Consider the following 72,089-nt stretch of genomic DNA (forward strand, 5'->3'; position numbering starts at 1 on the left):
TATGAATCATACTTGACTTGATGGCACTTAACAACAACAGTACCATGTATGTTGTTGACTGAATGAGAGTGTTCGCACATTGCTTCTCATTCTTCGTCCTATCAGTCATAACCTGCTGTGTCTCCAAGAATGTCATACACAAAGGCCTGCTTTGGGGCGGGGGTGGGGGGGAATGGGAGCATACAAAGAGCTTTCCTCAAAGACACCCCAAGGGTGCAGGGTAAACCTGCTACATAGGGCTTTGAAGGCTGGGACCTTTTGGATGTAGATCACCAGGTTTGCCTTTAGAAATGCCCTGAGGTGGGTTCCAACTGCCAGTCTTTCAACACATACTTAACTGTCTACTCTGCACTGAGATCTATACACAAACTGCTAGCACATCCCACAAGCACTTCCCTGTGCTATCTTCTCATTAACTGTCTGTGTATGCTGCAGTCTCCCATACCCATTTTTATTTTGTGTCCTTAGCTTTCCCTCTCCAGACTGTCATACACTTGGGTGGCTGTTATCTAAGCAGTAAGCAATGTTCTCTTCTGGCACTTCATTGTTTCCTCCTTTTGCGTTGCAGTCATCATTAGTGCATCCTGATTGCATGTCTGGTCAATTTCAGACTACAAAATTCGGTCCAAATTCTCAATTTCTTCTTCTTTGGCACTAGACGTAGGAGCATATACTTGAATAACAGTCATATTAATGGGTCTTCCCTGTATGTGTATGGATATTAACCTATCTCTTACAACATTGTATTTCAGGATAGAACTTGAAATGGATTTTTTCACTATGAACACAACACAGTTCTTCTTCTGTTTTTTATTCCCTGCATAGTATATCATATGATTATCTGATTCAAAATGGCCATAGCTGGTCTATTACATATCACTATTGCCTAGTATGTCAATATTCATGCATTCCATTTAATTTTTAACAATATCCAATTTTCCAACATTCAAGCTATGAACATTCCATGTACCAATTGTTAAGCAATGTTTGTTATTGATTTTCCTCATTTCAACTAACTTCCAATCTGGGCTCTACTACTACACTACTAAACATATCCTCTTTGTTTAGTGTTCATAGGGTTTTAAAAAGCATTTTATTTAGGAAATAGATGGCCCATCCTGCTTCCTAGTCTGTCTTAATCAGGGAGCTCCACCAAAACCTGTCCAAATGGGAAACCCATTTGGAATTTGACACACCAGTGGTAAAGATTTCAGTATCACAGAAACCCCAAGTAATCACAGTACAGCAAATGGACAGACAAGTACTGCACCACTTATAAACAGCATTCTTTCTAAACACGAACAATAGCAACTGAATTTTAAATACCAAGGCCCTCCCACCAGATTCTGTTTGCCCAACACAGAAGCTTCCTACCCAAGCTCATTGTAAATGAGATCAAATACAGTGAATCAGCTTACACTTGATTGCTAATACAATTTAGAAATATCCAAATAGTTTACTCCTATATAGCAGAGTAATTGTTATGTACTGTCATGATGGAGCCAATTAATAGTTGACTCTCCAGTGTGTTTTCAGAGGCAGTTAATAACACTGGAGGAGATAGCTCCTCTTTCTCCTGTGGAGTGGCTGGTGGATTTGAAGTGTACGCTTTCAGGTTGGCAGCACAACTCCTTACCACTAGGCCACCAGAGGTCCCTCACACAGTAGTTAGAACTACTTTTTCTTTCCTATTTACAGAGGCAGACAGCCACATCTTTCTCCTGTGTGGCTTGTGGGTTCAAACTGCAGCCAAGATATTAACTACAGTGTAACCTGGACTTCTTAGAACTACCATATGATCTCAATAGAGCTGACCGACTTCCACTTCTAAGTGTACACCCAGAGACTGAAAAGCAGCTCTGTGAGTACACATATGTCCACCACTACCCACTGCAGCATTATACAATAGACAAAAGGAAGAATACACACCTAAATACCCATCAACAGATAAACAAAGTGTAGTACCATAGTATGGAATGTAGAGAAATAAAGTCCTGGTCCATGCTATAACATGGATGAGACTGGAAAAATCATATGCTCAGTGATACAATTAAACCACAAAAAGACAAATGTTATATGATGTCACTTAAAGGAAAATAGGAAGTTCCAGTGACTTTAGTGGTAAGGACTTGTGTTTCCAACTTAAAGGCACACAGCTCACATTCATAAGCTGCTCTTTGGAAGAAAAATAGTCTCCTCCCCTGCCATTTACAGCCTCTGAAAATCCATTGCAAGGTCAGCTGTGGGTCTTTTCACATTGGACAGTGCATAACAACAAAGTCATGTAATCCGTGGGGAGTTGCACTGCTAACCTGAGGGCCTTGCTACTCTGGCAATGAACTTCTTAACATCTAGCAACAATAACCACTCAAGTTCAGGCAGAAGGAGGGGGAGTATTCTAGGCCAAAAACTCGATCGATTCCCACTCATAGCCAGCCACTCTATAGGATAGAGTAGAACTTTCCTATAAGGTCCAGGGCTGAAATCTGTAGGGAAATGGTCATTGCCTGTTCACTTAGGGTTAAAAGATTTTGCAGTATAAACATGAAGTTCTTGAAAGCATCTGAACCAAGGAAAGCAAACAGACTTGTGTTTTGAAAAGATACCACTGGCTGAAAAGAAAATTATTTAGAAAGAACAAGCACTAAAGAGGCAGCAGCTATTTAATAGTCTAGATAAGGTATAGTTTTGACATCCAGATGATTGCCTGCTCTGGATTGAAGATGCTAGAACCAGGGTACTATAAGGGTAGATGGTAGTGCCATTCCTAAAATAGGGTTATGATGGCAGGGTAAGACTCTGAGCTGAGTTTAGTATCCCTTAAGTTTCTGTTGCCTCTTTTTTTTTTTTCTCTCTCTATAATTATATTTTATTAATTTTCATAAACATTTACAGAGATTTTGGGCTTCCACTCATTCATTGTTGCACTATTCTCTCTACCCTCCTCCCAGTTTGTTCTTGTCCAAATGCCACAGTGCTTGTCAAAGCCAGTTCTGATTAATCTTCTTTGTCAGTGTATCCTTTGCCATTCCCTATCACTCCTCCCTGAGAGAGACTTCACCCTGAGTCATAAGGAAAAGGGGACGGCGTATTCTCTTAGCTACTTCCTGCTGAAAAGGGACGCTGTGGGTTTCAGGGTGAAGATCTTCTCTCACTACTCTAAAGGGCCCCTTTGGCAGTAGGAAACACATACACTATTATGGAGATTGATTTTGGGATTTAGATGCACTCTTATTGATTGTGCTTGGCTGTACATGTACATATCCTTCAAGATGTATCATGGGGGTGTTGCAACCTAGAAGACACAAATTTGACTAACAAGTTATAAGTACATGAGTCCAAAAATTATGGAAAAGTAAAAGAAAAGAATCTTTCATTGTTTTACAAACCCTCCCCCAGGTCCCCTCCACCATGCAGCCCTCACTCTAGTCTCCTGTGATGACAGAAATACCCAGTTACATCTCTCTTTTAGACGGTTCTCTCCCTCCTCTGCTTCAGTGCAGTATACATTATTGAACCCATCTTACTCAGTGTCTCCCTAACCCCAAGGACAGTCCCATTCTACAACAGTGGAATCATGTAATATTTGTCCTTTTGTGACTGGGATATTTCACTCAGCATAATGTTCTCCAGAGTCAACCATTTTGAATAATATTGCATGAGTTCCTTGTTTTTCAATGCAGCATAGTATTCCATTGTGCGAATATACCACAGCTTCTCTAGCCATTCGTTTGTTGATGGGCACTTAGGTTGTTTCCAACTCCTTGCTATTGTGAACAAAGCTGCAATGAACATGGGTGTGCATATATCTGCTTGGATGTCAGCTATGGTCTCTTCAGGGTATATTCCCAGTAGTGGAATTGTCTGTTGCCTCTGAGATAATGAATTTGAAGTAGAAAGTCATATGCCAATTAAAACAAACTGTGGTGCAGGGAGGAAGCAGGGAGCTCCGGTGGCTTAGTGGTAAGGAATTAGGCTGCCTGCTCAAAGATACACAGTTTGAATCCACCAGCTGTTCAGTGGGAGAAGGATGGGCAATCTCCTCCCTTGAGATTTACTGTCTCTGAATACCCTCTGGAGGGTCAGCTATGAGTTGGTTCCCACTCAACTGGTATACAACCACAATAGTTGTGCAGGTGACAGTCTTCCAGGAGACTGTCCAGGGGCAGAGTGTGCAGTGAAAAGACAATATGAATGCCAAGTCAATATCACCACTCACTCGTGGCTGTGGAGTCAGAACTGATTCATAGCTGACCTTTCCATTGGGTTTCTGAGGCTGTGAATCCCACAGGAGATTGTCCATCTTTCTGCCTGGGAGTTACTGATGGATTTGAACAAGTTGCCTTTGGAAACTCGCTATAGACTGCTTCATCAAATCGGCTCCCAACACAGTGCTTCACGTAGAAAAGAAAGAATGGCCTGTTCCTGTGCCACCTACATGTCTGCTTGTAGGTTGTTTTGGTCCATAGGGTTTTCACTGGGTAATATTTGGAAGTAGATAGGTAACCAGGCCTTTCTTTTTAGTCTGTCTTAGTCCAGAAATTCCTGAAATCAGGAATTAGCATTAGAACAACACACACCTTCACTGACAAAGAGGTGATGTCTGCCAGTGAGGAGCAATGGGCAGAAATTGAACATGGACCTCCTCCATGAAAGGTATGAATTCTACCATAGAGCCATCATTTCCCAGCACACGGTAGATGCTAAATAATTGTTGAGGGAATAAAAGAAAAGAAAGAAGGAAAAAGAGACAAAAGAAGTTGATTTTTGCCTTAAGAGACCACAGATTGACGATGAAGCTTTATATTAACAAATAAAAGCATTTTTATCTTTCTTTCTGTAAAATGATAACACTCCAGCAATTTTATAAGAATGTTAAAAGTAAAATCTTTGTGCTTGCCTGAACAAATAGGCACACAGATGTAAAATGCTTTACAGGAGGTGAAAATTTTTAAATCGCACAGGTCCTGAATATATGTCCCAAACAAAAATACACAGTTAAATTCCCTGCCTGATTCACCATGTACCGATGACCTCCAATTTCCGTTTATCTACTTTTTAGCAGTTTACCAACCAATCATTAAATGAGTTAGCTCTACACCCAGGGAATGCTGATAGCAGCATTAGCCATAAATAAATGTTAATATGTACAATAGCTAAATGAATAGACTTTTCCTTGGTGTTTTATGACCTGAGAAGAATCAAGCTTTTCATTAAAGCTTGGAAAATGTGGAAACGGATACTGCCACAGCTGCGGACTCTCTGCTCATTGATAATGGGCTCCGTATTAGTCGTGGGGGTAGGAGACCGATGTCCATTTACTTTAGCGAAGATTGTTATTGAATGAAACCGTTAATGGGGGCGTTTATGATCCCACTCAGCTAAGAGCTCAGGCCCGCCTTAGCATAGTCTTTCCCTCCACCTTGACAGCTATTAGAGAATCAATACAGGTAATATGTCAGCCAGTGGCCAGCTACCCTGTAAGCAGAAAGGTAGGGCTGAAATGGAAACTGACAGGTAGCCACTTAGAGGGAGTGTACAGGGTAAACACTCTGAAAAGTGAAGCTTCTCCCGGGAGTGTCTAGGCTTTGCTATGGTGGCTAGCGCTGAGCTCTGAAAGGAAGTGATTAGAAACAAAGAAGGGGGGGGGGGGGCGTGTAGGGGTGAGAGACTGGCCAACATAGACACACACTGAGCTCTTCGGAAAGGCTGTCTGTCTAGATGGCACGTTGGTTGTTGCTACTTACTCCATGTGCAGATAGAACTGCTCCACAGGGTTTTCTGAGGCAGACCACTTTGCCTTCAGACGTCCTCCTGGGTGGGTTCAAACTGTCCACCTTCTGGCAAATAGTTGAGCACTTACCTGGGTGGTACTTGTTTAGGAGCTCTGGTGGTGTTGTCTGTAGGGAGTGTGCTATTAAACCAAAAGCTGCGCCTCTCTGATGGTTCGGATCCACCAGCTGCTCTGTGGGAGAAAGATGGACAGTCTCATGTGATTTGCTGCCTCAGAAAACCAATACAGGGTCAGTTATAAATTGGTTCAAACTTGATGTCACTGGAACAGAGAGACATTTATCTACTCTCTCTGTCATTATTTTTTAACCCCAAATTCACTGACTGATTCTTTCTTAAATGGAAGAGCCACCAAGCAAACTCACAGAATGAATAGAATAGAAAAACAATGCTTGGGTTTGGCAAGTCTCAAGTCTTCTGTCTTCTTCCACCTCACATCTATCATTAAGAATATGGCCCTCCCAGTGTAAAATGATGCAACCACTGTGGAAGGCGGTATGGCGCTTTCTCAAAAAGTTCAAATAGAAATACTATTTGACCCAGCAATTCCACTACTGGGCATATACCCTAAAGAAACCAGAACTGCCATCCAAGAAGATATATGCACACCCACATTTATCATGGCTTTGTTCACAATAGCAAAGAGTTGGAAATAATCCAAGTACCCATCAACAAATGAATGGATAGAGAATCTTTGGTATATTCACACAATGGAATACTACGCTGCATTGACAAACAAGGAACTCGTGAATTATTATGCAAAATGGGTGACCCTGGAGGACATTATGCTGCATGAAATATCTCAGTCAGAAAAGAACTGTCTAATGCCACTGTTATAAAACAGGACTGACATTGAGTTTGGGGGGGAAACTAAGAAAAGAGGCAATAAATCATGTACACTGTATTAAAACAGACGAGGGAGAGAACTGTTTAAAAAGGATATTGTTGTTGCTGTTGTTATGTGCAATCGAGTCACCTGTGGCTCATAGCGACCATATGTACAACAACCCTAAACCCTGCTCTATCCTGTGCCAATCTCACTGTATCTGACACACCTACCCCAATACTCTAGTCACTGAATCAATCCATCTCATAGAGCGTCTTCCTCTCCTGCAATGTCCCTCCATCCTCCCAAGCATGATGTCCTTCTCCAAGGACTGGTCCCTCCTTGGAACATGTCCAAAGTATGTCAGACAAAGGTTCAGAATCTTTGCCTCCAAGGAGAGGCCTAGCTTAACCCTCTCCAGGACAAAGATGCTCATTTTCTTAGCAGTCCATGGTAAATTCAATACTCTTCTCCAACAACACAGCTCAAAGGCATCAATTCTCCTTCTATCCTCTCTAGTCATTGTCCAACTCTCTGACACATAGCATGAGATTGCAAAGACCATGGCCTGTATCAGGCGCACCTTAGTTACCAGGGTGTCACCATAGCTCTTCAGTACTTTGGATAAGTCCCTAACAGCAGACTTTCCCATCGCAGTACGTCTTTTAATTTCCTGGCTACTGGTGCCAAGAGTGTTGATTATGGAGCCAAGCAAACTAAAGCTATTAACAATCTCAATCTCTTCACCATCCATCCTGATGCTGCCAATTGGCCCAGTGGAGAGAATCACTCTCTTCTTGATATTGAGCCTCAATTCATATTGAAGTCTGCAGTCCTTGACTCTCTGCAGCAAGTGCTTCAGGTCCTCCTCAGTTTCTGCAAGCAGGATTGTGTCATCTGCAGATTGCTGTTGGATCTTCCACCAATCCTTATGCCACACTTCTCCTCATACTCCTTAGCCTTCCACATAATCTGTTCTGCATATAGGTTGAAAAAGTATGGAGATAGGACACATCCCTGGCATACACCCTTCCCAGTTTTGAACCATGCAGTGTTTCCTTCCTCCATTCTGACGACAGCCTCCTGTTCCAAGTAAGTACAGGTTTCACATTAGCACTATCAAGTGTTCTGTGTTCTGGGATTCCCATTCTTCTCAGAGTTAGATACAGTTTGTTATGATCCATACAGTCAAACGCCTTTGCATAATCAATGAAACATAGATAGACATTCTTCTGGAACTCCCTGCTTTCAGTCAAGGCCCATCTAACATTAGCTATAATACAATATCCCTAGTACCACAACTCCTTCTAAAGTCAGCTTGCATCTCTGGCAGTTCTCTGTTGATGTGCTGTTCCAGTCGATTTTGGATAATCTTCAGCAGAATCTTGCTTACATGTGATATCAATGATATTTTTTTATAATTTTCACACTCTGGGGGTCACCTTTCTTTGGAATGGGAACAAATATAGATCTCTTCCAATCAATTTGCCTCCAGATTTCTTGACAAAACTCCAGGGCAGCATCTGTTAGTTTAAATACATCAGTTGGTATACCATCAATTCCTGGGGCCTTATTTTTTGCCACTTCCTTCAAAGTAGCTTGAACTTCTTCCTTCATCATCATAGGCTCTTGCTCATATGTTGTTTCATTAAATTCTTCTGTGTCTGTCAATTCCTTTTGGTACAGTGACTCTTTATACTCTTTTCATCTTTTTTTAAAACTTCTTGCATCATTTAATATTCTACCCAAAGCATCCTTAAGTATAGCAACTCAAGGTTTGAATTTGTGATTAGGTATTATTTGCATGGCAAGAGTCCAGAATAATACCTGCATAGTAAAACGGACTGGGGGCGGGGAGAGCGGAATTATGTATAACAATGAAAGAATTTCTTTTTCTTCCCAAAGAGAAAATAGAACTGGGAAGGGGGAGGAGGGGGCAGGGAGGAAAATGTGCAACAATGGATGAATGGAAATCCAAATTCTCTTTTATTAAAATCTCAATTAAAAAAAAGAAGAATATGGTCCACCTACTATGGTTGCAAGAACAGGGGGAAGAGTACTGACTATCTCATGGACTGCCAAAAAGAAGAAATAGGCATGTCCCGTAGAAAGTTCAGCCAGGGTGCTCCTTAGAGGCAAGTATGATGAAGCTTCGTCTCACATACGTTGTGCATGTTGATAGGAGGGGCTATTCCTTGGAAAGAGACACCATGCTTCAAAAAGTGGAGGTTCAATAAAGGAAAGTGTTCATATACTTCCTGTGAGTAGTACTGGACTCAATGGCACCTAACAACCAGACTCCAAGCGAACCTATAGGACAGAGTAGACTTGCCCATAAGATTTCTGAAGCTGTTAATGTTTACAGGGGCAGACTATTTCTTCTTTCTCCCACAGATCAGCTAGTGGGCCCAAACCACTGACCTTTAGTTAGCAACCCAGTGCTGAACACTGTGCCACCAGGGCTCCTCTATCCACAATGACAGTGATATGAAATACCTTATATGGACAACAAATGCTTTCTAAATTTCTGACTGTAGACATCGTAACTCCTTAGCACCTTGGAGAGATCCTTGGCAGCAGATTTTCCCAATGCAACATATCTTTTGGTTGTTCTGACAGACTGTTGATTGTGGACCCAAGAAAGAGGAAATAGTTGACACTTCACTCCTTTCTCCATCTATCATGATGTTGCTTCTTGGTCCAGTGGCGAGAATTTTGTTTTCTTGATATTGAGACGTAATCCATATTGAAGTGCCACCATCTTTGATCGTCTGCAAGGAGAAGCTGGACTTTATAAAGAATATTGTGGCATCAGGATCTGAGGGAGACGTGTCAACAGCCTATGTTATACAGATGATTCAACTGTGCTTGCCAATGAAACTGGTAATAGGTAAGATTTAAGTTTTCTCTGGTTACCAGCATTGAGAAGGAAAAGATATTTAGTGTTTATTTATGAAAGCTGGTTATCAACATGATTAATGGTATCACTAAATTGTATCTCTGGAAAATACTGAATTAGCAAATATTATATTACAGTATTTACAATTTTAAAAATTAGACCACCAATAGTAAAAGAATGATTTCAGTACTTGTGATGTTACTTTAACTATGATAATGTGAGAGTTCTCCCATCCCTCAGCCTGCCCTACTTTGCCTGGATACAAACATCTATGACTTTACGGTCACAGTTTTAAGGCTACTACTACAGGTCCCAGAGAGGGTCAAACATCTGTCTACTTTGATAGCTTTGTTCACTGCAACTTCCCCAAGTCCTTGAAGGACTCCCACAGGACCCATTAACAGCTTCATTAATATCAGGCCAAACCAGCTTACTCTGACTCTGGTCATTTTTTCCAGGGTTCAGATGTCTGTTATTTATATTTTCTTCTTTTAAAACCTCTAGTTATTGAATAGACAATATTTATCATCATAGACAGACTGAGGAAGGGAAAATAAGAGCAGAGACAGTATCTTCTGAGAAAGTCTCTCAATTCCATTGACCAGGCTACCAGCTGCAGGATTCGGTATTTCTAACAGTGCCATGACAAGACTGGGTTCTTCTGCAAGCTATTATTCCCAGTAAGAAGACTATTTTGCCTTCGATCTGCATTCTAATGCTTTCTCCTAATGAATAATTGTGTGATCTTGCCAAGTTATCTAACTGCCCTTTTTCACCCAGTGTTTGGGAGGATGGATCAAAGAAGTGTTTCTGGAAACTTTAGTGTATTCATTGAGAAGAATCAAAGATTGCTTTGTCTTGCAGCAGGTTTGAGTAAGGTTTTGCATTTCTGCAAAGTTCCCAGGTAATATTGATGGTGCAGGCCCAGAAACCATATTTTAGACAACCAGTGAAATAAAGTGTCTGCTGTCTATCAAAGGAGCTCTGGCAGCCTAGTGATTAAGAAACTGCCTGACAACTCAAAGGCTTGTGGTTCATATCCACTAGCTGCTTCATAGGAGAAAGATGGGCAGTCTCCATTTCATTTACAGCCTCTGAAAAACCCACTGAAGGAACAGCTATGAATTGGTTCTGATTTGATGACAGCTCACAACTGCTTAGCGGTAGTAAAACTTGCATAATTCTTTGTTGTCCTTTACCTTCACTGACAAGTCAAGGAGGGCTTTGGCAGCATAGTCCATAGGGAGCTGCTTTGCTAACTTGGAAAGCAGCACCTCTCTAGAAATTCAAGCGCTCCACGAAAAAAGACAGGCAATCTCCTCCCACACCATTCATTTACCCTCTGGAGAGTCAGCTGTTAGTTCTGACTAGAAGGCAATTAGTTTTTGAGGTTTTTTTTACAGGGTAAGGGAAGAAAAATTAATTTATCAAGTCATCTCACTTAATCCTTACAACATCCTATGATGTAAAGATTATATTATTTTATGAATGAGAAAATGAAACTTTGCCCAACATTATACAATAAGGAGATAGTGTTAAAACGAAGCTTGTCTGACTCCAGAATCTGTGTCACACTTTGCTTCCAAATCTCACTTAATCCTTACAACATCCTATGATGTAAAGATTATATTATTTTATGAATGAGAAAATGAAACTTTGCCCAACATTATACAATAAGGAGATAGTGTTAAAACGAAGCTTGTCTGACTCCAGAATCTGTGTCACACTTTGCTTCCAACAGTGTTCAGCAAGAGGCAACCACTGCCATCAAGTCAGTTCTGACTCAGGGACACTTCATCCAGTTCTGAGGCGTCTTAACAAGAGCAGCTAGTGAATTTGAACTGCTGACTTTTCAGTTTGCAGTCGCAGCTCAACGGGTAGGTAACACACTAGACACTATACCATCAGAGCTTCCTCATTAAACTAGAAGGTTCTAGTTCATTTTTTCTAAATGATGACTTGTTTACTCCTTTCTATTTAATTTTTTGCTTGTTCACTTAATGTTTATTCTAAGTTGGTTCAAAAGTTTTAGAAATGTGTGAGACATACTTTTTAAAGGAATGTAAGAGATTAAGATAATTGCTGAAGATACTATTAATTAAAAATTTACACGTAACTTGCTCAGTATTGACAACTTTAGGAATCACGCAAAAGTAACCAAAATGACGGAGGTTCCCAAATATTTCAGATGGATATGTGCCAAGCATGCTTTTTCTATGTTTAATAAAAATTTTAATTGTTATTTTAATGAAAGTTTACAGAAAAGTTAGATTTCCATTCATTCATTGTTGGCCATTTTATCCCCTTTCCCTCCAATTCACTTTTCAAAGTATTCACACTTTATTGCACAATTCATGCGTGCATTTTTAGAATGACTGTCAGGAAAAGGGAATAATCCTGGCAAAGCAGTGCTTAACGGAGGCTATGAACCAAAGGGTTAGTGGTTTGAACCAATCAGTTGCTCTTCTGGAAAACAATGAGGCAATCTTCTTCTATAAAGATCCAGACTTGGAAACTCTACAATGTTCTACCCTATACAGGGTATTATGAGTTCAAAATCTACTCCATGGATTTTAATGGGTCATTAAAAAGGCAAAAAAACATTTCCTCTGCCACTCTTCTGGCTCAAAGAACTAAGTCATTTATTTAAATTATTTAACTAGTGAGGAAAAAAACTGATGTCAAACCAGCTTTGATGTTTTGTTTTTTACTGCTTGATTTTAAGTGTTCAAACTTAAAAATATTAGGAACATGCTTCAAGGAATGTATTTTGAACTAGCTGTCAAAGAAAGACTAATTACAAGATGAGCCCCAACCTCTTTAAAAGACTTATTGTTCTGTCTTAATTAACATGAACAGAACTGTCCTAAAACTAAAGGGCATGATCCCAATAGGTTAAATTACTCGGGTTGTCAGTGCAACCGAGGGTTCCCCTGAGGAAAATCTGTCATTGCCTTTCCACCTGCACTACTTTTATTTCTCAAAGGACGTGGCTGCAGCTGGGTGCCTCTCTGTGGAGGGGCATGTGGCCCACAGTGAACAAGCTCTGTACTGAGCAAGGATGGTGGACCAGCGTGAAAGTAAACCTTTAGCAGAAACATAGCCAGGAATGTGGCACTCTTTAATGAGGCTGCATATGAAACACTTTGATTCCACTTACTCTGGTGAGCAGTGGAAACGTCTAGGGAAGGGAGAGAAACCAGAAAATGTCCCTAGCAGGATTCAGCCTTAGTGGCTAGTTAAAAGATGTTTGGGAATTGGAAAAATCTCCAACCAATAGCATTCTCAATTTCCCCAGAGGTAATGAGGCGAATGCACTTAAAGATCTTGATTCAGTGGTAGGTCAAAGGTCAACGCATGTTGAATGGCATCATCCCCGTAAGAACTTAGTGCTTGCTGTCTTTGTACACTGGAAGTGGTTATTTCCCAGTTTGCATTTACCTTACACCTTGAATAGAATTTTCCCCCCACATTATTCTCATACTTTCCTTATGAGACTCTACGACTCTCATGCAAGGAGACTTGGTAGGGTAGTTTGCTGCATATTGCGTACCTAGGGCTGGCACTTTGAATTCACCTACTACTCTGCAGGAGAAAGACGGGCAGACTACTCCAATAAAGACTATTGCATTGGAAACTTGATGGAAGTTGGTCTCAGATTAGTATCAACTTAATGCCAGTAGGCTGAGTATTTGGTTTATTAGCATGAAAGAGCACTGGTGTTGTTGTTGTTATGTGCCATTGAGTGACTTGTAACTCATAGTGACCCTATGTACAACAGCCCTAAACTCTGCTCTGTCTTGTGCCAATCGCAGTCTGATACACTCATCCCGATTACCCCAGTCACTGAATTAATCCACCTCATAGAGGGTCTTCCTCTCTTGTGCTGTCCCTCCACCCTCCCAAGCGTGATGTCCCTCTCTAAGGACTGGTCCCTCCTTGCAACATGTCCAAAGTATGTCAGGCAAAGCCTCAGAATCCTTGCCTCCAAGGAGCAGCCTAGTTGAACCCTCTCCAGGATGAATCTGTTTGTTTTTTCTTAGCAGTCCATGGTACACTCAATACTCTTCTCCAGCACCACAGCTCAAAGGTATCAGTTCTCCTTCTATCCTCCCTAGTCATTGTCCAACTCTCTGATGCATAACAAGTGATTGCGAAGACCATGGCCTGTATCAGACGCACCTTAGTCTCCAGAGAGACACCATTGCTCTTCAGTACTTCGGAGAGGTCCCTAACAGCAGACTTTCCCATCACAGTATGTCTTTTAATTTCCTGGTTGCTTGTGCCAAGAGTGTTGACTGTGGAGCAAAGCAAACTAAAGCTGTGAACAATCTCAATCTCTTCACCATCCATCCTGATGCTGCCAATTGGTCCAGTGGTGAGAATCTTTGTCTTCTTGACATTGAGCCTCAATCCATATTGAAGGCTGCAGTCCTAGTGGTGCAGTAGCTAAAGTGCTCTGCTGCTAACCAAAGGATCAGTAGTCTTAGCCCATCAGGTGCTCCACAGAACCATGATGTGGCTGTCCACTCTCACAAAGAGTACAGCCTAAGAAACCGTGTAGAGAACCTTGCTCTATTCAACAGAGTGGGGTCAGTATGAGCTGGAATCAATGTGATAGAAATAGGGTCGATACACTAGTATCAACCAGTTGCTTAAGAAAAAGAACAGTAAAAAGTTCAATTCATCCTTAGGAATGAAATTAAGTTTAAGAAAGGAATATAAATACCTTTATTTTTTTCACATTTTGCAATTGTTTAGTCTATTAAGTAATAGTATTTCCTTAATCAATCTTTCCAACATCACAGAAAAAGGTGAATAACTTTATGCACCTGAAGTAATTTTGTCTGGTGATCTCGTACTGAAATTATTAACAAACTATTATCAGCTGGTGGTGAGGGGGCACAGGAGTGAGAAGCAAGTATATAAAAGGAATAATAATTTTTTTAAATGGGAAATTTATTTATACCAGAAGGACTTAGTTATGTTACTAATAAGTCTCTAGTTTAGACATTTTAAAGAATTCGTCCTATGAAGAAATAGTAATAAGTGATAATAGCTAAAGACATATTACAAATGAGGTCCAAGACAAATAGAGAAGAAAGGGTTAGTGGGGGTGAGGTTTATTTCCCCTACCAAAAAAACAAAAGACTATTCTCCTTCTTGAAATGAAGGGATAAGACCTTCTAGAGAATTCTAGAAGTCTCTTAAAAGAAAATATTTCTGTAGTCAGTTTCAGAGTTTGTTGAATTTTCCAGACTCTCAAAGCTTTCACGGTTTCTAGGTGATTTCACCTGACCAACTTCAATTCTACTTAAAAGTTGGGAAAACATTTTTGTAAAAATTTTTCAAACCATAGTCAACCAGTATAGTCAGCTCAGCAAATGGGTTAGCTCCATTATTTTCCATGTCAATATTACTCTTATGATACAACATAACAAGAAACAAAATCCTCGTGCTAGTTTTCATATTGCTCCAAAAACTCTTTGAGAACTCATGAAACTTCATGTGGGAGTAAAGATCTTGGGGTGAGATTTTTCCACAGACATGGAGCAGTCACTGTCGTTCTTGTGTGTGCGTCGGACGTGGCTGTCATGAGCCGCATGGGATGCAAACGATTTACCACAGTGCTTGCACTTGAAAGGCTTCTCCCCAGAGTGCTGCCTAATATGTGTGCGGAGGATGCTGGAGGCAGTGAATTTCTGACAGAGAATAAAAAGCAGAAAAAACAAAATGTCATGAGACAATTAATAAAGCAAGATTAATCTTACTGTTAGCAGTAACTTGTGTTCTATAAATGATCATTCTTGGTTCATAGCAGCTTACAGAGAAAAGACTTAATTGACTTATCCTCCTAACTAGCTTTGAGAATTGTCATATTTTGGAGAGGGAGTTCTGGTGGCTTAATGGAAATAAGTTGCACTGCTAGCCCAAAGACATGTGGTTTGAATTTACAAGCTGCTCTAAAAGAGAAAGATAGGTAATCTCTTCCTACACAATTTATTGCCTCTGAAAAGCCAGTGACAGGTTAGCTATGAGTTGATTCCAACTTAACAGCTATGAGTGAATTAGAAAAGAATTCCTGGGCAGTGCAAATGGTTAAGTGCCCAAATACAACTAGAGATGACTCGGAAGCCAGACTTTGCAATCTGTTTCCGAAAGGTCACATCATCTTGAAAATAATATGGAGCAATTCTACCAAAAACATGTTTGTGAATCCACCAATATATAATCTTGTTTTATGTACTTTTTTTTTTTTTGCTTAAAGACACCAGATATTGATTCACTAACTTTCAACTGAAGGCCAAAACACTCATGTCTGAACAAAGCTTATCATAACACTTATACTTTCTCTGTACGGTACGTAACAGCTTTTCTTTGCTTAAGAACACCAGACTTGGGGTTCAGCACTACACTTGGGCAAAGTTTTAAAATATTGAAATCACCATCACTAACAAAAGCACAAAACTACAAAACCAAATCCTAATACTATGTAGCACCAGGAGCTCTGGCAGCCTAGTGGCAAGAAGCTGCACTGCAATCTTGAAGGTAAATAGTTCAAGGTCACCAGCTGCTTGATGAGAGAAGGATGGACAATCTCCTCCTATGTGATTGCTTCTGAAAACCTGCTGGAGGGTCAGCTATGGGTTGGGTCCAACTCTATGGTACACAACAGGACAAGGTTAAGGTCCACTGTTAATAGGGTCACAATGACTTGTAAGTGACTCAAAAGCACCTCAAAGCAACAACAAATAGACCTTGAAAAAGACCCTCAAGTGCGTTATGAGAGCTAGACCAAGATGGCAGAGTGTCCCCTTGCTTTAACTTCAGCTGAGAACATGCATGTTTGGAAGACTAGCATTTTTGCCTCTGTGCATTCTTGGGGAAGTGTTTGTTTTTTAAAATATCTTCTGCCAAAAAGAGAAATATCCAGTGTGAAAAACAATGTATACAAATCTTGTAAATAAACCAGTTTAACAAACAAACAAGGCTAGGAGTCACTTTTGAGAAATAAACAAATCTTTAAAAAAAATCCTGAAATATATATATGTATCTCTTCTGCCAACTTAGACAAATTCTGACAAAAGCAGAAGAGAAAAGAAACAATTTTATGATTGAATAAGCATTAACAAGGCAGAATAAAATATGGCACAATGGTAATCTGCTAGTGATTAAAAAAAAAACAGATTTTATCCTCTTATTTAGACAAGTTAATGAGGCTCCCTTCATACATCCTTGTATTTTTAAAAATTTTTTTTTATTTTATTATTTTTTGTATGTACCGTCAAATCAGATCTGACTGGCATGGGAGGAGATTGCCCTCCTTCTCCAGCAGAGCATCTGGTGGATTTGAACAGCTCACCTCTGAGACTGCAGTGCAGCTTCCTGCCACTAGGCCACCAGAACTCCCTTCACATCCTTATATTCTTAAGAAAAATAATGTCCAGTCTTCAAATTAGAAGACTTGACAGAATCATTTATTATATGTAGTTCATTCTAAATTAATCTGCTAGTTGGGATTCATAGGTAGCCCATGTGTGTCTGCTAAAGCCTTTGCCAAAGAAAATAATTTATTCCCCTCATCTTGACACCTGGGAGTAGGCTTGCAACTGGGAGCCAAATGCCAGTTGAAGTTAGGCTCCTACCCTCCCAGCAAGCAGGGACTCAGGGGCGCTATCTTCCTTGATTGATTACTTATTAAAGAGATGGCTTCCAGGTCCTTGAGAAAACATGCCTGGGTCATAAAAGCGGCAAGAGGCTTATTCAGCCTTTAAAAAAGATTTACATTCATTTGGAAGGAGGTAAAGAAAGAACTAAATTTTCCTCTTCCTTTCTCTCTCTCTCTCTCTCTTTTTTTTTTTTTTTTTAAAAAAGCCTTTGGGCAAGCTCTGGTGGCCTAGTGGCAAGAAGCTGCATGGCAATAATGTCTTTCTGTACCAGTCAGATCTGATTTAATGGTACACACACATAATTTTAAAAAACCTTTGTATTTGTCTTCATAGCATATCTGTGAATGGCAAAAGGATCAGAAGGACTGGTTTGGGGGGCTACAAAGAAATTTTAGCAAGAATTTGAAAGTATAAATACAAATTGAATATTAATTAGGGTCAATTGTGTAAGAAAAGGACTTGGATTTTCTGGTCCATTGGCAGTGATATGAAACATCAGCTTAAATTAGTGATTCCAGTTTAGGGGATTAGGTGAGAAGCAATGGGACGCCTGGGAGTTACCAGCATACTCCAACAAGATCTTCCAGGACTGGGACATTCTTGCTGTAGGAGGATGTACAAACTGGTTTACCCATCCAGGCATCATCAATCTTACTGATCTATGCAGGATCTAGTTATGGTTCCCATTTTTCAAATACTAATGACTGGATTTCCTTGAAGTATTCTTTCTGCAGCTTTATTAGCTTCCTCAAGCCTGGTAGACTCCATGTCTTATTCTATTTTGGAACTTTCAAAAATATCCTGAACTAAGAATGCCTACCAATATTCCTTTTGTGGCTCCATTTTTAAAAATACAAGTGATTCTTGTTGACAGAGTCTGTACTAGTGCTATAGAAGAGGACTTTTTGGGATAATGATAACATTCTGTACCTGACCTATCCAATGCAATGTTTCATTTAAAATGTGGTTAGCATAGCTGAGCATCTAAATATTAAGTTTAATTTCCTAGTTATTGACTTAAATAGCTGCATATTGCTAACTGCTATCATGACTAGAGCACACCAATGCAGATCATCAAAATAGGTATTTTTTGGCATCCATTTCCAAGCTCATGGTCAAACTACTACTTCCATTCCAACAACCATCTGTTTCTTTCTTCTTTTCCACAACTCAGTACTTTTGTGTAACTGGGTTAGGTAAGATCCCATTTTGGGAATGATGTTCCTCTAGAAAGCTAAAACAGCAGCATTCTCTCCATTTAAATACAGATTAAATTATTCACAATAGTAACTAACTTTTCGATAGTCCTTGTGATGGGCCAAATACTATTCCAAGTCTCTTAAATGTGAACTTATGTGATCTAACAATTTTGTAAGGTAAAGACTATATCTCCCTTCCCCCATTGGCCAATGAGTTCATTAAACACACACTATTTCCTTGGGGTTTTAGACCACTAGATTTACATGTCAGAGGCAGAATTTGAACTTTGGCAGAATTCCTTTATTAAATGCCTATGATTTTCAGGTCCCTGAAAATCCGGGACATATACATGTTCTAACTGTCAACTTGGCAGTAAAGTATAGCTGACTGATCATCTCTAGCAACCATGGGCTTATGTGGGAATGGGAAGGCAAAATGGACTAACCTTTACCATAAACTCATAAACCACTCAAGCAGAGATTAAGGAAGCTGTCCCGGAAGATTTCCATTTACCTTTGTACAGTACACACACTGGTAAGGTCTGTCCCCAGAGTGGATTCTCATGTGCTTGCTTAGGCTGGAAGACTGAGAGAAACACTTCCCACATGTAGAACACTGAAGCAAAAAAAAAAAAAAAAGGGGGGGGGGGGCGGGGGGTAAACTATGATTAAAATCCCATCTTATTGGAAAAAGTTTACTCTTCTCGATATTTTCATTTGTCCAAGATTGGGAACCACGGGCAAGCTATTTCTGTACTGTAGACACACCACCCCTGGCCAAGCCCAAGGAAAAGAACCAAGTGGCATGTGTCCACTCGAGATCCATTAGAGATCTTATCTCTAATGCTGTGTGAGTCTACCTAACACTTGGATTTCAGCTGCTTCATTGTCAAAAGTGGGAACTGAACATGATCATGGTTTACAATAAAGAGACTTGAATTAGTCTTGCTTTGTGAACAAGTAGCTGGGTGACTACAGCATGTTGAACTTGGACTTTGTCTTCCTGATTTTCCTCAGGGCAGACTACTTCTGTCTTTTTCAGAGATCTGTGACTAATTTGCACATACTGTGCAATAAAGAGATTCAGCAAGGATTTATTGAATACCTACTATGTGCCCAGCATTCTGCCATAGATAAGGCATTATCTATGTGGATGGGAATAAAAATATCAACCAAAATAGCAATATAGGCAGATAGATAGATAGATACTAGGGTATCAAAAACTCATTGCCTTCGAATCAGAATGGACTTACTAGCTGATCCTTCACTGAGTTTCAGAGGCAGTGAATCACATGGAAGGAGATTATCCATCTTTCCCATGTGGAACCCCAAGTGGATTCAAACCACCAGAGAGGCCTGGTCTTTGAGTTAGTGAAGTAATTTTCTACAGATCATGCAGCAGAGCTCCCTAGGTCACAGTCACTATAAAGTAAAAATATTTTGGACATCAAAGGAAGCATATAGGACTATAACAATTCCATGTCCTTTGACTAATTTATTCTTGATGCTGGTGACACCTGTCCAATTTTTCCCTGGAATTTAGAACCAGGTAAAGCAAACTACAGAAGAGGTGAAACCATTGCCAGAGACAAAACAGGAAGTCTGGTTTTGATATCACCTTGAAACCAATTGTCCTTGTTGCTATGTGCTATCACCTGTGTCTCATAGTGGCCCTATGTACATTAATTCTTAATCCTGCCCTAACTTTAATCCCATTTCTCTAGTCACTGAGTCAATTCATCTCACCTGAGGTCTTCTCCTACAGAAAGACAGCAGGTATCTTCAGCTGGTGAGGTGGTGGAGTATATTTTTTAAAGTTTTCTCCATTTTCTATAGTGCTTAAATTTTAATAAGAAAGATGTAATAAATTTATCAAAACCAAAAAAAATTAAAATTGAGCTGAAAATGTAGCAATTGGCTAAGGAACTTGTTCTTAGGAATGAAATAAGTTAAGTAAAAACAAGAATAATAACATTGACTATACACTGTTAACTGTGTGGACTCAGCCGACAGCTAGCATCCAAATATATGTTTTATAACATTAAAGTTTGGAAACTGAGAAAACAAGAGTGGGAGATGACCAGTTAAGAATGGGGGGTGGGGGTTCTATTCTACCTAACATCTGGCCAGAAGGAGTTCCAGGAGAGAACAAAAATCTGGAGTGTGGTTGGTAACCAAAGAACAAGAAAATGACTGAGTTTAGGTCTTGCATCTTCAGATCAAAGGAGGGCTGGAAGGTAAGGAGAGGTACCTGCAAGCCAAGCAATGAAAGACAGGAAAAGAGAAATGAAATTTCATTAAAATTAAAACCCTTTGTTCAAAGGGCTTTAGAAAGAAAATAAAGAGAGAACCTACAGGAATGGAGAAAATATTTGCTACCCAGATATCTGGTAAGACCTTAATATCCAAAATAAAAAACTCTTACACTCAGCAAAGATAACTCAACCAAAAAATGGGTAAGAGATTTCAAGAGGCATTTCTCCAAAGGCAAACTTGCCATGTGACCTAGCAATTTCACTCTTGCATACACACTCCAAAGACAGAAAAGCGAAGATTCAAACAGATTCTTACAACATCAATGTTCATTGCAGCACTATATACAATAGCTAAAAGATGAAAATGTCTACTTATGATTGGATAAAAATATATGATGCATCAACAGACACCTGGATAAAAAAATATGGTGTATAAGAATGGTGGATTAAAGTCATAAAGAGAAATTAGGAAGTCACAGGATAGGGCAAGCCTCTGTGATCTGTTGTTCACAGGGTCGTTATGAATCAAAGTCAACTTGAAGGCTCATAGCAATAACAACAAAGTTTTAATAGCACAGATGAATCTTGAAAATATTGTACTGAATAAAATAAGTCACTTTCAAAAGGAATAATATTGGTGAGCCCATGTATATGAATTAACTGTAGTACACAAATATACAAATAACAAAGTTCTTACTAGGGGTGGAGGGGAGGAAGGAAATGGGAAGTTATTGTTTAAAATTTCTAAGGGAAAATTATTTTTATTCAAAATTTTATTTGCAGCCAAACTAGCAATGTTATATGAATAAAATATCCTCAAAAAACTTGAGAAAAAAATTTTACTATGTACACCAAAAAAATACCAATTACCTGAAGATAATGCCCGAGTGAAATAGAAAAAAAAAAAAAAGAATAGGATTAAAAAAATCATTAAAACTATTTTGGGAGAATAGTCTTTAAAATTAAAAAAGTATGACAACTCCTTGGTCTACAAAGCAACTTTTAAAAATCAGAATAGAGGAGCTTCAGTGGTCTAGTGACAAGAGGCTGCGCTGCAATCCTGAAGGTGCACAGTTAAGTCCACCAGAAGCTCCACATATAAAAAGAAAAAAAATCAGAATAGGCTCCCTAAAGAAGCCTCTTTCTATTCCAACAAGAATAGAAATATTATACAGATCACATGGTTAATAAATGAAAATTAACTTTTAATGAGGTTTAAAAACTCTAGAATAAAAAATAAGCTTACAAGTCAAATTAAGATATTTATAAAGTCTAGTGGCTGAAAGCAGGGAATACCAGAGGAATGTCTATCTGTGTTTCATTGACTATGCAAAGGCATTTGACTGTGTAGATCATAACAAACTGTGGCTGACTCTGAGAAGAATGGGAATCCCAGAACACTTGATCGTTCTAATGCGAAACTTATACTTGGACCAGGAGGCAGTCGTCAGAACAGAGCAAGGGAACACTGCATGGTTCAAAATTGGGAAGGGCGTACGCCAGGGATGCACCCTATCTCCATACCTTTTCAACCTATATGCAGAACAGATTATCCGGGAGGAGAAATGTGGGGTCAAGATTGGTGGACGATTTATCAACAACCTGCGCTATGCAGATGACACAACCCTGCCTGGTGAAACTGAAGAGGACCTGGAGCGCCTGCTGCAGAGTGTCAAGGACTGTAGTCTACAATATGGATTGAGGCTCAATGTCAAAAAGACAAAGATTCTCACCACTGGACCACATGGCAGCATCAGGATGGATGGTGAAGAGATTGAGATTGTACACAGCTTTAGTTTGCTTGGCTCTGTAGTTAACAGTCTTGGCACCAGCAAGCAGGAAATTAAAAGGAGCATTGCCATGGGAAAGTCTGCTGTTAGAGACCTCTCCAAAGTACTGAAGAGCAATGGTGTCTCTCTGGAGACTAAGGTGCGTCTGTTACAGGCCATGGTCTTCACAATCACTTGTTATGCATCAGAGAGTTGGACAATGACCAAGGATGATAGAAGGAGAATTGATGCCTTTGAGCTGTGGTGCTGGAGAAGAGTATTGAGAATACCATGGACTGCTAGGAAAACAAACAGATTTGTCCTGGAAAGGGTTAAACTGGGTGGCTCCTTGGAGGCAAAGATTCTGAGTCTCCGTCTAACATACTTTGGACATGTTGTGAGGAGGGACCGGTCCCTGGAGAGGGATATCATGCTTGGGAGGGTGGAGGGACAGTGCAGGAGAAGAAGGCCCTCTATGAGATGGATTGATTCAGTGACTGGGATAATTGGGATGGGAGTGTCAGAGACAGTGCGATTGGCACAGGACAGAGCAGAGTTTAGGGCTGTTGTACATAGGGTCGCTATGAGTCGCAAGCGACTTGACAGCACATAACAACAACAACAAGAAGTATGTTTCTGAACAACTAAGAAGAATAGAAATATTATACAGATTACATAGCTAAGAAATTAAAATTATCTTTTTATGAAGAGAAAAAAACTACAGAAAAATAAAAAACATAAGCTTACAAGGAAGACCAAAATTGAAATATTTATTAAGTCTAGTATGTTTCTGAAAAATTGACTAAGTGTAAGAAAACAATTTCTGAGAAAACAAAGCTGTGTCTTCTTCGGTCAGGTATCCCAGAACCTTGGAGAAGAATGACTTTTTCAACACATGCTCAATTTCCAAATTTGTTGTTGTTGTTAAGTGCTGTCAACGTGTTTGCAATTCATAGCGACCCAAAGTATAACAGCCCAGAACCCTACTCTATTCTAAGTCAGCCTGATCATCTGACACACTCACCCCCATTACCCTAGTCACTGAGTCAATCCATCTTGTCCAGGGTCTTCTCTTGCATTGCTACTCCACCCTCCCAAGTATGATATCCCTCTCCAAGGACTGCTTCCTCCTTTTAACATGCTCAAAATATGTCAGATGGAGCTGAAGAATCTTTGCTTCCAAGAAGCAGCCTAGTCTCACCCTCTCCAGAACAAATTTGTTTTCCTAGCAGTCCATGGCATATTCAATACAGATGCTGCCCTAGATGTGCTCGCCAAGTTTTGCCAAGCAATCTGGAGGACAACCACCTGACCAACTAACTGGAAGAGATCCATATTTGTTCCCATTCCAAAAAAATTTGTCTAACAGAGAGTGGAGATTATCAAACAATATCATTAATATCACATGCAAGTAAAATCCTGCTGAAAATTATCAAAAAAAGACTGGGATAGCACATCAACAGCCAGATGTGCAGGCTGGGTTTAGAAGAGGCTAAACTAGTGATATTACAGCTTATGTTAGATGGATATTGGCTGAAAGCAGAGAGTACCAGTGGAATGTTTATCTGTGTTATGGTGACTATGCAAAAGCATTTGATAGTGTGGACCACAAAAATCTGTGGCTAATTCTGTGAACGGGAATTCCAGAACACTTGATTGCGCTTATGCAAATCATTATTATTACTGACTATATTTTTTTATTCCTGACATTTTTTTGGTCTTCCTGAAATTGATGTCCCTTTTCTGGGGCACTGGTCTTGATGAGATCTGGTCCATGAATTACCTGAAAAGGGGTACATTTAGGTTTTAAATGCTGGAAGGGGGGGGGGGCGGTAATACTGAGTCTTCATTGTTAGCTATAATATTCCCAGCACTTTCCGGAATTGAACCAACCCCCAAAGCAGATTGTAGTTGATTCCAACTCGTAGCTGACCCTCCAGTAAGTTTTCAGAGGCAGTAAATCACATGGGAGGAGAATGTCCATCTTTCTCCTATGGAATAGAGATGCTTAATAAGATTTACAAGGCTGAAATATTTTTTTTTTAATTTTATTATGTGTGTGTGTGTGTGTGTGTGTGTGTGTGTGTGTGTGTGTGTGTGTACCGTCAAATCAGATCTGACTGGTACAGGAGGAGATTACCCCTCATCCAGCAGAGCATCTGGTGGATTTGAACCACAAACCTCTAGGATTGCAGTGCAGCTTCTTCCCACTAGACTGAAATCTTTATGGGGAAAAAATTGCCACAGCTTTCTTTCTGAGTGGTTCATGGGCTGGAGTTGCTGACATTTCGGTTAGTTCCTCACTTAACCACTATGCCACCAGGGCTCCTTTTTTCTATTGATAGTTTTTGGTAGAAAAAACACACAGGGACTTTATTATTCCCAATACAAGGCAGGTCTTCCAGGGGTGTCAGGAGGTGGCTGTGGGGCAGGGCTGTAGAGGCAGGAGACACCCTACTTGCAGGCGATAAGAGGGTTCCTCAGGGCCACGAGGACCAACTCCCCACACAGGGACATCAGATGGAGCGGTCCTTGGACTTCTTCTTGCCCTTAATGCTCTTGGGGACCTCAGTCCACACCTCTTTCACATTCCCCAGCACCATGCTACAGTGCCTGTAGAAGGCCTTCATGCGCCAAGGAGCTTCTTGTTGCAACAACTGGTGAGCACTTGTGTGTTGTTCTTGACCGAGTGCAGGAGTTCGGAGAGTGGCCTGTGTTAAACTTCTCTTTTCGTGTCTGTAGCTCCTCCCGGGTTATCTCGCTCTTATCTCACTTGGTGAGGAGGATCACGGTGCCAGCTTGTCCGGTTCCTGTTTCCTCCACGCTTCTTTCTCTCTATTGCTAGGTTTTGTTTCAAATTCTTTATCTGCTATACTGCCTGTCTCGATTTCACTTGCACTTTTCTCCCATCCAAATCAAGTTAAATATTTTCTTTGGTAAATTAACAATCAGTTTTTATAGAAATTAAATACACACTGTCATGTTATGAAAGTAAGGTCTCAAATGAAAATACAGGAAATAGAGAAAAATTAAAGAAAATTCTTAAAATATAAGGAATAGGGGGGAAAAAACCCCCTCCAACTTACTGAACATGATGAGTGCAAATGGCTGAAGAAATTCAAGTGGAAATTCAAGTTGTTCCCTGAACAGCTAGAAACTCATCTTTTGAGATCAGGACAAAATTCTTAACTAGAGATTTGAAGTCATTGCTAACTAATTTTTGGACAAAGGAGGAGATTTGAAAAGTAATGGTGACTAAAGAAGAAAACCCCTGGTGAATGCTGACATAGCTTATAACATCCTACTGCCAGCATTAAAATCTTTATTTCTCCAGTCTACCATAAAAAGGACTCATTGGAAATCTAAATCACAATCTTACTGTCCGTCACCAGTTTCACTCCTATCATCTATTGACCTGCTAGTCCTCGGTCTCCTATTACAAAGACAGCAATTCCCAAATACAGATTGTCTCCTCTAATCCTCTGTCCAAGCCCTACATCATTCTCAGTGTTAGACAGATGGCTCATCCAGTAACCTACAGACATTTTCTTTTTTTATTATTTTATTTTTTTATTTAATTTCTTTATTTTTCATTTCAATGAACATCTACAGAGATTTTGGAATTCCATTCATTCATTGTTGCACCCCTCTCCCCGCCCCCCCCCCCCCCAGACATTTTCTTAAATTGATAGTCTCTGCCTGTGTAGCAGAAAAACAATCAAACAAATCTTCTTGTTTCTACTTTTATAACAACCCTTGGCTTACAAATGGGGCAAACAGCTAAGACCCTAAATACTGTATTTCATCAATCGTAAAATTGGCCATCATTTTGTAAGTACATTAAGAAAGAAAATGTTATTAATTTTTATTATGTTATGCTATAAACTGTATGTTTTTATTATGTCATTGATTTGCTTGAGTCTCATAGCAGCTCTATGTACAACAGCTCTGAACCTTGCTTTATTTTGAGCCAATTTAATTATCTCTGACTCACCTACCCTTATTACCCCAAGTCACTGAGTCAACCCATCTCATCCAGGGTCTTCCTCTCTTGTGCTATCTCTCCACTCTCCCAAGTATGATGCTATTTTCCAGGACTGGTCTCTCCTGGCAACATGTCCCAAGTATGTGAGAAGGAGCCTCAAAATCCTTGTCTTCAAGGAGTAGCCTGGTTTCACCCTCTCAAGGATGAATCTGCTTGTTCTCCTATCAGTGCATAGTAGTATAACACACTCTAATTCAGAAATACTAGAATGTGAAGAAAAAAGATACAACCTAAAATTGACTGAATACTATTTACAAAATATCACAGAAGCAGGTATGAATATACTGGCTATCAAGGACATAACTGATAAATCACAGGATCAATATAAACTGCCTATAAAATACTTAGTTTTTAAAAATTCACTTTTTAAATAAATAAAGTGCACATTGTAAGCAAGATGCAGTTTTTCATCCATCAAAATAGCTACATAAAAGAACAGTATTATTGGCATGGGAGCTGATGCCACTTGTTAGATGCAGCAACCCACAGCTGTCCTGTCACAAGCTTACCCTACCCTGTGCCACTCTCAGCATTTCTGACCTGCTCAAGCCCACTGTTACAGTCTCTGTGTCCAGCCACCTTCCCCAGCCTGATGTCTTTCCTAGGACTGGCTCTTCTTGGCAAAATGGCCAAAACATAAGAGTCGAAGCTTCACCATCTTTGCCTCTAAGGAGCACTTGCCCTTCCTTCAAAACAGACTGTTTGTTCTTTTTGTTAGTGCACGGGATACTCTTCTCCAACATCACAACTCAAAAGCATCAATTCTTCTGTCATCCTCACTCCTTGTCTGATTTTCAGATGCATAGGAAACAAATAACAGAGCCTAGAAGAGGCACACCTTAAGCCTTTCTCTAACAAATATTATTTTCTGTCATATTTAAAAAAGTGAGATGGTAATGGGGGAAAAAAAATCAGTATTAAGTGTATCAAAGAAAAGATTTGTTTTATTTAAAAGAACATTAAAGAGTCAAGGTATTACTTTAAGCACTGAGGTGCTCCGGATTCAAGCCTCAAGATTTTCAGTCCTTATATGCCTATGAGAACTAGACAGTGAATAAAGAAGACCATAGGAAATTATAGTGCTGGTGAATAATGGTGAATAAACCACATGCTGCCGCAAAAAATGAATTAATCTGTGTTAGAAAGTACAGCCAGAGAGCTCCTTAGGAGGGAGGATGGCTGCCAAGGCTATCCCAACACTATCCTCTCCCCAACCAACTATGTTTCTCATATAAAACGGATACACCAATTTTCTGAAAAGATGCAGTGGACACTTCTTTACATGCCCCTCGTTTGCTATTCTAACATCCAACCTAACACCTTGCCCCGTCACTACACCTGCTAACGCACCTGTCTCCTCCACAGCAGTCATGGCCTTCAGAGATGCTGGCTCATCAGGGACTGGACCCCAGCACGCAGCACCCAGGCAGCCCACAGCCCGCGTCCAGGATTTGGACAAGGTGTGAAAGCAGAGGAGGAAAGAGGACAGGACATCGGGTCCTTCGTGACTCTCACCTTGTGAGGCCGGTGCTTCTCGTGAACATGGAGCACATGGATGCGGAGGCGGTCCTGCTTCTCAAAGGACCGCTTGCAGAGGTGGCAGGGAAACTTCCGGTCACCTGTGTCCACGCAGGAGGTGTACTTGAGGTGCTTATCTCGGTAATATCTGTAGGTGAACACTTTGCCACATCGTTCGCACTTGTAACCTTCCGCAGACTCTGTGAAGGAAAAGCGGACCAGAAATGGTGGCTCCTTGGTTTTGTTATTATGCCTCTTACTTGAACTCTTTCTTTACAGGAATTTTAAGCACATACACCAAAGTAGAAATAATAATGCAATACATGTTCACGTACTCACCACTGAACATTCACTGTCACTTCGTCTATAAGCAAGGAGCCCCAGCAGCCCAGGAGCCAGGAATTATGCTGCCAATCCCTTGGTTGTTGTTAGTACCATCAAGTCACAGCTGACACACTGTTGGCGCTCCAGCAGGTTTTTAAAGGCAGTAAATCACAGAGGAGAAGAGAGAAGATTGTCCATCTTTCTCTCACGGAGCAGCTTGTGAATTCAAACAGTACGCCTTCGGGTTGGCAGCACTACTCCTTACCACTAACTCACCAGCACTCCCTAACCCTGCGATCCGCAATTCAAACCCCGCTGGCGGATTTGTTTATGGGTTATTTTGTTTGAGTTTTTGTGGATGGTTTGTTTGTGTTTGTGTTGGGTTTTATTTTGTTGTTGTTGTTTAGTTTTCCTTTTCCTCTAGAAAGGACTATTTTTTAAAAATTATTCTAGTTTATTTAAAAAAATTCAAATACATTATTTTCCAGAACATATTCTTCTAATTTCCCTCACCTTCACCCCCACTCATCAAATTGTACAACCCCATGATCAATTGATCTCGCCTCCCCCTGCACATTCTCGTCCCTCTGCCTCCAACCCTCCCCCCTTGGATGCTTATACTCATTCTATAATAATGATTTTATGCAATATCTGTTCTTGTGGAACTGAGTTCACTCAGCATAATGCTCTCCAGTCCCTCCCAAGTTAGGTAATAATTTACAAAATCATTGCTCCTACAGCTGTGTAGTATTCCGTTGTGTGAATGTACCTTAATTTCTCATTTAGAAAGGACTATTTTAATAGTAATTTACTTCTAGGCTGATAATCATCTCAGATAGTTATCTTTAAAATAACTTTTAAATGAGTAGTGGAGATAGTCTTACAACATGTAACATAATGCCACTGAAATGTATACTTTAAAACCCTTGAGATGGCAAAGAGACAGAAAGCCATGTTAAATTAAAAATTCAAAGTGGGAAGAGCAAAGATAATGTCTTTAAAATGCATAACCATTGACCAAATTTTAAAAAAAGAAATCAAAAAAACTTCTAATTCAGTAACGTAAACACAGAGACATATATTTCTTCTAGTTATTTTAGTCAGACATATATTTCTTCTAGTTATTTTAGTCATTTGTTCGAATCTGGATTCAAAGTCTATTTTGAGTCCAAAGGCTGCTATGTTTTCCTCCTTCCTCTTCTTCTACTGCAGTATACCTCAAGAGACCTTCCACAAGTTAGGACCAATTCAGGGCGACAACTAGCACTGGTGACAAGGTCACCCTCCTGTTTTTCTTGCTCCAGTATCAATCTCAGGCACAGCTCAAACCATGCATCTAAAACCATGCTAACCTTCCCACCCTATAAGCCACAGCACACTTTCCGAATTCCTTGCCCCTGTCCCAGCTACAAAGTTTTAACCGCTCTTTTTTGGATGAGGAAAAGAAAGTGTCGGTTTGTAGTTCACACCTCTAAACTTCTGGGAGAGATTCAGGACTAGAATCTTGACATATAAAGTCAGAGTGAGGATGTTTTTTATTCCCTATCACACATGTGCCTACATGACTGGTCTAATCCTAACAGTAATTGGATTCTTATCAAAGAGATAGTATCACTGAAAGATAGAAATAATGGAGAGGAGGGAGTTAGAGAAGGTACAGGGACTCTAACAAAGGGTCCAGAGTCCTTGTGGGTGGGGAGGAGATAATATATGTGCTGGGGGGAGGGGAGAGGCCTTGGCCACCTACAGAAGCATCCCTACAGAGAGTGCATTCTGGATTCGCCAGGATAAAGTAGCTTTGACTAGGAATGCACCACTGAGACCCTTTTGTCTGCCCCCAGGGAGGGAGAGGAGAGAATGCATGAGGACCACCGGGAAGCAGTGTTAAGGAGACAGCAACATCCAGGCACAGAGAGCAGGTGACTAAGGAAATAAACCATCCACAAAGTAAATAACCAGAAGGCAACCTCCAGCCCCATTGGGGTCTATCTGCTGGCTCTGTCTATCACTTTCATTGAGTTGCTAATACTGGAATCTCCTTACTGGCAGAGTCTTCCACTGGCCAGAAATTCTAAGCCTTTAGGTTTGCTGGAGTGGATAGAGGTCATCTGTCTGTATAAGGCAGGATGATCCTTATCTCTTAACACTCAGTACCTAACAGCACCTAACAACAACAACAATCTTTTCAAAACTAAAGCTCTAGAGCTAACAAAAATTCATTGTTTAATAATGAGTCTGTGTTGGAAACCATTAAGCGTTTGACTATTTGCAAAAGGTTGGCAGTTCAAACCCACCCAGAGGTGTCTTGAAAGATGCCCTGGACACTCACTTCTGAAAGTCTTGAAAATTCTCTGTGGAGGAAGTTGTACGCTGTACATATGGGGTCACCAAGAGCAGAGGACCAACTCAGTGCAATGGCAACCAACAGCAAACAATGGCTTAGCCTGAGAACAAGAACAAAGTTTATCCCCCCTTTTATTTTTAGCCTTTTACCCCTTTTGATCAGGCTTTTGGAAATTTTTCCTTTCTTTCTCCTCTTTTACTCAAATACTTTTTTCTAGGCAAGATAGTTCTTAATATCCTTAATCAGGTGCTTTCTGCTGGTGCCCCAAACACTGAATGGGTTTCATTTGGGAAACGTTAACAGTTGTCTTCTCATTCTGTACCTCCATCCCCCCAAACAAGAGAGGCATGTCTGCATATTCAAACAATCCACCCCCACCAGACCCGCCTTCCTCACTCAGACCTGCAAAGGGAACATAGCTTCCTCATTATCATCCAAAGTAATGTAACAGAACACTAATCAATGCATCCATCATTCTTTTCCCAAAAGACTTAACTGTTGAAAAGTTTCTTCCAGACCTGGTCCAAAATAGACGCCACTTTAACGATGCCATGAACATTAACTGTATCTGATTCAGAATTAGGATTGTTGTTATGTGCCATTGAGTCTCCTGCAACTCATAGCGTCCCTATATACAACAGCTCTGAAGCCTGCCCTATCCTGAGCTGACTCTGACACATCTACCCCCACCACCCCAGTTTCTATGTCAATCCATCTCATCCAGGAGAATTAGGATAGAAGTAACTATATGCTGGGTTGTTTCTCCACTAAGTGCCAAAATCCACTCATTCACTGACAGTAACAAGTAACAGTCCTTATTGCTGCTGCTTAATAACTGATTGTAGTCCTAGATGTAGGATGAATGAAGATGAATGGCCTACCCAGCCTCTGAGCATGTAGCGTGTGATGGATCCCAAATATGGATGGAGCTACCATCCCTGTGAATAAAGCTTTTCCTTTTGGACCATTTCATTTCTTAAAGATACATTTCCAGAAGAGTATCATCAAGACAAGGAGCCCTCCTGGTAGTATAATAAAGACTAAGGAGAGGTTTGTGGTTTGAACTCACCAGCCTCTGCAAGAGAGAAAAGAACAGGCAACCTGCTCCTATAATGATAAATCCAAACTCCAAATCTACTGTTAATGTGGGTTCATAGCAACCCTGAAAAGGTGGCCTACTGGTAAGTTGGTTCCACCATAATTTGAACTTGGATGACTGGATTCAGAGTCCAGAGTGCTAACCATAACATGATTTCATCTTGCTTGGATCCACAAACACCCACGCTACCACCAGTCAGGAGATGTGGAAACATTCAGCATTGAGAAAGTCTATTGTCTGGGACATCTCCAAATTATTGAAGAGCAACGTACGTCTAAAGACTAAGGTGTGCCTGAATCAAGCCACAGTCTTTCCAATCACCTGCTATGCATCTGAGAGCTAGACAAAGAATAAGGAAGACAAAAGAAGGTATGTCTTTGAGTTGTGGTGTTGGAAAAGAGTGCTGAATATCCCATGGACTGCCAAAAGAACAAACTACATCCTGGTAAAACCAGAGTTCTCCTTGGAGGCAAGGATAGTGAAGCTTTATCTCACATAGATTTTTTTACATATTGCATACATTTTTTTAAAGGAACCTCATGTTTTGGAAAGGTGGAACGTAGTAGCAAGAGAGAGGAATGAGACAGACTGACACAGTGACTGCAGCAATGGAGTCAAGTGTGTCCTGAGATGATGAGGATAGACAACATAGGGTAGGATTCAGATCTGCTGTTCATAGAGTTGCTGAGTTGTAATCGACTCCTTGGCACTTAACAATAACAGCAATGGTAAAGAGCTGTACTACAACCCAAAAGCACGCAGTTCGAATCCACTAGCTGCTCCTCAGGAGAAAGATGGGCAATCTCCTTCCATGTGATTTACAGCCTCAGAAAACCTGCTGGAGCTATCAGTCAGTTCTGACTGCATGGCAATAAGTTTTAGTTTTTTGGTTTTGAACATGTCTTCCTGCTGAGAACTTCTGTAATGATAAGCACTAGTTTCCTTTACTTTTACCTATCACATCTATTATTCATAAAGCACACTGCATCAGGTCAGTTCCAATTTACAGCAATCCTCCACTGGGTTCTGAAGACTGTAAATCCTGGAGGGAGGAAACTGCATATCTTTCTCCCTTGGTGTAGCGGCACACTCCAGACACTGACCTTTCAGGTAGCAGCCCAATACGTTAAGCACTATTACTCATTATTGTGTAACAATCTTTTATCTTATCATACATAATATAGAAATTTGTGGCAGCTCTAGTTGCCTAGTGGTTAAGAAGCTGCACTGCAATTCCAAAGGCACTAGATTTGAATAGTTGCCACGAGGAAGAGGTTGGGCACTCTCCTCCTGTGCAATTAAACTGCCCCTGAAAATCAGCTGAAGGGTCAACCATAAGTTGGTTCTGACTCAACAACAACAACAGTAATTTATATTTGTCTTGCCCTATATACTGGATTGGCCATTTTCAGATTTGTGTAAATAAAACTTACTTATTTAAAATGCAAGTTACAGAGGGTCATCTCCAGAGTGGATAGGGCGCTGTCCCTGTGTGGTCCAGGGACCCAACAGTATCAGCATCACCTGGATTCACCTGGATATTTGCTAGGAGCGTGGACTCTCAAAACCAACCCAATGCACACCCATGTTTATCACGGCTTTGTTCACAATAGCAAGGAGTTGGAAACAACCCAGGTGCCCACCAACAAACAAATGGATAGAGAAGCTGTGGTATATTCACACAATGGAATACTACGCTGTATTGAAAAACAAGGAACTCATGCAATATTATTCAAAATGGGTGAGCCTGGAGGACATTATGCTGAGTGAAATATCTCAGTCGCAAAAGGACGAATATTGCATGGTGCCACTGCTGTAAAATGGGACTGATATCAGGGTTGGGGTAAGATTGAGAAAAACTGGATAAATTGTGTATACTGCACTGAAACAGATGAGGGAAAGAATAATTCAAAAGCGATGTATGATAGGGTATTATGGTTATCACAAGAGTCCACAATTAAGGTTGCATAGGGGTGGTGGGAGGGGTGTGGGGGATTGTGTACCAGGGAGGGAGTGTTTCTTTTACTTTTCAAAGAGAGGAGCGAATGGGGGAGGGGGGAAGACGGGGGGAAGAAAAGTGCAGCAATAAATGAATGGAAATCCAAAATTTCTCTAAATGTTCATTAAAATTATTTTTTAAAAAAACACCCCAAAACCCAGTTCTTGGAATTATAATTTGCATCATAACAAGAACCCCAGTTAACTGTACCCCTATCAAATTTGAGTTAGCGTCCAGAGTTAGAAATACAACTTAAGTTTGCACCCTAGCATACAAACAAAAGCTTCTCAAAATAATGCTTTCTCTTACTTGTGACTTACATCAGTATTTTCTTTTCCACTTTATTTGTATTGTTTCTTTTCTTTTCACCTGTCCTCAACTCCCCCATGCTAAAATACTGTGGCATACCATCTGGGTGGCAGGGGAAGATTCTAGTTCTTTGCCTTCATCTGAGCAGAGGTGATCAAAATTAGCACACCTGAGACAGGGTTCACGTTCAGTGATGTCACCTGTATTTTGTTCTTCAGAAGGGGGCAAAGTGGTAGAAGGGGGAAGGTGTGTTCCCGGTTAGAGACAGTATTTAGTCTCTTTCCTTGGGAGGGAAGAGCTCTAGCTTGCTCCCTGCAGGAGAGTTTGAGGCATGGAGAGAGCCCTGCACTTGAACAGAGGCAGAGAGGATGCACTAACCTTCAGTGGGTTCATACAGCTGCGAGCCCTGCTTTGTGGACTGAAGGCTCACGGGGATGTCCAGAAACTTGTCATAGCAGTCTCCGTACCACACAAGGAGCTCCTGGTTTTGATAGATGTCCTTGCAGCTCTCATAAAATATCTGTCCTTTACATTGCACAGCCACAAGGTTCTGCTCCCTGGGGAACCGGGCACAGTTGACATAGGACATCCAGTTCCCTGCGCTTCCTTTTCCGTCTACAAAATGGCTCAGATAACCATCTTCAAAAATCTACACAAAAAAAGACAGAGTTTGAAATGTACTTTTTTTCTGATCTGTAAATTTTCAAGTAAAATTTATTCAGCATAAAGAAATATACTGTAACAAAGCTTGTCCCTGGATCAGGGATGATTTCAGACATGCAGTGTGGATTCTTATGCATTGCATCCCACCACCTCGCCCTCATAATGGAAAAACAACACTTGCTTTCTGAGTTACCATCCCAAATCACAGCAGCAGTAAGCCTGGAAAGGACCAGGTCAGTGGTTCTGTGCCTCCTGTTGCAGAGAAGCCCTCTTATGCTAACCCACCAGCACATGCTCTCCCTCATCACTCCCTGCTGATCCGACTTTCATTTGATTTCCACCCAGGCAGAAAGATCTTATACACTTAAGCCAGTTTACATCCCGGGGGACATTTTTTTTTTTTCTCCATTAAATTCCTCGGACTGAAATTCACTTTTTTCCCCATATCAATCTCACTTTTGGACATCCCTTTAAACCCCATACTTCTGGGCTCCTAAATATTTAACTCGTTCCATGAATCTCAGGGAGAGGACTCTGGAAGCAAGGGGGTCTTGATAGCAAAGCCCAGGGAGAGGGCAGTCAGAATGCTGCTCTTCTCCAGGTGTGGTCGGCCAGCCTCAGACTCCCTTCATTAGCAAAAGAGGCTGTTTTAATGGAAGCAGCAGGGCAGAACTAGCTGAATAAAAAACAGGTAATGTCTGTGTTTCCTGCACAATCCCCCCACCCCCAGGAGGCTGAGGTGCTAAAAAAAAAAAAAAAGGCCAAACAGCTCCAAGTCTGTGGAAGCAGGTTGGGTTGGTTCTTTGGAACATTTACAATGCCCACTATGTAGAAATACGTGTTTGAAGAATAAGAATAATCTAGTTTTTAACAAAAGTAGAAATAAATATTATTATTTAAAAAAAAAAGTAGGACAATTTATATATTAGGCAAAATAGTACCAGAATGTATAATTTACACTTGACTTTCTATGAACTGGATTTCTCCATCTTTACAAGTAGTACATAAATTTATTTAGTTTTTAGGGCTTCTTTTCAGATGATATGATAGATTGTTGTTGTTATGTGCCATTGAGTCCCTTGCGACTCACAGCGACCCTATGTACAACAGCCCTAAACCCTGCTCTATACTGTACCAAACACACTGCCTCTGAAAAAAAAGCCAACACACCAAAATCCATTTTTACTTTATAGCTTTTTTGATTTCAAAATTTCTACAGTAAGCATGTGTTAATACCATAATTGTATATATTCATCTTCAAGGCGAAAAGATTGTATTCAAATTCTATACAGACAATGGACTGTGTATTTCAACCTAGTTTTCATGCATATTGTTGGGGCCATATGTAAGTATTTTTCCACCACTGCCCATGTTTATTATTAACCACTCTGGGAATTCACATCTTCCACAGAGTTTGAATTTTAAATTATTTTCCTACTGTACTATACTATATTCCAAGAAGTAGAAATCCATAGTCAAAAAGTATTAAACATTCTTAAGGTACATGGACTCTTTCTGCTAAACTGTGTTGCACACAGGTAGCAAACCACAAACACAGCGGCATATCCTGGACAAATTCATTAGCCTGAAGAGTGTCAGTTTCGCGGGGTGGGGGGTGGGCAGGGAGAAAAGTGCAACAATGAATGAATGGAAATCCAAAATCTCTGTAAATGTTCATTAAAATTAATAAATAAAAAAAAGAAGGAAATGGGGGGGGGAAGAGTGCCAGTTTCAAAATGTCTCTGTTATTTGTGTAAGCAAACTAACACATTTTAATATTTGTTTCTCCTCTTTGGTATATACTTCCACTATTTATTTATCTATCTAAGAATATAACACAATGTATTTATTCTCCAAACTCAAGTTCATGGCTAAACCTTAGACTGACATGACAGGAGGCACCAACGGAACTGAAAGCACTGAATACTGAAGCATAGACTCCTTGCAAGGTGCTGAACAAAGCTGCTTTTCCTCTCCTTCCTATTGCAAGTCAGCAGTATTAGAGCTTGCAGCAGAATCTAGCCTGGCTGTGCAAACCAGGTACTCTCCCTGACGTACAAAGACCATGGTTTTCCCCCTCCAGCTTCTCGCTTGAGGTTCAGCAACTCCACCAAGTAACATACTGACCTCCCACATCAGAGAATTGTCGCTGTAGGTCTTAACTTCACTGGCGTTTATCACTTTGCCTTGAAAGGGCCCAAACCTGACCCCTTTAGCGATATGCCTATTACAGAAGACGCCATAATGTGGGGCTCCACCAAACATTGTCTGCAGAAGACAGAGACCTGGGGAGGAAACCAAAGCAAGAAAATACAGCGATAGCACTCACTCTGTATCTGCTTTGAAAAGAGAAATTGTGGAGGAAGTGGTTCCTACCTTCCGGTAGTTGAAGGGAGTCTTCATCCAGACTTTGAGAAAGAGAATTAGATCCTAAAAGATAAACCCAACAACAAGAGGGTGGGGTTAAGAGGTTGGTTTTTGGGGTGTGTGTGTGTGTGTGTGTGTGTGTGTTGGTGTTTTTTTTTTTAAATCCACGTTATAGTGAAATGCTTTCGTAAGGCATTTTGTCCCAGAGGTGACCAACATTTTTGACGTTTATCCTTTGTTCTTGCATTTCCTACTGTTTTACAATGAGCCATTCATACACAATTTCTCAGAACAACCTGCACAAAAATGTATAACTAACTCTAATTATATACTTAAGAAGTTTGAGAATCAGAGGATGGTGATGATTTTAAAATCTCAGTAGATGGCTCAGCGGGGACTCTAAGGTAAAGTACGTGAGGAGACACTGAGATTCCGCAAACCCAGGCAGAAGCTAATCCCCATTACCATCTCTCTCTTCTAAGACAAAGCCCACCTACAGAGTCACACAGTTCCACAACCCTTCCTCCAGACTCCATCTCTGATGGAAGGTCATTCCATCACTGGCCGCCCCCTAGTGCCAATTCAACCCCATCTCTAAGAGCCTCTTCCGCACCCCCACGTCTATCCCCACTCACCCCAGCCCGGGTGTGATGTGCGCGCCGTTTACTAGATCTACCTGTGGGGACCACAACGCCCGAAAGTGCATGGTGCAGTCCGACGGGGTGCTCCAATCTGGGGATGACCCCATAGAGAACCAAGTTCAGGTCCTTCTCTGTGAAGTGGTAGCGATGAGGCGAGTTCCTCTCCGGGCTCTGCGCTTTGGGGACGTCTTCAGGTTGCTTGTTTGGGGTACAGGATAACTGGGAGGTGGTGGGGCCTTCAGGTGGCAGGGAAGCATCCGCAGGGGGTTGGGGGGCTGAGGTCTCGGGTTCGTACCGCGGAGGGCTCTGGCTTTGGCCACCGTAGTGCCCGAAGTTGTCAGTGCTGGCTCCTGCGCACTCGCTGTTCAGGAACTGCGGCACCTCCCTGGGGAGGTGGGGAATTGGGTACCACGGGGGCAGCTTGGAGTACCTGGGCAGATCGTAGAAGGAGTCGGACTGCAGGGCCAGGCCCGGACTGAGCAGGGGTGCTGTCGCCCCGAAGGCAAAGGGGAGCATGGCGTGGGCCCCCGACAGCTCGGGCTCCAGGTGCCCGAACGCCTGGAAGTCCCCCTCGGCCGTGGCGAAGGCGCCTCCATAGTGGTCATAGTTGAGGAAAGGCGTGTAGTAGGCGGCCAGGGGCTGCGGGGTGTTCTGGAAACTCTCGGAAGGGTAGCACACCTTGTCGTGGGGGCCGGCCTCAGCCAGTGGCCGCAGAGCCATCTCGGGTCCAAGGAGCCGCGGGTCTGGGAAGAGAAAGCGTGGCTGAGTGGCTCTGCCCGTGGTCCCCCCGACGCTATCCGAATCAGGGCAGGGCGGATTCCCGTCCCAGCCCGCCCCAGGGTAAAGGAACTGGATACAGAACCCAATTCCACCTCGCAGGCCCTCCCCCGCCCCAAACGAAACGAAAACCAACAAAAACCACAAAACGATAAACACTCCAGACGAAAACACGTCGGGGTCCCGGGGTCCCGTCTGACCCCAGGGTCCTGCTGGGTGAAGCCTCGCTCTCCCCCAGATACGATCTGGCCAAGCACCGCCGGGCTTCCCCCAGGAGCGCCCTGCATCCGGCTCCAGCAGAGCAAGCCCACGCTTCCCTTGGCCTCCTCCATCTAACAGAACCTCCTAACAGGGATCTCCCGTCCCCAGAAATGGAGAAAGTTCGGGACGCCCAGCTGGGAGGACGTGCAGGCGGTCCCAGCTCCGAACTGCTGACCTGGGCGCTCCGCGACAACCTGCGCGCCCGTCGTCTGACCGCGGACGCCGAGGCTCGGGCTGGAGCTATACAGCCTGCGTTCGGCTTCCCACGCGGGCCACCACCCGCCACAGCCAGGGTCCCCAGAAAACCCCAGGGCATCCACGAGGGGAGGGAACAGGCCAGGGAAGGCAGGCTCAGGCCGACCGCGCTCCAGACCCCGCGCAGAAAGGCGTTTGGATGGACTCACAGCGCAAGGTGAGCGTGGCTGAGAAGTCCTCACTGAGGCACGATCAGCGAGCCGGCAAAGAACCCCACGAGATCGTGCTTAGAAGTGAGAACGCGGGGCCAGGTGAGAGGGCGGTGAGGAGAAGGCAGCTGGTCTCCGCTTCCAAAGCCTCCGAAGCGCCCCGCTCTTGGCCTCCCCACACCCCCAGGATCTAAGGCTCCGGATCGAAAGCCCTTAAGAAGGAAAACCCTCTGGGGAGGCGGGCCGATCACCCCAAGTGACCTGAGGTCACAAGTGACCCCCCCCCCCACGCGTTCCCTGGGCCCGCTGGCCAGGGCCTGGGCGCACCCACCTCGGAGAGCGTCGGGGTCCCTCGCGCGGCGCGGGTCCTGGGCCCTCGGGGAGCTGCGGGGCCACGCCGGCGGGAGCAGGCGGCTGGGCGGGCGGGGCGAGGTGGGAGGGTCGCGGCTCACGCAGGTGCGGGGCCGACCTCCCCGCCCCCTGGACGGTCATTGGCCGCCGCGGCCCCTCCGGGCGCTCGCTCAACTCCGGTTCCCCAGGTCTCACCTCCGCCCGGGCGCACCGCACTACCCGCCTCGTGCCCTGTCTAACCCGGAGGGGACAAAGACTGCGCAGGTATCACCGAGGGTCCCCCGAGAAGCCCGCGGTGCGCCCACCGGCCCCGAACAGGCCTGTGGGATGGAGCTGCAGCCGCTCCGGGACCGAGCCTCGCCGGGGGCGGCCTCAAGCCTCCCGAGGCTCCGTCGGCCGATGGTCCTGGGCGCCTGGAGCCGCGGACTCCGCCCTGGAAGCCGAGGGCGGATGGAGATGGCTCAGCGACCCAAACCCGGTCGCGGGACGACCCTCGAATTGCCCGGGAGCGATGCGCACACAGGTTCGCGCGTGCGGCAGCCCCTCTTCGCTGGGCTCCGAACCTGGGACGCGCGGGCCTCGGAATGCAAGGTCCCCCCACCGGCCGAGGCCTCCGAGAGGGCAGTTAGAAGTGTGTACCTGGAGCCCTAGGGCTGCTGTCGGGCTGCTCACTCCCAGCCGCTCAGCGGGAAAGGAAAGAGGCGGTCACTTCGCGTTGAATTGCACGCCTTAGAAACCCTGGGGACAGTTCTGTTCTGTTCTGTCCTAGGGGGAGAAAAAAAAGACCAAACCAAATTCATTATCATGGAGTTGGAACCGACTCATAACTGACCCAACACTGGGTTTCTGAGGCTGTAAATGGCGCAGGAGGAGTTTAAACATCGCTGTCCCCCCTGGAGCTGCAGATGGATTCCATAGGAAACCCAGAGAGGCGCCGCCTCTCGGTTAGCAACGCACTCCTTAAAGACTAGGGCCGCCAAGGCCTCTTCTCGGTGCTAAACGGTCGCTAAAAGCTGAAATCCGTTCCTGGGCTGGGTGCATGCATGACACAGTACTTGCCAATGCAAAGTTTATCAAAGGTGCAATATAGTGCTATCAATTAACCTCATGCCAGATTTTCTCATCTCCATAAACAGTCACTTAACCCTCCCTCCCCACTTCTTCCTCCCGCCCCCGTAGGTAGATAGTCAGATCCTGCAGAGATCCCCTGGACATTTTGTCCTGGGCTGCCCTCAACATCTCCCCTGTTCTCAAGCCCATTGTTGTAGTCAATGAATCTCCTCGAGGGTCTTAATCACTGATAAACTTTGGTCTCTACACATTTGCCTAGCCTTGTAATTCTAGGTAAATGAGACCATACACAATTTGCCGGTTTTATGATGAAATGTAATTTACAGAGCATAAGATTTGTTAGTTTCATCCATGATTTAGTTTGGATCACAACGTGATCTAGTCGGTACTGCACGCTCAAAGGTGGCATCTCTTGTATATTCTAAGGCAACAGCCTCCAAGGAAGAGGGATGCACACTGTTCTGTGGAATTTGCAGCCTCACAACCCTGCTGGAGGGTCAAAAGGATACCCATCCAAAAGTTTGTGTCTTTATGTACCTTTGAGCAAAAACTGGCCCGTGGCTGTCCCTCCAGTGGGCTTTTTCAGAGGCTGTAAATCACAGGAAGTGTTAGAACCTGTGCTGCAATCCCAAAGGCACACAGTTCAAATCTACTAGCTGCTCCGAGGGAGAAGGATGGGCAGTCTCCTCCCAAGTGGTCAACTGCCTCTGAAAACCCACCCGTGGGTCAGCTATGGGTCGGTTCAGACTTGATGGCACTCAGCAACAAAACACATGAGAGAACATTGCCCATGGAGCAGCTGGCGGATTCAAACCGTGTACCTTCAGATTGGCAGCACAGTTTATTAGCATTAGGCCACCAGAACCTTGCATGGAAGTTTAGAGAAGTTCTCAAGTCTAGGGAGCTCTGGGGACCTAGTGGCAAGAAGCTGCACTGCAATCCTAGAGGTACACAGTTCAAATCCACAAGATGCTATGCTGAAGAAGCAGGAACAATCACCTCTTGTACCAGTCAGATCCAATTTGACGGTACACTCATCATCATCATCATCATCATCATCATCATCATCATAATACAATTTTTTTAAAGTTCTCAATTCCTTCCTCTTTGACTTTAGTGGCTATATATTTGAGAAACAGTTGTTATTAACAAGTCTTCCTTTAATGTGTATAGACAGTATTCCAACACTCACAGCATTGAACATCAAGATAGATCTTGAAATGTTGTTGGTTTTGTTTTGGTTTTTTTTTTTACTATGAATGTAACACCATTATTCCTCAGTTTGTCATTTCTAGAATATAGAATATCTGATGAAAAGTGGCCATTCCCAGTGTGTTATGATTGGACTAGATTCACAAATTCCTAGGATGTCGATCTTTTAGCATTATTTCATTTGATTTTTACTTCTTCCAATTTTCTTACATTCATACTTTGGGGTTTTTTTAATTTTTTGTTATTCTTTTTTTTAGTGTGTACCATGAAATCAGATCTGACTGGTACAGGAAGAGATGTTTCTCCTTGTCCAGCAGAGCATCTGGTGGGTTCAAACTGCAAACCTCTGGGATTGCAGTGCAGCTTCTTGCCACTAGGCCACCAGAGCTCCCTTACATTCATACTTTGTCCATTCCATGTTCCAGTCATTCGTGGATGTTTGCAGCTATTTTACTCATTTTTTAGGTTCTTCCAGTCTGAGAAATGGGTGCTGTCCACCGGGTGGTGAGAAGTTGCCACTGTCAACCCCATGGCATTCAATTAGAATCCAGCAGCTGCTCTATAGGACAAAAGTAATCAATCTCCCTTGTAATTTAAAGCCTCTGAAAACCTGCTGAGCAGTCAGTTATGAGTCAGTTCCAAATCCACACTACACAACAACCAACAATCTGAGAGGCTTTATTTCTTGTACTATGTTCCTCTGTTATTCACAGGGTTTTAAAGTTCTTTAATGTCAGCAGTGGATGGCCCATCCTGCTTCTTAGTCGATCTTAGTCTGGAAACTTCTCTGAAAGCTGTCCACCAGCAGTAACCCTGTTGGTGTTTGAAGTACTGGTAGCCCAGCTTCCACCTTTACGAAAGCCTATAAGCCAATCCAATACCACAAATTGACTAGTGCTGTACTCGTAAAAGCAAGCTACAAACAAGCAAGAATATGCATATACAAACTTCAAAAGAAGCAATAACATGCAAGCCAACATCCACAATGCAGCAACCTGATAGACGAGCACTACACTCCTAAGAGCAAACTATAAAATAAGAAGGCATAGAAATATTGTGAAACAAAAATGCAGGTGAAGAGAACATGAAAGACTTGCTGCCGCACATTAATGACTACAGACTTCAGTATGGAGTACCAAGTCCTCATCACTGGACCAACTAAGAGGGAACATCATGAAAGATGGAGAAAAGATGAAAGTTGTCAACAATTTCCTTTTACTGGGATCCACAATCAACATCCACGGTAGCAGCAGTCTGGAAGTCAAAAGGCATGCTGCAGTGGGGAAATCTGTTCTCAGAGACTCTTCACAAGGCTAAACAGCAAGGATGTCCGTTTAAAGGCTAACAAACATATGCTTGATCCAAGCCATGGTATTTTCAATCACTTTCAGTGCTTCTGAAATTTGAACAAGAAATAAGGATGGCAGAAGAAGAATCAATGCCTTCGAGTTGTGGTGCTGGAGAACAGTAGTGACTGTCAAAAGAACAAGCCAATCTGTCTTGGGGGACATGCAAACAGGGTGCTCAATGAGAGGCAAGGGTGGTGAAACTTCATCTGACATACATTAGCCATGTTGTTACACGGAGCCAGCTCTTAGGAAAATGACATGATGCTGTGAAAGGTCAAAGAAAGAGAGGAAGACCCTCAGCAAGACAAAATGACACAGTGACTGCGACAATGGCTTGACTGTGTCACAGGTGAAGAGGATGGCATAAGGTAAGGCAAGGTTTAGATCTGTTGTCCCTAGGTAAATTGCCAATTCTAACAGCCACAACAACAATTAATGGTTGTCTCCACCTTTTCTTTTAAAATTTTACTTTATTATTTTTTATTCCCATTCATTCATTCTGCACACTTTTCTCCCTGCCCACCCCACCCCCAATTCACTTTTTTCTTTGAAAAGTAAAAAAAAAAAAATAATAATAATAATTCTTTCATTGTTATACAATCCCCTCCCTCCCAGTCCACTATGCAGCTTTCATTCTGGACTCTTGTCATGACAATGATACTTAATCATATATTCCTCCTAAACAGTTCTCTCCCTCATCAGTTTTCAATGCAGGATACATTATTTATCCCCTTTTAGAGTTCCCCCAACTCCGAAGTCAGTCCAGCACTAGGTAGTATTTGTCCTTTTGTGACTGAGATATTTCTTGACAATTGTGAACAATGTTGCAGTGGCCATTGGTGTAAGTTTGTCTGCTCTGCTTTCAGGTCCCTTAGGTATATCTGGGAGCAGAACTGCTGGGTCTTTTAGTCTTAGGTTACAAGGCACTCTGAAGCCATAGTCTAAAACTTGTTCAGCTGCTATCTGAAGACTGGCAGCTTAAATTCCACTAGCTGTCCTCTGAGAAGAAAGAGCGGTGGTCTCCTCTCTAAGGATTACAGCCTCTGAAACTAACTGATGGAGGGTCACAATGAACCAAATTCACTTGAGAGCAGTGACTTTTGAGTAGGGTAGTAAGTTAAACCCTGGTAATGTGGTACATTAATTCTTGGGCTGCTAACCAAAAGGTGGGCAGTGCAGAAAACCTGCTCCTTGGGACAAAGATAGGCAGTCTCGTCCCTTCAAGATCTCTAACCTCAGAAACTCTGGAGGGCTGCCAAGATTTGAAATCTACTTGAGTGGGATTGGTCAGCTTTTGATCTGTTTGGGGGCTTTTTTTTTCACCTGTCCTTTTGTGTTTAATTTTTTTAACAATTGTCAAAGTGTTTACCGCAGAGACTTCACCATTTTTCCAGTCAGCATTTGTTGCTTTCTCTTTTTAAGAAAGTAGCCATCCTTGTTGTTTTTGTTATGTGCCGTTGAGTTCCATGGGACCCATAGAGACCCTCTATGCACAGCAGTTCTGAAGCCTTTCTTGTCCTGAGCCAGTCTCACTAATTCCGACACACCTACCCCCATTGCCCCAGTTACTGTTTTCATCCATCTCATCTGGGGTCTTCCTCTCCTGCACTGTTCGTCCACCCTTCTGAGCATGATGTCCTTCTTAAAGGACTGGTCTTTCCTGGCCATGTGCCCAGAGTTTGTGAGATGGAGCTCAAAATCCTAGCCTCCAAGGAGAAACTTGGTTTCACCCTCTCCAAGACAGGCCTATTTGTTTTCTTTGCAGTTCACAATATGTTCAAGACTACTTTCCACCACTACAATTCGAAGACATCGATCCAATTCTTCTGTCATCCAGACATTGTCCAGCTCCATAACAAGTAATTGCAAAAAGAAGGAGAAAGAGAGGGAGAGGGGAAAGGAGAGGGAAAAGAGGAGGGAGAAAGAGAAGGAGAGGGAGAAGGAGACGGAACGGGAGAGGGCAGCAAGATTTGGAGGAAGCTGAAGCAAGATCCTGGTGAGAGCAAGACTCTGGTAAGAGTGAGACCCTAGTGAGGACAAGACCCTGCTGAGGGTGAAACCCTGGTGGTGAGGTCAAGACCCTAATGAAAGTGAGACTCTGGTGAGGGTAAGACCCTGGTGATGGTGGTGGAAAGACTGTAGCATTGATGTGAGAAACTGTGGCAAGGTGTAACGGGAGGATACCTGAGATAAAGGACACAGTTTAAAACTTTGCATGGGAGAAAAGAACAACAATGAATGACTGGAAATCCAAAATCTCTGGAAATATTGATTAAAATTAATAAAATAAAATTTAAAAAAATAAAAATAAAAACTATTTTTAAAAAACCAAAACTTTGCAAGGCCTGAATTAGGTGCACCTTAGTCTCTAGACTGACATTGCTGCTTTTTAGTACACTGGTGAGGTCCCTGACAGCAGATTTTCCCAGTGCAATTTGTCTTTTGATTTCCTGACTGCTGGTGTTAAGAGTGTGGATTGTGAAGCTGGTCTAGTGATGAGATTCTTTGTCTTCTTGATGTTAAACTTCAATATATATTGAAGACTACAGTCCTTGACCTTCTGCAGCAAGCACTTCAGGTCTTCTTCAGTTTCAGCAAGGAAGGTTATGTCGCCTGCATTATGTAGATTGTTGATGAATCTTCTTCTAATATGGATGTCTTGTTTCTCCTCATAAAGCCCTGCTTCCTGAATGATCTGTTCTGCATATAGATTGAAAAGGTATGGGGACAGGATGCATCCCTGACTCACTCTTTTCCCAATTTTAAACCAGGTGGTGTTTCCCTGCTCTGTTCTGAGGACTGCTTCCTTGTCTAAATATAGGTTTTGCATAAGCACATTCAAGTGTTCTGGGATTCTCATCTGCCAGATGGGCACGGTGGATTTAGAAGAGGCCGTGGCACTAGGGATATTATAGCTAATGTTAGATGGATCTTGGCAGAAAGCAGAGAATACCAGAAGAATGTCTATCTGTGCTTCATTGACCATGCAAAGGCTTTTGACTGTGTGGATCACAACAAGCTGGAAATCCCAAAACATTTGATCGTGTTTATGCAGAACCTATACTTGAACCAAAAGGCAGTTGTAAGAACAGAGCAAGGAGACACTGCATGGTTCAAAATCAGGGATGTATTAGCTCTCCATACCTTTTTAATCTTTATACAGAACAGATCATCCGGGATGCTGGCCTGTACAAGGAGGAATGTGACATAAGGATTGGAGGAAGATTCAGCAACAATCTGTGTTATGCAGATGATACAACCCTGCTTACTGAAACTGAGGAGGACCTGAAAGGTTTACTGCTGAAGGTCAAGGACTGCAGCCTTCAATAAGGATTGAAGCTCAACATCAAGAAAACAGTCTCACCACTGGGCCAATTGGCAGCATCATTATGGATGGTGAAGAGATTGATATAGTTAACAGTTTTAGTTTGCTTGGTTTCACAATCAACACTCTTGGTACTAGCAGTCAGGAAATCAAGAGACAAATTGTATTGGGAAAGTCAGCTGTCAGGGACCTATCCAGAGTACTGAAGAGCAATGATGTCAGGCTGGAGACTAAGGTGAGTCTGATCCAAGCCATAGTCTTTACAATTGTGTGCTATATATCAGTGAGCTGGACAATGAATGCCTAAGGATGATAGAAAGAGAATTGATGCCTTTGAGCTGTGTTGCTGGAGAAGAGTGTTGAATATACCATGGACTGCTAGGAGAACGAACAGGTTTGTCCTAGAGAGGGTGAAACCGGTCTTCTCCTTGCAGGCAAGGATTCTGAAGCTTCATTTGACATACTTTGGGCATGTTGCAAGGAGAGATCAGCCCTTGGAGAGGAACATCATGTTTGGGAGGTTGAAGGGACAGCGCAAGAGAGGAAGACCCTTGATGAGATGGACTGATTCAGTGATTGGGGTAATGGGTTAGGTGTGTCAGAGATAATGAGGTTGGCACAGGATAGAGCAGGGTTCAGGACTCTTGTACATAGGCTTGCTATATGAGTTGCAAGCTTCTCAACGGCACATAACAACAACAACAACAAGAAGCCACAATTTGTTTTGATCCACACAGTCAAGTGTCTTTGCATAGTCAATAAAACACAGATAGACATTCCTCTGGGTCTCTTAGCTTTCTGCCAACATCCATCTGACATTGGAGATAATGTCTTTCGTGCCATGACCTCTTCTAAACCCAGCTTGTATTTCTGGTAGTTCTGTCAATGTACTTATTCCAGTCTTTTCTGGATAATCTTCAGCAGGATTTTGCTAGTGCATGATATTGTTCAATAATTTTCACATTCTGTAAGGTCACCCTTTTTAAAAATTCCTAGAGGAATGAACCAATACCTCATTGTGGTTTTAATTTGCATCTCCAGCTGATGACATGGAGGAAGCATGGTTTCACCGACTTGTTGGCCATTTTGAATATTCTCTTTGGTGAAATATCTGTTCAAATCCTTTGCCTGTTTTTTTTGTTTGTTTGTTTGTTTTGTTTTTTAAGTTGGGTTGCCTTTTTATGATTAATTGTAGAAGTAGCACTTATAGTTGGGACATTAGAACCTTGTGGTTCCAAATGTTATTTTGCCAGTCTGGAGGCTGGGTCTTTACTTTTTTACTAAAGTCTTTTGAGGCACAAAAGTCTTTTATTGTGAGGAGGCCCTGTTTTAGTTTATCCATTTTGTCTTTTACAGCTCGTCCTTTGGTTAAATTATCTGCTGCTCCAACATTAAAGACTAGACTGTAGCTACCTTCCTGTTTTCTTCTAAATGTTTTAAAGTTTCAATTTCCCCCTCAGATCTTCTCTATCCATTTTTAATGGGTCTTATGTGTGGCTCAAGGCACCGTCTGCCTGTGGAAATCCAATTTTCCCTTCACATTTACTAAAGCTTCCTCCTACTGAATGGCTTCAGCTGGCCGAGGACATAAGAGTTAAAGACCGCATTTTTATTCATCTTGCCGGCCATTGAGCAAGAGAAAGGAGCACTTAGTTTCTTTCACATTCAGAGATGGAAGCACCTAGGGTGGGGGAGACACTTATTATGCTAGGTGACCTTGGTCAAGTTTCTCAGCACATTTGGCCAAGGCTTCCTCTTTCCAAATCAGTGAAAGCCATTCCTGCTGGGGGCGTAGCTGCAGGGATTGACCGGGACCTGGGGGAGGAGAATGAGAAGGGGGCTAGTCTGCCCCATCCCCTGCCGAGTGCAAAACCCCTCTGCTGCCTTTTTTTTGAAGATGGAAGGTCACTGACTTCTCCACTCTCAACTCCACCGCCCCAGCCTCCCCATGCTTTCTATCAACCACCCTCTCCACCCTAGTTTTAGGAACTCGGCTGGATCTTTTTCTCTATTTCTCTCCTTCCACTGTTTTAACAAATGACACCATTTCATGCTACAAATGGCAAAGTGCCAGACTACTAGCAGAAATGTTGGCTGCTGGTTAGAACCACTCCAGATTCACCTCGAAACACTGCCATGGGAATCTGCTTCTAAGTCAGTCCCAGATGATGTCTTCTCAACATGAAGTAAGAATTTGTGAGAATTCTCCCACATCTTGGGCTTTCTTTAGTTTCTGTCCTCTTTGATGGCTCTCAGATGTATCTGGATTCTTTCCCAGGTATTTCTTATACCTAGGGAGCTCTGGGGGCCTAGAGGCAAGAAGCTGTGCTGCAATCCTGAAAGTACGCAGTTTGAGGCCACCAGCTGCTCCAGGGGAGGATAGGCAATCTCCTCCTGTTCAATCAGCTGCCTCTGAAAACCTACTGGAGGGTCAGCTATGAGTCAGTCCTGACTCTATGGTACACAACAACAACAGCATTATCTCTGAAGGGAGCCCTGGTGGCCTAGTGACAAGAAACTGTGCTGCAATCCCAAAGGCATGCAGTTCAATCTACCAGCTGATCCACGGAAGAAAGATGGGTAACCTCCTCCATCGTGATTTAGCTGTCTCTGAAAACCCGCCAGAGAGTCAGCCGTGGGTTGGTTGTGACTCAATGGTACACTACAACAGTAACTCTGTGGAACTGCCCCATAGAGCTTTATTGACGTCAACTGCAGAGGAGCAATTATGGGATTGGTATTGCCAACCTTTTCAGTAGCAGTCCAGTGTTTAACCTGCTGCTCCAAAAGGGCTTCGTGGCATCTGAAGGGCCTAGAAATATGTTGTTGTTGTTGTTGTTATGTGCCGTGGAGTTCCCTGCGACTCATAGCAACCCTATGTACAACAGCCCTAAGCCCTGCTCTGTCCTGTGCCAGTTTCACTGTCTCTGACACACCTACCCCTATTAACCCAGTCACTGAATCAATCCACTTTATAGAGGGTCTTCCTCTCCTGTGCTGTCCCTCCACCCTCCCAAGCATGATGTCCTTCTCCAAGGACTGGTCCCTCCTTGCAACATATCCAGAGTAGGTCAGACGAAGCTTTAGAATCCTTGCCTCCTAGGAGCAGCCTGGTTTAACCCTCTCAAAATTGGGAAGGGTGTGCGCCAGGGATGCATCCTGTCTCCATACCTTTTCAACATGTATGCAGAGCAGATTATCCGAGAGGCTGGGCTCTATGAGGAGAATTGTGGCATCAGGATTGGTGGAAGGTCTATTAACAATCTCCGTTATGCAGATGACACAACCCTGCTTGCTGAAACTGAGGAGGACCTCATGCACTTGCTCCGAAGGGTCAAGGACTGCAGCCTTCAGTATGGACTAAGGCTCAATGTCAAGAAGACAAAGATTCTCGCCACTGGACCAATTGGCAGCATCAGGATGGATGACGAAGAGATTGAGAGTGTTCACAGCTTCAGTTTGCTCGGCTCCACAGTCAACACTCTTGGCACCAGCAGTCAGGAAATCAAAAAGCATATCGCGATGGGAAAGTCTGCTGTTAGGGACCTCTCTAAGGTACTCAGGAGCAACAGTGTCTCTCTGGAGACTAAGGTGCGCCTGACACAGGCCATGGTCTTTGCAATCGCTTGTTATGCATCAGAGAGTTGGACAATGACTAGGGAGGACAGAAGGAGAGTGGATACTTTTGAGCTGTGGTGCTGGAGAAGGGTACTGAATGTACCCTCGACTGCCAGGAAAACAAACAGATTTATCTTGGAGAGGATTAAACCAAGCTACTCCTTGGAGGCAAGGATTCTGGGGCTTCGTCTGACATACTTTGGACATATTGCCAGGAGGGACGGGTCCTTGGAGAGGGACATCATGCTTGGGAGGGTTGAGGGACAACGCAGGAGGGGAAGACCCTCTTTGAGATGGATTGATTCGGTGCCTGGGGTAATCGGGATGGGTGTGTCAGAGGCGGTGAGGTTAGCGCAAGATAGAGCAGGGTTTAGGGCCGTTGTGCATAGGGTCGCTATGAGTCGGAAACGACTCGACTGCACATAACAACAACAACAACAACAGGATGAACCTGTTTGTTTTCTTAGTAGTACATGGTATATTCAATACTCTTCTCCAGCACCACAGCTCAAAGGCATCAATTCTCCTTCTATCATCCCTAGTCATTGTCCAGCTAGTTAATTTAGGGCAGGGAGATTGAGATTGAAGTCAGTAGGGAGTTGTGCTGCCAGCTGCTTCGAATTCACCAGCTGCTTCAGATGATCAGTCTCCTGTGCAGTTTACAGCTTCTGAAAACCTACTGGAGTCACTTCTGACTCAACAACACTAAATGTAAGGTTTTTAATCCAAATTCTAAGTTGCATCATATTAATAAATGAAAGAAGACCATCGGATATTAAAAAATGTGTGGCTCTTTTTATAGTTTGGTTTGATTTTGTCCTTTTAAGGTGCTCCGGAGAGATATTATTTTGATCACATTGAAAGTTCCTGAAAGCCTTCACTTGGTAAATTCTATCATTTTGTAAGATCTGTGCTGATTTGGGTTAGAAACACCTTAGAAACAGGTGTCCAGCCCTTTGGCCAGCTTGGATTGAGGTGGTCCCAGGAGAATTGCTAATGATCAGTCAGTTAAATGTGTTGCTTATTCATTCACCTCTGACCTCAGGTTCCCAGCCAGAGAGGTTGGCTCTCTTCAACTCCAGACCTAACAGTGGCAGCCCTCGATGATCATAGTTTCTGAAACTTTTTTCCTCCCAAATCAATTCTATGGACACAGAGATAAGTCAAAGGAAAGCAAACTTTGTAAGGTTTTCAGATCATTGTCCAAGGCAGACTTCATCCGCTGTCGGATATCAGCCTGGCAAGACCTTGAACTTGTCAATCACCTCTGTTATGAAGTTATTAGGTTTCTGCCTATTGACCTTTTGGTTGTTGTAGTTCAATTTACCCTTTCAGCCAATGACAAGATAAAGGTAAGACTTGACGGGGAACATACCTTCACCAAGAAGTTTTAGAGAGGTCCAATAGAAAAAGCCAAATTCTGTGACTTAAGAATTGAGATAATTTTACTTCTTTTTAATTTGCATACCTTTTATTTCTTTTTTGCATCACAAGAATATTTCCAGATATGTTGTTTGAAAATAAGCCCCTTAAGTTGGAAGGCGCTCAAGATACACAATAATTACAACACCAGACTTGGCACATCAGTGATTGTGAAGATGGTAACATGCTCTCACTAGTGAATTGCTATGAGCTGGAGGGACTCGATTGCTAAGCACATCAGTTCTATTTCTGTAGCCACCCCCATCCCAGGGACTGTGATCCGTATCTTATATCTTAGAGGCTGTGGCTATAGATCACTGAATGGCCAAGAACCGACTGTGATCCTTCACTGGTACAACTTGCTGGAAATCAGCCCACCTGAATACCAAACTCCACACAGAACCCCTGTGGAGTAGCAGGGGTTGCTGCAGGAGCTGAGTTTGCTAAAGAAGCTATACATGGTCTCTCCAGCACCTCACTAGAACTAGGAAACAAAACCTTCCTGCAGGATCTCTCCACTGCCTTCCATGGAATGCTTCAGTGTAAACGTGGAAAGAAAAAGGGCCCAGATTCCTTTTACCAGAGCAATCAGATAGGATGAGAAGCCCAACAGGTCAAATTGATCTAGGTCTATTATTCTTGCACATTTAGCCTTAGTTTTCTTGTTCTTGAAATGGTGATGGAGAGGAGAAGGGATAACGTAAGTTTTGAAATTTGTTTTTTGCTCAAATATTTTACAACCAAATGCTGTTATATGTTTGTATTATTGATTGGATATTCAGAGGCAGTAAGTAAATTGCCTGACAGGAAATTGCCCATCTTTCTCCTGCAGAGCAGCTGGTAGATTCAAACTGTGTGCCTTTGGGTTGACAACACAACTCCTTATCCATTAAGCCACCAGAGTTCCCTAATGTCAAACAAGCTCCTTTAAAACCCCCTTTTCTCTTCTTTAGCTATGTTTTCTCATCGATCTGTGCCAGGTTCTGAAAGCAAGATAAAATTCTGTCAGCTTCTGTTCATTTGATAAAACTGATTAGATTTTTTTTTTTTTAATGTGTGTGGGGTTTTAATAGTGGTTAGTCTGCTGTGGTAATTTTTTATCATCTTCTATAACAAGGAGCCCGAGCATATATCAGAGACTGTGAGGACGGCGCAGGACAAGACGAAGCTGAGATCTGCTGTTCACATAGCAGGTCACTATGACGTGTAGCTGACTTGATGGCACTTAACAACAATCTGCATCTCTAGTGAAGAAAAGAAATAAAGGTGTGCATCTACCTCTAGTCATAAAGCTATGAGAAATTGATTTGGATAAAGGCAATTAAAAAGCACTGATGGCTTTTCCAATGATGTAGGATGAACTTCATGTGACAGGTGGTGTTGCTGAGCCTTCTCATAGAGGGTCTTCCCCTCCTGCACTGTCCCTCTACTCTACCCAGCACCATGTCCCTCTCTAAAGACCTGTCTCTCCTTACAACATGTCCAAAGTATGTCAGATGAAGCCCCAGAATCCTTGCCTCCAAGGAGCAGAGGTAGATGCACACCTTTATTTCTTTTCTTCACTAGAGATGCAGATTGTTGTTAAGCGCCATCAAGTCAGCTACACGTCATAGTGACCCGCTTTTTTTGTCTATATAAAAGGAAAAAAAAAACCCAACAAAACTCACTTTCTACAAAGATGGTGCCGAAAGCAAAGAAGGAAGCTCCTATCCCTCCCAAAACGGAAGCCAAAGCAAAAGCATTAAAGGCCAAGAAGGCAGTCCTGAAGGGCATCCACAGCCCCCCCCCAAGACGATCCCCACATCACCCGCCTTCTGGTGGCTTAAGACACTGAGACTCCGAAGGCAGCCCAAATACCCCTGGAACAGTGCCCCCAGGAGAAACAAGCTTGACCACTATGCCATCATCAAATTTCCCCTTACCACTGAGTCAGCCATGAAGAAGACAGAAGATAACAACACACTCGTGTTCATTGTGGATGTCAAGGCCAACAAGCACCAAATTAAACAAGCTGTAAAGAAGCTCTAAGACATTGATGTGACTAAGGTCAACACTTTGATTAGGCCTGGAGAGAAGAAGGCCTATGTTCGAATGTTCGACTTGCTTCCAACTATGATGCTTTGGATGTTGCTAACAAAATTGGGATCATCTAAACTGAGTCCAGCAGGCTAATTCTAAATACAAATTTTTCTCACCATTAAAAAAAAGAAAGAAAAGAAAAAAAAAATCTCTTTGTAACCTCTTTAGTGAATTACCTGGGATATGCTTCACATTCTAGTTTAACATTTCTCAATAATGAAATTACTTTCATCTCTTCTCTTTTTTGTGGAAAGTTTATACAATTTTTCAAGACATTATGTTTTTAGTTATGCTTTATCAATCATGTGAAGAGTTGGGAAAATTTTGAGTTGCTGGATGCACACATTGGCGCCTAAGTTCAACAGGCAACATCTTGTCTTTCTTCTCAGTTCTCATAATATAAAATATGTGTCATTTCTTCCATTGATTTAGTGTAACATTTACACAGTTTTTGGTAGGTGATTTTGATGCTCAAAATAGGCCCAAGCAAAAATGCCAACATACTAGCCAGAGGTCTAAGTGCAAGAATGCTGTCCTGGGCCTTGATGGAGAAGCTACAAATGTTATACACGCTTCATTCAGGCCTGAGTCACACAGTGCTGTTGGCCTATGTGATCATTGTTAATGGATCAACAATATATTTTAAATAAAGTCTCTTTGTATAGAAGTACACACAATACAACAATACAAGGTTATATTGAACCATCTCTGAAAATGTTGTGACCAGAGGCTTACAGGATCCTAGTCCATTATTTTCCTTAGTTATTGTGTACCTTCAAGTCAGAAGGACTCATAGCTGACTCTCAAGTATGTTTTCAGGGGCTGTAAATAGCCTCTTGATGTCTATCTCCTCCCCACCCCACCAAGAGCAGCTGGTGAGTTCCAACTTCATATTTTAAGGTTGACTAGGTAACTCCTTACCACGCTAGGCTATTAGAACTAGGAATAGCATTTTAGTATTCACTAATCTGGTGCCCTAGTGGCAAGCAATTGTGTTGCCAAGCTAAAGACACTTGGTTCAAACCGACTAGCTGCTCCATGACAAGAAAGATGAGTAATTGCCTCTACTGCAATTTACATCCATTTTCCACATCTCCCATTTTAATACCATTTCTCCCCTGAAATTTTCTGATGCAAATTATTAGCTCTGATCCCCTGTCTTTGATTTTATTTCATAGTCTTCTGGCTTCGGACCTTGCTTAAGAATTGCTTATGCTAAAACAAAAAACAAACAAACAAACAAAAAAGACTTTCTTTTCTTTTTTTTTTTTTTGGTCTGGATTTCCTGTCAAAGTGGTTTTTTAAATATATTTTTTGATTCAGTGAATTATACTGGCCCTACTCATTTTTCTTTCTCTCACATTTCCCTCAGCGTCTCCTGAGGACCACTTCTTAGGAGGAAAAAAAAAATTTTAAAAAATTCCCAGCTCTGTCTCCTAGTCATTTGCCCTCATGCCCACGGTGTGGCATTTTTGTAACTTTTTTCCCAAGCGGCCCACTGCCCAGTTCTGCCTGGGTAAAGTGAGGGAGCAGAAACGGAAGCCTCAGCGCTGAGGCCCCTCAGGGAGGGCGCAGAGTCCCTGGCCCAGGCTCCAGAGCCAGGGCTGGGCTGACCGAGCCCCACACTATCCATACAATCCCATCCTGCCCACTGCAATGTCCTCAGGCTCTAGTCGGGCCGAGTGTTTGTGAAAGGGCCCCAAACTGTAAATGGGGCAATGTGGGGGAGGTTTTGCTTCTATCTCCCGATAGGTGTGGCCGTGCACTTTGAGAAAACCAGGGGAGCCCGAGAAGGAGACTAAACAAACAGGAGATTTCACTGGGCTTTGGGGCAGCACAGAGCCTGCAGAGTTCAATAAAGGACGGGAGAGGGGCTGGCGTCACTGTGCTGGCGGGAAAGCTTGGTGGCACCGTGGTGAAGTGTTTGGTTGCCAGCAGAAAGGTCAGTGGTTTAACTCCACTAACCCACTAGCCGCTGTGCGGGAGAAATCAGAGGCAGCCATAGATTGAGCCTTAGATTTCCCCTTTAGACGCCCTCCGGGCAGTTCGCCTCTGTCCTGACTGTGAGTCGACACTGACTCACAGCAGCGGGTTTGGTCGCGCTGGGGTTCACGATTTCAGGGGTCCGACGTGGGCTGCCTGGTCAGCTTGTTAGAGCTTAGGGCTTTTAATTCAGAGAGGAAAAAAAGATGCAGCACCAAGTGGTCGCTTTTGCCCAGAGTATCTGCAGTACCCATTTGCATGAGCTACAGGACTGGCTTCGGTGGCCTAGGGGTTCGAGTGCTGTGCGGCCAATTCCAAAGGCAGGAGGTTCTAATCCACTCACAGCGACTCCAGAGAAACTCTCCTCCTGTGTGATTTACAGGCTCTACAAAACGACAGGAGGCTCAGCCAGGAGTGGTTTGTTTTGTTGATCGTAGTAGACAACACCTCTCTAGCTTGTCTATTGGACTGTAGGTGCCGGTAGGACTGGGCTGTACCCGCCTCGTGGTTCTCACTCCCCACATTGTGAGGCCCTCATACAGTTGCATGCACTTATTAAGTAGAAATGAACACGATAGAAATAAGTCCCCCACAGAGCAGTTCAGGGCAGGATGTATTCAAAGAAAGCTTTACTTTTCAGGTAGTAGTATTTCCACTTTTCAGGTAGTATTATTTCCAGTGTTTCAAATTTTGTTTTACAATTCTTGCTGGATTGTTCAGAGCAAACCAGACAGTGAGAAGTTTCCTCAATACCAGCCTACTGGGAAGGGGATGCTACCCTGGGAGAGGAGACGTCGCTTTGGACCAGGCAAGGGGACAGGCCAAAGGGAAAAGATGGCTAGCTATTGTAGCAAAAAAGTTAAAAGAGCAAATAAGTGAAAAGATCAAATATTTACCTTGAATGTGCTCTGTGAATTGTGAGCTCTGGAGAGGACGCGCGCCGCGATTACGCCCTCTCGTGGCCGTCCATCGCGGACGGTTACTTAGGGTGTGGGGCCCCCCAGCGGAGAAAACACCATGCTTTTTATGCCCATGTACAAGGTGCGTGTGTTTCTGCTTATACAAGTAGCTCAAAGTCCTTACAGAGTATTTCCAAAGATTTGGAAAGTATTGAAGAAGAAAAATTGCCCAGAGTTTCATCAGATTCTTAAAAATGTTTACGTTGGAAGGATGAAGAAACCTTTTATTCGTTTATACACGTGTCTAATAATTTAGTTGAATGCATTTTAGTGTATGCTTTCCAAAGAGAACTTCAGTGATAGGTTTTCAGGGGGAGCTTTTCTTGTTTTCTCCATTTTATCTATATCATTTTAAAAGTTTTTTAATCATTTTTTTAAAATTTTTATTAAATTTTATTAATTTTAATGAACATTTAGAGAGATTTTGGATTTCCATTCATTCACTGTTGCACTATTGTCTCTACCCCCCCCCCAGTTCTTTCCTCCCCCCTTGAAAGTCTGTTTTAATTGTCGCATTTCCACAGTGCTTGTCAAAGCCAGTTCTGAGTAATCTCCTTTGTCAGTGTATCCTTTGCCATTCCCTATCACTCCTTCCTGAGAGAGACTTCACCCTGATTCATAAGGAAAAGGGGACGGGGTATTCTCTTAGCTACTTCCTGCTGAAAAGGGACGCTGTAGGTTTCATAAAAAGTTTTTAAAAAGGACATTGACAGAGAACTGCCAGAAATAAAGCTGAGTTTAGAAGAGGCCACAGCGCTCAGATATATCATTGCTGATGTCAGATGGATCTTGGTTGAAAGCAAAGAGTACGAGAAGGATGCCTGCTTGTGTTTTATTGACTATACAAAGGCATTTGATTGTATGTTTCACAACAGTGTGTGGCTAACATTGAGAAGAAGGAAATAACAGAACACTTGATTGTGCTCATGCAAAATCTATACCTATACCTACCTATATGCTTCAATCTCTATCACTCGAGAGACTGGACTTTATGGAGAAAAATGTGGTTTCAGGGATTGGAAGATTCTTCAACGACTTGCGTTAGTAGATGACACAACCTTGTCTGCAGAAACTGAGGAGGACTTGAAGTGTTTACTGCAGCTGACAGACTGCAGCCTTCAAAATGGATTGTATCTCAACATCAAGAAAACACAAATCCTCACCACTGAGCCAACAAGCATCATGATGCATGGAGCAACTATTGGAATTATCAACAATTCCATCTTCCTTGGATCCACACTCAATATTCTTAGTATCAGCAGTCAAGAAATCAAAAAGACATGATGCATTAGGAAAGTCTGCTGTGGAGGGCCTCTCCAAAGTACCAAAGAGCAATGATACCAGTTTGAAGACCAAGGTGCAAGTCATTTTTTTCCCCAATTACTTGCTTCCAATTTACTTCCAATTACAGTGAATAAGGATAACAGAAGAATTGATTTCTGATTGTTATGTTGGAGAAGAGTACTGAATATCCCATGGACTGCCAATAGAACAAACACGTATGTCTTGGAGAAAGTGCAGCCAAGGTGACATCTGGAGATAAGGATGATGAAGCTTCATCTCCCGTATTTTGAGCATGTTGTTAGAAGGAGCTAGTCTTTGGAGGAGGATATCATGCTTGGAAAGGTGAAGGGTCAGCAAAAGAGTAAGACCCTCAATGAGATGGATTCAGTGAGATGGATTTACACTATGACTCTAACAGGCTCAAGTATATCAGAGATGAAAAGGATGGTACAGAATAGGGCTATCCATTGTTCATGGGATTGCTGTGAGTCATAGTTGACTGGAAGACACCTAACAGTAGCAACAACAGCAGTATTTACATGTATATTGTTTACTTATAAACCAAGATATTATTTGGGTTAAAGTTGACCACTGGGAGTGTCTTCAGCTCCAAGTTTATGATGTTCCCTTTGGCTCCTTTCCAATAGAAGATTCCTGCACTCTTCCTCAGCCATTGACCATTCACTGCTTTTTTTGTTGTTTAATTACAATTGGTTAATGGAACTAACTACATTATCTGGGCACTTCCATATAGCAGTGCCTTGTCTCACATGGTTCACCCTTATCAGTTATCAGCTGGCCCCTGTGCTGTCCTTAAGATACCATGAGCTAGCTAGTTTCTCTCCCCGAACCTTTCTATTTGCTGTCATACTACCAGGAGCATCTTTTCTTCTTTATGTATCTCATTTGGCTTTAAAATAAAATGGTACTATTATCTGAAATACACTGTCCTCTCTCCTTCATGAGTTGTATGAGACTGAGTCTGCTCATCTCACTGTTGTATTTGCCATAAATAGAGTGTTTACTTATATTCAAAGTGACTTCATTCTTTATATTGGTCCACCTTCATTTGAATGGATGTTTTTCTTTAACAAACATCCCACTGGCTTTTTATCAACATCTTACTTTTCCTAACAGTGCTGTAATATAAACTTTCTTGAATATGAGAATACAAGTATGTGCCTGTGTGTTTAAGAACTTTGTGGTGAAATTACTGGGTTAATTGTGAAATTCCGAGTTTACTGTTTTACTACACTATTCCTGAGTTTCTCTTTAGACAGATTTACTAATTTGCACTCTTACTTCTGCAGAATGTTTTCTTCCCTTCCCTACATATTCACTAACATAGTGTGCTATCATCGATCTTAATAATATGTCAACCTAGTAAGTGAAAAAAAAATTAACTTGCATTGATCAGGATGTGATTGAACATGCATTCATAAAACCACTGCATTTCCTTTCTTGTTATCTGTTCATTACACTCCAGTAATTTTTCTCTTTTCATTCACTCTTGCACATTTTCCTCCCTCCCCCACCCAGTCCTCTTTGTAATGCAGTTTTGGATCGTTGTCATATACAGTTCAGTAATTTTTCAATTGTTGACTTTTTCTTATTGATTTGCAAGGCTGTTTACATTAAAAGGAACTACGTTGTAGTGAATCATCAAGTCAGAATCAATCCATAGCTGACCCCCTAGCCAGTTTTCAGAGGCAGTAAACTGAACAGAAGTTGATTGCCCATCTTTCTCCTGAGGAACAGGTGGTGGATTCTAAGCACACACCTTTGGGTTAGCAATGTAGCTCCTTACCACCAGAACTCCCTTACACATTTGCAGGACTGCTTATATTAAAGCCAACCATAGGTTTCACAAATCCTCCCCCCCCCCTCCCCGTTTCCCCTGGTCTTTTATTGATGCCTTCGAGTTGTGGTGCTGGAGAAGAGTCATACCACGGACTGCCAAGAAAACATGTAAGTCTGTGAGAGGGTGAAACCAAGTCTCTTCAGGGAGGCTAGGATTTTGAAGCTCCGCCTCACTTTGGACACATGGCCAGGATAGATTGGTCCTTAGAGAAGGACATCATGCTCGGAAGGGTGGTTGGACAGTGCAGGAGAGGGAGACCCCAGAAGAGCTGGATTTAGACAGTGACTGAGGCAATGGGGGTTGGTGTCAGAATTAAGTGAGACTGGCTCAGGACAGGGCAGGGTTCGGAGATGCTGTACTTAGGGTTGATAAGCATCGCAGGTGACTCAATAGATAACATTCTATGACAAGTCTGGAAGCAGGAGTGACATCCACTTCCTAAACAATATGCTTCCAGAAACTTTATTAACTTTGACAAAGGTCAATATTTGTAGAGGAGCTTCAGGCCTTTTGTTCATAGGGTCGCTGAGTCATACTTGATTCAGAGCAATCAACAACACGTGTGTAAAGAAAGTTTGATTTTTATGAGTTTGGAATTATCATTTTTTTAAACAAGAAGTTTTAAATATTGTGTCATGTTTAAAGTAACTTTATCCATAAGGGAGTATGAGGTGGTTTTTGAAACCTATTTCTTGGAAATTATGTACAGGATATGTAGATTAATGTCTCTGCTGAAAGTGACCAATAATGCTGAAAAAGGGCAACATGGAGAAAAATGGGCAGTCAGCACTTGTGAAAATTATAGTCTCAGAAACCCTGCTGGAGGGTCACTTATGAGTTGGTTCGTTGGTTCCCACTAAATAGCAATGTGGGGAGGCGGGGTGGAGAGAGAGAGAGATACCTATTTTCTTAAAAATTTTAAAAAGCTTGGGCTGAGAAGCCAGCAAAGCACAAGTTGGCCTTCTTCCTGGGGGGTGGGGGTGGAGGGGGCATGGTAGTATTTTCTGATCCAAGTGAACATGAATTTTGGTCTTGATAGTATCCATGGCCCATGAGATAGAGAGGTCAAACCCCGGGGTTTCTCATGGTGAGCAGTTTTCAGACTTTACTGGAATCCTAAAATACGATTTTCCAAAGGAGAATTGGCTTGCACAATGGTTAAACACTTGACATCTAGCCAAAAAGCTGGTGGCCAGGTCTTCCAAGTCTCTTGGCATAGATTAATGAGCATTTCCAGGATTGCATCTGTCCTAAATTAGCATATAATATACAAGGGCTATTTCCGGGCTTTGTTCTTTTGCTTGAATCATTTCTGTACCAATACTGTACAATATGAATTCATTCAACTTCATGTTTTGTTAAAGTCTACATTTAATAGAAATTTGTTACCCACTGTTGTGTATTTTACCTTCTAAGTGCATACTACTTTTTAGATTTTGCTTGAGCTATAATGAACTTTGGGAGGAATGGCTTTTAAATTATTGGAAATGTTCAAATACTCCTCAATTCATGACATGTCACTTACTTTTATGTTTCAGTAGTATTGCTTTCATCACAAATCTTATCCTTGTGTAATCTTCAAAGTCATCATGGTATTTTATTATTGTGAATATGTTTAAAGATGTTTTTGAAATAGCATTTTAACAATTGCTTATTGGTGTAGATGAAAGCTCCCCTGTTCGTTTAAACCAGAGCAGTGCCATCCTGATTTCAAGGATGCAAATCTGCCCACCCACCCCATACAGCAGCTGGTGGACTTAACTACTGACATCTTGATTAGTGGCCTGATGTATATTACCACTACACCCCCAGGCCTCTAGATTATGGATGTGACCAGTAAGAACTCATTTTGTATATTTGTCTTACAGAGTTTTATTCATTCATTCATTCAGTTGATTCATTTAAGTTTTTTCCTATAGATGGTTAAATCAGCTGAGAATTTGTTTTTTTTTCTGTTTTAGTATTAAATCTTATTCACAGGCGTGGTGAGCCTCATATTCTTTTTTTTTGTTGTTTCTTTACCAAGAAAGATGTTCTACTGGGTTTGTTATCTATTTTTGCTAGACGTTTTCTCATGAATATGTGCTAAAATTAATCCTTTGAAAAATTTATCAAATGATAGCTAGTACGTTTTTTTATTGGTTCTCTCCCTTTAAATCTAATGTAACCATAGGCACTGATTTTTGTTTTGTTTTTGGAACCGTATTTACTAACATTACATATAGTTTGTGACTTGGGTTTACTTTCACCATATAAAATACTATGGCTACTTGTTAGAAATAGTTTGTGTCATTTAAAACCAAACCCAACTCAACCCTTTGCCTTAATTCTGACTCCCGGAGGCCCGTCTCTGGGCCTTGGAGGCCATGCATCTTTCCAGGAGACTCCCCATCTGCCGCCTGCAGAGTGCCTGGTGGAGTCCAACCCCTGACTTTGTTAGCAGCTCCACATGTAACACTACTGTGCTACCTGGGACTCCTTTTAATGAATAATAATGTAACTGTAAAAAGGTAGTCTATGGAAGTCAGCAAGAAGTTTCATTATTGCCCTAAGTGTTTTTGGATATCCAGGGATGGGACATGGATCTAGGTTGTGCTTGTGTTTGTCATTAAGCTCTTAGAGAATCTTAAACAAGATAAACTTTTCAGTTTCAAACGGAAAAATCTATAAAATGGGAGAGAATGCAAGGCAATTAAGAATGTTAAAGCTGTGTTAAAGATGCATGATATAGACCTGTGCCAAATTTTAAGCATGTGAATAGTGTCTATAGCCATGTAAAGAAATTAAGGTACTTTTAAGATGCAATTATGATGCTAAAATATAACACACTGAATTCTCCAAAGGCACAAATATTGCATATTAGATTATTTATAAGGTACGAAAAGTAGCTGCTGAGACTGTTTTATGTACAGCTGAAAACCTCACGGGATATGGCTGGTTGATCTGAGAGTTTAGGGTCATGGTTTCCTGGGTCATTCCAGTTAAATGGTCTAATAACATATTTAGTGTCACTGTTCTCTTAGGCACTGTACCTAGGAATTAAAAGCATGCAAACTGGTCATCCAAGGCAGGACTGTTCCCTATCTGCCAGGAACGAAAGCCAAACAGGATGGATGTATTTGCTAATTGCTTCCATGAACAACTTCCTCCTTTGCCCTAAGACCAGTAGAAGTGGATAGAACCTGATGACCACTACTGAACATTTTCATCAAAGATTTCATAGAAGAATTCTGATTAAAAGAAAAAAAAAATGCAGAACAGAATTGAGTACTCTCATGGATGGCAGACTTGGTGGCAGGATGAACTATTGCCTTGAGATAAGCTTTAAACCAAAAAACCTGCCCTGAGGTCTTAAACAACAGCTTAGCTTAAAGAAAGAATAGATGCCTTAAGCATAAGGCTCTTTTAAGAATCTTATCAGCTTGACAACAGGACTCTAAAGAGGGACAGGGACAAGAGGAGGTAAAGAAATCATGTTAATGGAGGATGAATAACTTAGACATGGAGGGTGACAATGGCTGCAAAACTCGGAAGAATGTAACCAATATCACTAATTGGTAAATGCAGAAATGGCTGAGTTGGGGCATGTTTTCGCGGTGTATATTCTCAACAACAAGAAAATAAATTACATTAAAAAAATACCTCTAAAGCCATGTAAAACCCGAAGGCATTAAAATTTATTAAATGATGCAATAACAACAGGATTCTTTATTTACAATAGCATTATTTAACATCAAATAAGCAAATAGCATCAGCAAAGCAATATTAACTTGCATAAATGTATTTAAAATTTCTCTGAATATATCTACCTTTGCATAAACTGCTCACACTAGAAATACAAACATCAATGCAGGTGAACAAAGTGATGTTCAGAGTCAACTCCATTTTGAAAATAAATCACAACCTGAAACACTGTAAGCTTTCTCCTGAAGAACCATAGTTAATATATTGCTTAATTTTACCCTTGTATAATCTTTTCATATACACACATCTCAGATGCAACTTCATGAGGAACTGTACAAATAAAACCCACAAATGACAAAGGAAAAAAAAAGACAGTTAAATGCTTGAAGAAATGTAGCATTGTCACTGCTCAACAACATAAGGGTTAAATGATGATGCACTTATTCAAAAATTGTACACAATTCACTATACAAATATAATACATCGGACAGCTATGTAGGAATATACAAGACTTAAAAACAGATCTAAGGCATTATGCTAGATTTTAGCATTTTGAGGTTCTTGCACATAGCTTTTACCTGTAGTAAGAAACTTAAAAGATTTTGTTTTAGTCTATAAAGAAACACCAGGGAGAAAATTCTAATTAAAATCGAAGCCACTACAGTAATTTTCTTTTGTGCAGAGAATGCTTTGCTCTTAGGCAGCATACTACCATACAAATACTAGAAAATTTTAAATTCACACCAACAATTAATGGCTTAAGTTGCATTTCAAAATTGATTGTGTATCTTTGGGTTCTGCAAGTGGATCTGTGCCACCCATTTCATGTGTTTAAGCCCATATGAACTCCATTTTTAAACGCAGGTTAAAAATTGCATTATATAAACTGCAAAAACATTGCTTTCAATTATTACAGGCCTTAAAGAGATACACAGGGGGGATGGGAGGCATTTTAGTCTTTGAATCAAACGAATTCATTGTAGTAAAACAGCTCACTTCACTTTTAAACTTACCACATTACATGAACACTTAAATGAGTTTTACAACCAAGTTAATGTATGTATACTTTCACATTATGCGTTTTTCACATTTAGTAATATAAGTAAAACACTGATTATTTGTCTATTAAACAAAAACCAAGTACTCAGTCTAACAAATTTATTGTGTACAGCATGAGAAATACTGATAATGAAGGGAATTGATTTGGCTTTTGCTTCTACAGTGATCAATATGATCAGAGAATTCCTTCACTTACTTTTCTTCTCCTAATTGGATGTAAAGCAAAACCCATTACCTGATCTGAGCCATAAGGGAGCCTATAATCGCTTTTCCTTCACAACAGTAATGATCAGGTCTGGAGATCTGTTTGAATTGGGGTTGATGGTGAAACATGGATGGATAAACAACAGATATTTTGGGACAGTGTTAAAAGAGAAAAGGGACTTAAAACTCAAGACAAAACAAAACCAGCTTAAACTCCATTGCTCTTTTGTGCTATTGTAAAGTCTTTTAAATTAACTGATTTCTGAAAAAAAATTTAAATCTGGTCAGGTTAAACTGTGTGTGATCCAAGTCTCATTATACCAGTGAGGTCATGGAGTTCCGGGCCAACATCTGCTCGTTTTTTTCCATCACAGTCAGGCAACCCAATGGTTTGGCTGAGAAAGTAGAGCCGTTTGAGTGGGACGTATGAACTGGTGGCCTCTAAGAAGTGCTGTTCCTTGGCCACCTCCCTGTATTGAGATCCCTCTCAAGTGGGAAAAATATCGAAATGCAAATTTCCAGAAAATGTCTTTAGTATGGAGCAACACTTTCAGACTGTCTATTCATCACTTATCTTTGGGTTATATCTCTTTCTATACTTCCATAATCTGTATGTATAGGGAGAGATATAGATATAAATAGGGGTAGTTTGTACATTTTTCACCCTGCCACGAAACAAACAAACAAACAAACAAACAAACAAATTTCAAGGAAAAACCTCTCTGTTCCTAAAAAGCCTGGCTAATGAGATATTATAAAATGCTTTGCTTTTAGACATCAAAAAGACATCATTTGGAAATTTAGGTAAGAAAGTATGTGTATTAGTGGTTGGGGAGAAATAGCTCAAAAAAGGTCATCAGCTTCTTAGTATTGCAGTTGTCAGAAACTGATGCCAATTCATAAAAGATTATTCCCCTACCAGAGTGGGCAAGAAAAACAACCAGAAAAGTGACCTGCTGAGTAACATGTAGTCTTTCTAAGGTTCATTAAGAAAGAATATAAACATATAAAAATCAAGAATTGGTTCCTACAGCGGCTGCATATCATATAGATTAATGATTTATGAGCAGAATCACGAGGTTTAGAAAATAAAAAGTCTTAAGTCTACAAATTAGGTCTAATCAAGGCATTGAGATCCTTTACAAAACATCTTTAGGAGACATTGCTATGAAGATATCTAATTTAATACTGAAGTACCTCATTTTTTTAGTCAATTCCACAATATGTATACCTCACAAAAATTATACAATTAAAACACTTAAGTTCTCAACTTAAATTATTGCTTGTTTACATATAAATTGGATTTTATGTACCTTACAAAACTTCGGCTTAGCACTGCTAAAAAACAAAATAAAAAACACATGATGATGGTCAAATCTGTAGTGATATCTGCTGTAAATTTTAAACACACTAGTATTTTCTCCCGTTTTGTAGGCCAGAGTTGCTTGGGGAACAGAATAAATATGTTTCCAGAGCAGGTATCCTTAGCTTGATCAGTATCAAGTCCTAACTTTGCTCTTCTCCGTGCAGTAAATGCATTTTTCCGAAACGCAATAGTTAACAAACTGATAAGTGGCTAGCAAAACATTTAAGGAAATAAAGGGCTTACCTGGTTTCTGTACACATATTACTTTACAACAGTGAATGAAAGTGGAGAGAAATGAGGAAGCCAGAGATGTGGAAAGTTAAGAAGTAGCCTGGCTAGCTGGGGAAAGGGAGATGCTGTTTTGTGTGAAACAATTTAATGGCCACATAATTTGGATGAAAAATGTTTCTTCTTGATTCACGGGTTAGGTGAACTAGTTTGGCTTTCTTTGAAGAAGAAAAAAGGAAACAATAGTTGTTAACAGTAACAGCCCTAACAGACTCCTTTTCATTTGTTCAATAACTGGAAATGCTTTCTATTCTTTAAAGAGCTTTCTATGAAGACAATATGTGACTTTACTGGTCTCCATTTACTGGGTACTTGAGTCCTTGGGCACTGTCTGTGGTGCCTGCTCTGCCTTTATCCAAACTAAATGCAGGCGTTCTCTTAAAACACTTGAAGATTTTAATTTTTAAATTTTTCCCCCTTCCCAGATAAAATCTTACTCTCTTGTACTTGAATGAATAGCCAGAGAAAACAAAGCAAGAAACCAGTGTCTGGAAGCAAAGAGGAAGAGAACAAGAACATGGGTGTTTTCCTTAAATACATACATACATTCAATCTGACATGGGTATGAAATTTGCCTGTCAACATTTACTTTGCAGGAGAGATCTAAGTTGCACTAAGGTGAATGCAGTGAACAGACTGAGCAACTGTCTGGACGTGAGCTTCAGACTGTCAAGAGAAGAGGCAGCTTCTCCCGCACAGCGGCGAGTACTCCGAGCTGGCGCAGAGCTGAGGCCTGGCTTCGGACCGCGCTCTGGCAGAACTGGCTGGCAGGTCAGTGGGTCAGAACAAGTGGATGCAGCTCTCCAGACTGCTAAGTGTTTTGAGTAAGTGAGCCCAGTCAGCTGAAGAAAAGAGGCAACCAGCTACCTTCGGTGTCAGCAGTATTTCTGCAGGAAAATGGAAAGAAACACATGAGCCACCCGAAATCATAAAATCATCCTAAAGCCCTTCCCCAAAACATCAAAATACTGGACTGTTTTAATTGATGCAATTAATGAGGCTTAGCAGGAATGAGTTTTATTTGCTTTTGATGCAGACAGACAGCGACAATTCTAAACATAAACATTTCCAAGAGGATAGGAGGACGTACGAAGATCACTCATGATTTTTCTCTCAGGACCCAGACAAGGACGTGCCTCAGCCATGAATGCAAGTTTAGTCTTTTCTGTTGAGCAGCTGCCGCTTACCTGCTAGCGACCTGCCCAGATGAACAACATTGAGAATTTCTCTATTTAGATGCAGAATTCTAACAAATTAGAGTCATCAGAGAGGCCAAGGAACTCTGATCGTGTCTTCTCTGGAGGCTCAAATCTACTAACTGCACCTTGGGAGATGGGCAATTTCATTCCAAGCAATTTACAGCTTCAGAAAAGATACTGGGAGGGCCAATTATGAGTCAGTTCCAACTTGCTCGCAATGAACTGAGTTGGGTTGTGTAGGAAGATTAAATCTACTGCTGTCAAGGTGGCTCTAACTCACGGAGTGCGTCACCTGGGTTTATGAGCTGTACAACTTTCTGGCAAGAGAGTGCTGATTTTTCTCCCATGGAGTGGCCCACAGAGCCAGAACACTGTACTTTCTTTGGGTTAATAGTAGCCCATTAGGGTCTGTGTTATGCCATAAGGGCCCCTGGAAGGGACAGTCTCCAAATAATCTGCCGGTTTTACAAAGTTCTGGGGAAACTATAGCCAGATCATGAATTCCAGTGGGGAAACAAGTATGACATTAATGCTTGTTCAGGGACATAATACTCCTAAGTGTAAAAAAGAAAACTTAGGAGAACATCTGTGATCATTCTTTCTTTTTTTTTTTTTTAATTTTATTTTACTACTTTTTGTGTGTACCATCAAATCAGATCTGGCTGGTACAGGAGGAGATTGTCCATCCTTCTCCAGCAAAGCATTTGGTGGATATGAACTGGATTATTATTTCTTTCTAGAGAACAGTAGCAAATACGCCTTTCTCTAAAATACAGAGTTGAATAACATATATTGTCCTAGGTTGTGTTAATATGAAGGGTTTATTATGGCAGTACTCCCAGTTCCTTCTGAAATGTGTAAACTGCCCCTCCTCCTAATCCCAGTTATTCCAGGAAGGATTTCTTTCCTGGTCAGGCTTATGAGCCTTTGTGACAGCATTCCTTTGCATAGGCTGACATCAAGAGGTGGGGACTAGCCAGCATCAGGCTGGTAAGACTGAAACCCGACTGCTTGGGAGGGACACTGCCCGGAGATACTGACATCCCAGCTGTGACATGCGGGGGTCACGAACTATTCTGCACCTAATACTATTCCTTGGGGCTGTTGTGAAGATTAAATGACATGATGCCTATAGAGTGTGTAAACAGTTCCTGAGTTATAGTAAACCCACTGTGGTCGAGTCAGAACCAACTCATAGCTGACCCTTCTAGGGCAGCGGAAGAGACTGCCCATCTTTCTCTCTTGGAACCTCAGGCAGATTAAACTGCCAGAAAGGTGTGGCCTTTGCAAATCTCCACCTACCGCACCACCCACATTCCTTCACCAATATTACATCATTATCATAATTAACAAAAAGAAGAAAGAAAATGAAAAAAAAAAAAAAAAGAACGAAAATATGACATAATACATGTATGCAAAACAGAAAAGAATATTTTAAGAAATTCTTACAAAAATGAAAACTCCTTGGGTAAGTAAAATAACTGGCCTTCTCATAAATAATATTTTTGGCACAATCTATAGTTACGTATACTAGCTCTACTTAAATCAAGGTATAACCATAGCCTCTAGATAAACAGGTCAGAAAATCAATTAATAATGACGGATCACATTATTTCTTTTTTTTGATCACAGTATTTCTAGTCTAAAAACGGGTACCAGATTACCAATTAAAACTCTGAAAGAAGTTCCAGCAGCATACTTATTACAGAAATGGAATTACTGTGGATTATTGAAGCCCTGTCTATTCAAACATTGGTCGAATGGTTACAACTGCAATCTAATTTCTAAATCTAATAGAAATTGGTCTTCGCAATCACTTGTTATGCATCAGAGAGTTGGACAATGATCAAGGAGGACAGAAGGAGAATTGATGCCTTTGAGCTATGGTGCTGGAGAAGAGTATTGAGAATACCATGGACTGCTAGGAAAACAAACAGATTTGTCCTGGAAAGGGTTAAACCGGATGGCTCCTTGGAGGCAAGGATTCTGAGGCTCCGTCTAACATACTTTGGACAGGCTGTGAGGAGAGACCGGTCCTTGGAGAAGGACATCATGCTTGGGAGGGTGAAGGGACAGCGCAGGAAAGGCCCTCTATGAGGTGGACTGATACAGTGACTGGGATAATCGGGATGGGAGTGTCAGAGACAGTGTGATTGGCACAGGACAGAGCAGAGTTTAGGGCGGTTGTACATAGGGTCGCTATGAGTAGCAAGCGACTCGACGGCACATAACAACAACAACAACATCTAGGACAATGATTAAAGAATATTTTATATATATTTTATATTTGTCCTTCGGTGACTGCATAACATCCCTCAGATTCACTCACATAATACAGTGTTTCCCAAATTCTTCATTATTCTTTCACACTGCATAGTGTTTCACTATATATAAGTATTGTGTTTGTTTATTCATTCACCCACCAATGAACACCTGGGTAATTTCCACTGTTTTTGTAAAACAGGCAAAACATTGGACCATAGAGTAATCTGCTTTATAGTAGGTAAGTTTTTTCATCTCAAAGGCTCATTGCTGTTGTTGTGTACTGTAGAGTCAGAATCAACCTAGAGCTGACCCTCTGGTGGGTTTTAAGAGGCAGTTATTAGCATGGGAGGAGACTGTCCTTCTCCCATGGAGCAGCCAGTGGGATTCAAATCACGTGCCTTCAGTATTGCAGTAAACCTCCTCACCACGAGGCCACCAGACAAAGGCTCACAGGAGAGAAAAAAAAAAAGACACAAGCAAGTTGACTCCCGCCGATCCTGGCAGGACCAGGAGGCTGTCCGGCTGGCCTGGCCCAGGCAGGGATTCTGAGAGGGACTCCTTCAGAGGTCTATTTCAGGAACCTGTGCTGTGGAGTACAGGCCAAGGCTGGTACAGTGATGGCCCCGAGAACTAGGGGACAGATGTCATCTTGGTGGACTAAAAGGAGGGTAATTTGATTGATGTTGAGTGACACAAGGGAGTCTTGATAGGGAGTTGCACTGCCAACGAAGGATGGGGAATGATGGGCCATCTCCTCCCCTATCATTTATTGCTTTGGAAACCTGCTGAAGGGTCAGCTGTGAGCTAATGCTGACTTGACAACATGAGTTTTGACTTACTGAAAGGTTAGCCATGGGAATCTCTATGTACTTTGTAAGGATGCTAGTCAAGAACATTCTATGGGACATAGTCAGACTTGGGGTGCAGGAACTAGACTAGACATGTTAGCTTAGTTTGACTGTTTTATACTTGTTTAATGTAATTCTAGCCTCCCAAATGTATTGTTATAAATTTTTTTTCCAGTGATACCAATTGCTCAGGCAAGCTCTCTGGTATGTCTGGGTTAAAATGGTTTCCCCCAGGATAACTGGCCATGAGAAGTACAGTCTGAGAAGTACAACCTAGGTTTCACGGTTCTCGTTTTTGCACAGAACCCATCACTTAAGTGGCTGCTCTCTGAGAAAAGGACAGGCAGCAGAGATTCCAACCCTCAGGGAGTATTTCATGATGGAGACATGGGGACATTTCAAATCCCAATCAGTGGCATATCCAGAGAACAAACACAACCAATGAAAAACAGATCTCATTTTCTGTTTGGCATATCTGCTGCTGTAAAGACTCTTTCAAGTCACAGTGACCCTACAACTTTGAAAACTCCATGACGGCAATTCTCCACTGTCTTACCAGATCACTCTGAGTATTATTTAGCCATAAAAGAAGAAATAAAGTTTAGATATATGCTAAAACATGAACGAACCTTAAATGAGTCAGAAAAAAAGGAAACATCATTGTGTGATCTTTATATGAAATACTGTCGAGAACTTTTGTTCATAGGGCCGCTATGAGTCGCCTATGACTTGACAGCACTTAACAACAACAACCACCCAGAATACACAAAGAAATCGACCAAAGTTCATTTGGCTTTACCTGGGACAGGTGGGAGGGGAAAAGGTAAAGAATCGCTTAAGCAATATAGAACTTTCGTTAAGAACGATGAAAAATTTGGGAAGAATAGTAGCTAACTGTAGACAGCATGAAGGATGTCAATAAACAGGGCATGCAAGGATGGCTGAAATGTTTTGTTGTTTATATATATTTCATAATAAAAACAAGAAAGAAAGGAGAGAGAATACACTAACTAGTCATAGGGATTATGTCCCTTATCACAGCAGCCCACTTAACCTGGCTGCGTGCGAAATTGTTCACACTGCAGTTCCTGTAATAATTCTGTGCTGGCCACACAACTGTTCTATTGCTCAAGATCTGGTTGAACATCACATTGCTTTACTTAGAGTAAGTGCTCCAAGTAATAAGTAATACAAGATGCAAGATTGTTACCTACACACAATGAAATTTAGAAAAAGAGAATAGACTTAAGAAATAATTCTTCACATGCAACCATTTTATGCTAGATGAAATTAGAAGATATTTGAAGACCCTCAGTTATTAAAACTAACTTATTGGTTGACAATCTGGCAATGTCAGTTTTGGTCTACAAAAAAGTCATGGTTCACACTTCTTCCATATGCAGGTATTTCTTTGTTCTCTCTTACCCGTGATGCATCTCCCTCTTGCTTAATCATCTCCATTCCAGGCAGCTGGTTTGGGAACAGGTTGCCTCCCCTCAG

The 72,089-nt window shown here is 41.8% G+C and overlaps 2 protein-coding genes across 2 annotated transcripts in view; both read right to left on the reverse strand.

The window, feature by feature from the left end:
- Positions 1-14,828: 14,828 nt before the first annotated feature.
- Positions 14,829-38,440, reverse strand: PRDM14 (PR domain containing 14). The gene is given in 8 exon segments (XM_006880536.1): positions 14,829-15,067; positions 15,070-15,220; positions 18,902-19,003; positions 27,972-28,174; positions 34,428-34,698; positions 36,840-36,997; positions 37,089-37,142; positions 37,747-38,440. Coding segments are annotated over 8 exon segments (1,872 nt in total).
- A 27,115-nt stretch (positions 38,441-65,555) lies between these two features.
- The window catches only part of NCOA2 (nuclear receptor coactivator 2), a 348,889-nt gene continuing 342,355 nt past the window's right edge, over positions 65,556-72,089 (reverse strand). The window contains exons 22-23 of the mRNA XM_006880449.1: positions 72,015-72,089; positions 65,556-67,164 (exon numbers count right to left, since the gene is read on the reverse strand). The exon at positions 72,015-72,089 is cut by the window's right edge and continues 15 nt beyond it. Coding sequence (XP_006880511.1) covers positions 67,153-67,164; positions 72,015-72,089 — 87 coding nt within the window. The 3' untranslated portion in view covers positions 65,556-67,152. The remainder of the gene's footprint in view (positions 67,165-72,014) is intronic.

Source organism: Elephantulus edwardii, unplaced genomic scaffold (genome assembly GCF_000299155.1).
Source record: "Elephantulus edwardii isolate Elephantulus edwardi_28Jun2011 unplaced genomic scaffold, EleEdw1.0 scaffold00008, whole genome shotgun sequence".
NCBI lineage: Eukaryota > Metazoa > Chordata > Mammalia > Macroscelidea > Macroscelididae > Elephantulus > Elephantulus edwardii.